The sequence below is a fragment of the Oncorhynchus tshawytscha genome, linkage group LG13, assembly GCF_018296145.1.
Source record: "Oncorhynchus tshawytscha isolate Ot180627B linkage group LG13, Otsh_v2.0, whole genome shotgun sequence".
Classification (NCBI taxonomy): domain Eukaryota; kingdom Metazoa; phylum Chordata; class Actinopteri; order Salmoniformes; family Salmonidae; genus Oncorhynchus; species Oncorhynchus tshawytscha.
This window is the reverse complement of record NC_056441.1, coordinates 37,241,926-37,299,069: the sequence shown is the minus strand read 5'-3', so window position 1 is coordinate 37,299,069 and position 57,144 is coordinate 37,241,926. Positions and strand designations below refer to the sequence as shown.

General features: G+C 43.7%; 2 protein-coding genes across 4 annotated transcripts; both read left to right on the top strand.

Moving 5' to 3' along the window:
- The first annotated feature begins 5,065 nt into the window (after positions 1-5,065).
- LOC112264857 (splicing factor, proline- and glutamine-rich) lies at positions 5,066-33,305 on the top strand. 2 transcript variants are annotated; one of them, XM_042295698.1, is made up of 13 exons: positions 5,066-5,888; positions 12,189-12,377; positions 12,581-12,882; positions 12,992-13,087; positions 17,311-17,507; positions 17,601-17,685; positions 17,764-17,878; positions 17,967-18,009; positions 18,197-18,291; positions 21,369-24,977; positions 32,100-32,151; positions 32,433-32,537; positions 33,171-33,305. In XM_042295698.1, the coding sequence occupies exons 1-10, from the start codon at positions 5,196-5,198 to the stop codon at positions 21,480-21,482; spliced, it is 1,929 nt and encodes a 642-aa protein (XP_042151632.1). In that variant the 5' UTR covers positions 5,066-5,195; the 3' UTR covers positions 21,483-24,977; positions 32,100-32,151; positions 32,433-32,537; positions 33,171-33,305. The 2 variants fall into 2 exon arrangements, with proteins under 2 accessions (XP_042151632.1, XP_042151633.1); XM_042295699.1 differs by lacking the exon at positions 21,369-24,977.
- A 6,014-nt stretch (positions 33,306-39,319) lies between these two features.
- On the top strand, positions 39,320-56,624 carry LOC112266036 (zinc finger MYM-type protein 4-like). 2 transcript variants are annotated; one of them, XM_042295696.1, is made up of 22 exons: positions 39,320-39,858; positions 40,211-42,212; positions 43,266-43,427; positions 43,614-43,675; positions 43,865-44,017; positions 45,689-45,740; positions 46,523-46,778; positions 46,960-47,149; positions 47,410-47,613; positions 47,836-47,986; positions 48,138-48,253; positions 48,437-48,607; positions 48,801-48,951; positions 50,062-50,234; positions 50,570-50,720; positions 51,636-51,770; positions 52,033-52,070; positions 54,325-54,460; positions 54,797-54,909; positions 55,336-55,537; positions 55,924-56,131; positions 56,500-56,624. In XM_042295696.1, the coding sequence occupies exons 1-21, from the start codon at positions 39,826-39,828 to the stop codon at positions 56,118-56,120; spliced, it is 4,848 nt and encodes a 1,615-aa protein (XP_042151630.1). In that variant the 5' UTR covers positions 39,320-39,825; the 3' UTR covers positions 56,121-56,131; positions 56,500-56,624. The 2 variants fall into 2 exon arrangements, with proteins under 2 accessions (XP_042151630.1, XP_042151631.1); XM_042295697.1 differs by having other exon boundaries at positions 39,321-39,858; positions 43,278-43,427.
- The last annotated feature ends 520 nt before the right edge of the window (positions 56,625-57,144 follow it).

Here is a 57,144-nt window from a genome sequence, read left to right as displayed (position 1 = left end):
ACGGGAGCCCCCACCATTGAGAGGTCCAAGGTTGCCACGGTTATTACCCTGCTGACCCGACGGGCGTTGGAGTGGGCTACGGCCGTCATGGAGAGAGGAAAGGAGGAGCTTGGTTCCTATAAGAGGTTCATGGTTCTGTTCAGGGTGGTCTTTGACTATCCTCCAGAGGTCAGACAGGGAGGCGAGCAACTTCTCCAACACCAGCAGGGTGCCCGTACCACTGCGGAGTACGCCCTCACCTTTCAGATTGTGGTAGCCTCCAGCGGATGGAATGAGCCGGCGCTCCACACTCTATTCTGGGGAGGACTGTGCAAAGAGGTCCAAACGGAGTTGGAGTGTCGGGATGACATCCCATCCTTCGACGCACTAAACGCGATGGACATCTGTCTGGATAACCTTATTCGGGAACGGCGGTCCCCACCTCGCCACTCGCCTCCCTCCTTTGGCTGTCCTGAGGCAGAATCTGGGAATTTCATCGACCAGGCCCTTGCCTCCTCCGCCCATCAATCTGTCCCCCATATCGTTAGCCTGTGTTTTGGGACGTAGGTGTGGACATCCGCCAGGCTCTGGAGAGGGAACCCGCTCCTGCTACCTGCCCTCCAGAACGCATCTACGTCCCTACGGGGTAAGAGATTGGCTGTTTACCTAGGCAGACATTCCTCGCACTGGACACCCAGGTATCACCCTCACTATCCAATCGCTCTCCGATAAGCACTGGTGGCCTACCTTGGCGCAGGACGTTGCCCACTATGTCAACTCTTGCTCTGTATGTGCCCAAACCAAATCTCCCGGCATGGTCCAGCAGGGAAACTACTGATAGTTTTACCACTGTTATGGTTGTCGTTGACAGATTCTCAAAATCCTGACATTTAATCCCTCTCTCTGGTCTACCTACCACTCTCCAGGTTGCTGGAGAACGATTCCAGCAGGTCTTCCGGCACTAGGGCAGCCTCACATCTGGGTACCGGCCTCAGTCCAACGGGCAGGTGTAGAGGACCAACCAGGAGCTGGGGAGTTTCCTAAGAAGTCCCTGCCAGGACCAGCAGGGGGAGTGGGCCCAGTTCCTGCGGAATACACCCAGAACTCACTTCGTCACTCCTCCAACCGGCTGACTCCCTTCCAGTGCGTCCTGGGATATCAGCCGGCCCTGGTTCTGTGGACTCCGAGCCAGACCAAGGCCCCTGCAGTGGACTAGTGGTTCAGAGGAGGTGTGGAACTCCACCCACATCAAGGATCAAGGATCTCTCTGTACACATGAGGCTCCAGTGCGCCGTCAGAAGGAACAAGCGGACCACCACCGCAGTGAGGCTCCTGTGTGCCATCCTGGTGATCGCGTCTGGCTCTCCACCAGGAACCTCCCACTCCGCCTACCCTGACAGAAGCAGAGCCCCCGGTTTGTGGGGCCCTTCAAGGTCCTCCGGATGGTCAATGAAGTAACCTATTGTCTAAAACTCCCCAACAACTGCCGGATCTCACCCTCCTTTCATGTTTCCCTCCTCAGGCCAACAGTTCCTGGTTCCCTGGCTGATGCTGTCCCCTGCGACACCCGTCCGCCTCCCCTGGACATCGATGGGACTGCCGCCTATGCCGTTAGGTCCATCCTGGACTCCTGACGTCGTGGGGGTCGGCTCCGGTACCTGGTGGACTGGGAGGGAAACGGTCCTGAGGAGCGTTCTTTGGTCCGAGTGGTGGACATCCTGGAACCCAACATCAACCCGGAATTTCCATCTCCGCCGTCCATACCGGCCTGCTCCTCACCCTCGGGCCGTCCTCCTGGCCAGCGGGGTACTTTCACGCCTACTCCTGCTCCCTCCTTCCGGTGTTCGTCGTCACCGGTCTACTAACCACTGGCCCTGGCACCTATCATTACATACATCTGCTCCCCATCATTACGCACACCTGGTTATCATTTTCTCCTTGATTACTCCCCCTTTATTTAGCCCTCAGTAGACAGCAGCCACTAGGTAGTATTGTTTTCACTCAGATTCTGTACGCTTCTCATGTTTTTGTTCATCTGCATCGATTCATTATTAAACTCATCTTCTGCACCTGCTTCCTGAATCCCAGCATATTCGTTGACCTATTCCTCTGTGCTGGCACAGATCTACTACTCGCAGGGATCCTCTCAGAGTCCCGTGCCCTTAACCCACCCTCCTCTACTTCCTTCACTGCCTGACACCTTATGACACCTTCTGTACTACTCTGATCCTGGCCACCTTAACCTGCCTCTCTCACACCGAACACTTTCGATCCCCAGCAACATGGGCACCCCTACAGTTGACACACAACTTCTTCCACGTAAACTACACATTCCTCTGTCCCATGCCCTCCTGCACACTTCCCACATCTTGGAATTTCCCTCCTACACACTGCTGCAACATGACCATACATGTGACACCTGAAAGACTGCAGTGGGTTCTGCACAAAGCTCTAACAGAATAACTGATATTTCCAAACATGACTTTGACGTAAAGACAATGATTCAAATTTCAAAATGACAGATAGTGACTCCTCTACTTCCCCATGCTCACCACCAGGCCTGCGACACACTAAACGACAGGCGTCACAAACACTGGGAATCTTGACCTTCAATTGCTCCACCTTCGCACTTAATGCTACCCCAGAAATCACTCCTTCAATGGTGCCGTGTTCCTCAGAGCAAAGTAAGAAACCGATCTTGCCCCGAGTTGCATGACATGGAGTGCCCGCTCCTGCTGGGCAAAATAAACACACACAAATATCACAAATCCACTACGGGTTACCTTCACTGACTCAACTGTCCACAACTCCTTTCCCACCCACACTGAAACCACAAATGGATCCGCCAAAAGGCAAGGATTCACTTTCTCCAAAAATGTCACTCCTATTGGACCAGATTTTTCTATATCATATCCATTGATGCAAGGTTCGGGCTCCGAGCTCTTCACCACACCTTCCTTCCACTTTGCTTAACGCCCACTCATTCACTTCCATTTCACCTCCAGAATTTGACCTGCTGTACTGCTCACTCTGTTTGTACTTGCCACCAGTCTTCTTCGCCCCTGATCTCGCACACTATCGCCATCTTCATATACAGTGCATTCGGAAAGTATTCAGACCCCTTTACTTTTTCCACATTTTGTTACGTTACAGCCTTATTCTAGTAGTTTCCCCCCAATCTACAGAAAGTACCCCATAATGACATAGCAAAAACAGGTTTTTATAAATGTTTGCAAATTTATAAACATTTTAAAACTGAAATATCACATTTACCTAAGTATTCAAACCCTTTACTCAGTACTATGTTGAAGAACCTTTGACAGCGATTACAGCCTTGACTATTCTTGGGTATGACACTATACGCTTGTCAGACCTGTATTTGGGGAGTTTCTCCTATTCTTCTCTGCAGATCCTCTCAAGCTCTGTCAGGAAGGATGGGAAGCATTGCTGCACAGCTCTTTTCAGGTCTCTCCAGAGATGTTTGATTGGGTTCAAGTCCGGGCTCTGGCTGGGCCACTCAAGGACATTCAGGGACTTTTCCCGAAGCCACTCGTTGTCCTGTTGGACCCCAGGCTGAAGTCTTGAGCACTCTGGAGCAGGTTTTCATCAAGGATCTCTCTGTACTTTGCTCCATTCATCTTTCCCTCAATCCTGAGTAGTTTACCAGTCCTTGCCGCTGAAAGACATCCCCATAGTATGATGCTGCCACCACCATGCTTCACCGTAGGGATGGTGCCAGGTTTCCTCCAGACATGACGCTTGGCATTCAGGCCAAAGGGTTGTTTCTCATGGTCTGAGAGTCCTTTAAGTGCCTTTTGTCGAACTCCAAGTTGGCTGTCATGTACCTTTTACTGAGGAGTAGCTTTCGTCTGGCCACTCTTTTATAAAAGCCTGATTGGCGGAGTGCTGCAGAGATGGTTTTTCTTCTGGAAGGTTCTCCCATCTCCACAGAGATACTCTGGAGCGCTGTCAGAGTGACCATCGGGTTTTCGGGCACCTCCCTGACCAAGGCTTTTCTCTCCCGATTGCTCAGATTGACCTAATGGCCAGCAGCCAACTTCTTCCATTTAATAATGATGAATGCCAGCTTATTCCATTTAAGAATGATGGATGCCACTGTATTCTTCGGGACCTTCAATGCTGCAGAATTGTTTTGGCTTGGTTTTTGCTCTGACATGTACTGTCAACTCTGGGACTTTATATAGACAGGAGTCTGCCTTTCCAAATCATGTTCAATCAATTGAATTTACCACAGGTGGACTCCAATCAAGTTGTAGAAACATCTCAAGGATGATGAATGGAAACAGGATGCACCTGAGCTCAAATTCGAGTCTCATAGAAAAGGGTCTGAATACTTATGCAAATACTGTATTTCTGTTTTTTTTAATACATTTGCTAAAATTTCTAAACTTATTTTCACTTTGTCGTTATGGGTTATTGTGTGTAGGTTGATGAGGATTTAATTTTTTAAAATCCATTTTAGAATAAGGCTGTAAAGTAACAAATTGTAGTAAAAGGGAAGGGGTCTGAATACTTTCCGAATGCACTGTATATACAAGGAGTACCAGTACTGTGTAAATGTGCAGGGGTACGAGGTAATTGATGTAATTCAGCATGTACATGTGGCACTGGCAGCTGGTGGGGGAAACTGTAGGAGGATGGGCTCATTGTAATGGCTGGAATTTAAGAAATGGAATGGAGTCCAGTGAGTGTGATGCCAGTGCAAAAACAATTAAGATAATGAAATAAATAATAAAGTGGGTAGGCAGTCTCATGGCTTGGGGGTAGAAGCTGTTCAGGTGCCTTTTGGTCAGGGACACATTTTTTAAACCTTAATGTGCCTTAGACTGCAGCACTACTCGGGAGCCCAATATTCAATTTGAATGAGTGTATGAGATTATTAGACTGATAAGGGTTACACGGACCGTTAATGTGAAATGACTATGACTTACATCAAAAAATAGTTTCAAAAAAACACAAAGAAATGCTTGTTTACAAAAAAAACACATCAGGAGATTCCCCATATGTAAATACTTCTGGGCGGAGATACGCATGCGCAGGTGCTATTCCTGTCTAAATCGGGAGATACGTCGACGTTGTTGAATCGCCATTTTAGAAAGAAGGAGAGCTGTTTGGAACAACAGCAGTCAGTTAGCTACTTGCTTCAACGTTATAGTACATATTTTTATTTTATCCAGTGATCCTACAACGCAGAAATGTCTCGGGACAGATTTAACCTTAACGTTAGAGGAAATAATCGTGGAGTTGGATTTCAACGCCGGGGAGGTGCTGGCCCGATGCGAGGTGGAATGGGTAACATGAATAATTTCAGACAAAACCAACACCCTTTTCAAAGAGGGCCTCATCCCGGTAACTTTGTAAAACCACCCAACCAGATACCTCAGATAACCCCTCAGAAGCCACCCGCACCAACTCTTTCCCAGCCAGGCGCTCAAGCGATTCGGCCACCACCTACTCCTGGCCCTGCGCTAACCATGAAGGGCCCCATACAGCAACAGCAGGCCGCTGCCACAGTAGCTCCGGCCACCGCAGCAGCAGCAACTCCGACGGCCGCAGCAGCAGCAACTCCGAAGGCCGCAGCAGCAGCAACTCCGATGGCCGCACCTCCCGCGGCCGCAGCAACAGCGCCTGCGGCTCAACCAAAAATGCAGTCCCCACCTCCGAAGCCTGTTCCTCCGAAACCCGCACTTTCATCTCCCCCACCAAACCAAATTAAAAAACCCGCTCTCTCATCTCCCCCACCAAACCAGATGAATAGGAACCAGCAAAGACCAGGACCCGGCAACGCCAATGGGAATGGGAATAAATCTGCACCCGCAAACAAAAAACCTGAACCTCAAACGCAGATGAACACTTCAAATGAGGCCGAGGAAGCCCACCCCCCCAATGTGAGTAACGACGTTAGCCAGCCATGCTAGCTAACATTCCGTAATTAGTATTTTAGCTACTTAGCTAAAAGACAGGGTATTATATCTAACGTTAGATATGCATATGTATTATGTGAAATAAGTGGGTCAATGACATTGGGCTAGTTAAGCGTTCCATTCACACGCTGCGGAGTTAGCCTGCTAACGTAACTAGCTAGGCTAGTTGGCTACATGGGAGGCACGTCGGCCATTTTGTGAGAATCGGGTACATTTCCACAATGTTACTGAAAGCGGATTAATAGATATGCATCCACACACTACGTAAAGTTTCGAGGAAAGCCACCGTGGAGACACAAATGTAACATTTGTGGTGCAGCGGGGAATCATTTGTTTGTAACAAAATTACACATCAATACATGGCCATTGCTGTTACACAGTGAGACAGGCAACCGGTGGAAAAAAACAAAGGAATAAGAAACAAGGCGATGAGACATTAACAGACATTCAGAAACATTCCTCATAATAATTAAAGTTTAACAAGTTTGAGGGATTTATATAATTGTTGCAGTTCAATACGGGAAAAATGCTCATGTTATTTTCCAAGCCCATTTTCATTCTTTAGTATATTTGGCCAGGAAAATAATTATTTTAATATGCTAGTTGTGCATTACAAAGATGGGCATAATGCCATTTAATATCATCAAAGGTGAAGATGGATATGTTGTGAGTATTTATATACGACCATTGATGACTTTCAAGTTATAGATTCCTAGAATGGTGGCATAAATGCTAGATAGATTCTCAATCAATGTTTTTTAACTTTTTGTGCAAGAAATCGTAAACTGGGCAGGTGGAGGAAACTGATCAAATTGAGTGCTTTATCTTTTGGGTAAACCGGACAATTGGGGTGAAGAGTGTCTCTTCAACAACTCAATCAATAGCCTATAAACTTTCATGATCATAGTCTTTTCACTAATTGAGGTTTCTGAATATAATGCGTTTTATTCCTCAAAATAAATATAAATATAACAGAATTGACCTTTTTGATTTTAGAAGATGAAAGGGGACTGACTTGGGTAAATGGTTCCAGTTAAAATTCCAGCTGACTTAAATAACAATAACAAGATAAAAAAAACATTCAGATAGGAAGGTGGGGACAATTTCAGTGAAAAACATAAGAGGGCAACAGTACTTGTGCAGATGAAGTCACCCAGGTGTACCACACAAGTGGCCAAATTGGTGAAGGTATACATTTTGAAAGAAAGAACTATATACAAAATACCAAAATGGTATTCTAATCCCCCCAAAAAAAAAATGAAGAAAAAAATATATACATCTACAAAATAGCGTGGGTAACTATTTACACACTTTCAATATTTGGAAGACCCTCTGTCCTCTATCAAATCAAATGTATTTATATAGCCCTTCGTACATCAGCTAATATCTCAAAGTGCTCTACAGAAACCCAGCCTAAAACCCCAAACAGCAAGCAATGCAGGTGTAGAAGCATGGTGGCTAGGAAAAACTCCCTAGAGGCCAGAACCTAGGACGAAACCTAGAGGAACCAGGCTATGAGGGGTGGCCAGTCCTCTTCTGGCTGTGCCGGGTGGAGATTATAACAGAACATGGCCGAGATTTTCAAATGATCATAGATGAACAGCAGGGTCAGACACTAATAATCAGTGGTTGTAGAGGGTGCAACAGGACAGCACCTCCAAGAGTAAGTAAATATGAACGGTTTAGGGTTCCATAGCAGCAGGCAGAACAGTTGAAACTGGAACAGCAGTTTCAACTGGTGGACTGGGGACAGCAAGAAGTCATCATGCCAGGTAGTCCTGACGCATGTTCCTAGGGCTCAGGTCCTCTTGAGAGAGAAAGGAGAGAATTAGAGAGAGCATACTTAAATTCACACTGGACACCGGATAAGACAGGATAAGTACTCCAGATATAACAAACTGACCCTAGCCCCCCGACACATACACTACTGCAGCATAAATTCTGGAGGCTGAGACTGGATGGGCCAGGAGACACTGTGGCCCCATCCGATCCGATGAGACCCCCGGACAGGGCCAAACAGGAAGGATATCACCCCACCCACTTTGCCAAAGCTCTATTGTGCTGCTGATGCCAGGTGCCATAGCAGTCTCTTTCTGCTGTAAAGCACAGGGTCACCAAGCAGGTGATGGGGGACTTCATCTTGCAAACAACACAGCGTCTCCATGCTGCGACCTTTTGGCCCTTTGGCAAATCCATGCCTGCAGAAATGCATTTGGTCAGATGAACACTTGTGGCAGGAGCAGAAGGGACTTAGGTAGAGGGGCCAGAATGTGGTGCTGTAGCTAGCAAGCTCCTTGATGAGCAGCTCTTTGAAGGCTTTCTGTGAGAGGAAGGGCTTTCCCCGGCTCTTAGCCATTTCCTTGTGTAGGATTAATGCATTCACCACAGCAATGTCGATGAAATGATAGAAGAAAGTCTTGTACCATTTCATTGTCTTATGGAGAACATTGTAATAGCCTATCGGCACATATGATAGGTCCACACCTCCCTTTACTGCAGTTGGAATGGGGTCATTTTTGGTGGCCCATGCCCCGGCACCGTCCTTCACAAGTCTGACGACGTGATCCACACTGAAGGACTTGTGCCCAACAATCCACATCACCACCTCTCTGGTATCCATCCACTTTACAAACAGCAGGCCATCTTCACCGATCCATTGCATGGTCCCCCGCTCAGTCCGCTTAGGCATGTCGTTCACCTTCGTCTTCGGAAAGCCAACCCTGTTGGTACGAATGGTGCCACAAGCCCACACTTCCCGCTTCCTACGGTCTGCAAACAGGGTAGGGCTTGTGTAGATGTTATCCACAAACAGTTTGTAGCCCTTCCCTGGCAGTTGAAAATCCAATAACTCCATTACAGAGTCAAAGCTAAGTCCCTTACCGGTAGCATAACTGTTCTTCCCCTCATAGACAAAAAAATTCCATATGTAGGTACACACAGAATCAGCCAACACATACAGCTTGTAACCCCACTTGGATGGTTTGTTCCTCATTTATTGTTTGAGGCCATTTCTGGCCTTTGAGGTACCATCCTCTCGTCTATTGACACATTCTGGGCTGGCTGAAAGTAGGTTTTGCAGGCCTCAACAGTGCTGTAGTAGTAGAAAGGTTTTATTTTGCACAGTCTATCAAATGTTGCTGTGCCTCTCTTCTTGTCATTCGCTTCATCAACCTTTGGGTCACTGATGTGAAGCGCCTGTGAGGGAACCAGAAACGTTTTGCAGGACGTAAGTCATGGGGAAAGGCAGTTGGTAGAGAGATGATGTTTTCCGGTAGTCCCTCAGGCTTTTCAGCTTCACCAGCCCCATGTAGACAACCAGTGCAAGGTAGCAGAAAAAGTCACGAAGTGACGATGTATTGGGTGAAAAACAGCTGAGAAAGCTGAAGGGGGCTGTACATTGCAGTCAAGTTCAGCTGAGGTCCTGGCTTCCTTTTTGGCCTAAATGTTGGTTGAGGTGGCTCCACATCATCTTCTAGGACAGTGTGCCAACGCCCTTCTCTCCCTTCGTTAGCAGGTGGCACACTTCCTCTCCTCCGCTTTGTCAGTGCCTTCACACCTCTAGATGGCCCGGGAGGTGTGGAGCTGGAGACAACAGGTGTCCGGCTAGATGAACCAGCTTTAGTGGGGGATGGACACCTTGGCACTGGGAGCTCCCATTCGGAGTCAGTGTAACTGAAAGAAGATGTTCAGTTAGAATAGTTTCACATATCAGCCCTGTATCAACAGGTATAATAAACAGATATATAGAGTACAGGGAACATAAAGTGATGTTCCATTTCACTTTGGCCATTGTTCTGGGCCTGCCTCAAATAGGCTATTTCATGTGGGGGTGGGGTGGAGTGGCAGACACATGCATCTCGACCATGCTCCCTCTAATCCATAATATGTAGACTGCGTGGAGGAAGCATGGTCGCTGTGTTGCGATGTGTGGGTTTGGTGTTACATTCTACTCCATTCCATTTTTATTTATATATATACATATACATACACACAGGCTATGGCCCACATACATACAAACACCCCCACCTACAACGCATAGCCAATGTGTACTTTACACATTTCATTACATTTTTATATATTGCAAATAAAATGTTTTTAAAAATCACAATATTTTATATTATTAATTTCAAACAACGGCATTAGCCTGAGAAGAATTTACCAGTCCAAAACAATCTCCTCTCCGTTCAAAAATATGCTTCCATTTTGGCGTCATAGCTATGGTCGCTAACTGAATCGTCTTCCAAAAGCAGATCTGTTTCTCTCACGATCAATTTCCTCTATAATTTTGTCTACACTCGTATATCTAGTCTTAGATTGAGCTGATTCGCCATGATGTTCGATATATAAACAGCTGAAGATGTGCGTTATCTAAATAGTGCTGTGCGTAACAAGCTTGGCTCCTTTCGGTATGAATCTTCAATGGCGAATGACCGTCTTTACGCAGGAGTTTACTACATGGGTTGGTCTTCCAACACATAATCATTACATATTGCCGTTTACCTCGGCTCATTGGCTATCTACCCAGCTAGATTTCAAGACGATCAGTGGTCATTGGTTAAAATAGTCAATCAACGAAACAGCGGTCATATCATTGGTGCACAATGATGTCATTACTTGTCTTCAAATCGGTTTCTTTTCAGTCAATACGTCCCGTGGAATGACCCATCGAGTTTGGTTGTGTTGCAAACAAACCAGTTGATTGCATTGAAACCAACCATGACTGGATACCGTTTACCTTTGATGAGCTTCGGATGTTTTCACTCATGAGACTCCCAGTTAGATAGCAAATGTTCCTTTTTTCCAAAAATATTATTTTTTTAGGCGAAATAGCGCCGTTTGTTCTTCACCTTTGGCTGAGAAATCGACCGGAAATTGCGGCCACAAAAACGTCTAAAAATATTCAAAATTAGCTCCATAATATTGTCAGAAACATGGCAAACGTTGTTTATAATCAATCCTCAAGGTGTTTTTCAAATATCTATTCGATAATATATCTACCGGGACAATTGGCTTTTCAGTAGGACCGAAAGGAAAAATGGCTACCTCTGTATTTTACGCAAGAATCACTGAGAGCCATCAGGTGACCACTTACGCAATATAGTCGCTTACGCTCATTCTTCAACATAAATGCGTGAAACTAGGTCAAAATGCTGTAGACACCTTGGGGAATACGTAGAAAAAGGAATCTGGTTGATAGCTCAATAGGGACACATCGGAACGCAGAGCTTTCAAAACATGAGTCACTTCCGGATTGCATTTTTCTCAGGCTTTCGCCTGCAATATCAGCTCTGTTATACTCACAGACAATATTTTTACAGTTTTGGAAACTTTAGTGTTTTATATCCTAAGTGGTCACTTATATGCATATTCTAGCATATTGTCCTGACCAAATAGCCCGTTTACTTTGGGAACATAATTTTTCCAAAAATGAAAATACTGCCCCCTAGTTACAAGAAGTTAATAACTATTTATGTGCACCGTATGTTGTCAAATTTAATCTCGCTAACGGGTTCGGTGCGCAGGGAGGTTTAAAAAAATTCTCCCCGAACCCAAAAGTAGAGTTCTAAATAAAGTTGTGCTCTAAAGTGTCAAAAGCCCTTAAACAGTATAACTCCATCTTCTATGAACTGTCCTAATTTATTTATTTAAATTGACTGATTAACTAAGTGAATTTGTTTCAATTGTTGCATGTTTATTTTCGTTCACTATCAGAATCTTAACTTTCTTAACACTGCTCTAGGCTTAACAGAGTTATCAAAAAAGGAATCTAAGTCGCCTTCTGATGAGGTTGTTACAGTGAAAGTGTATTTAGTTATTAATATTAATTAGTTATTACAACTTAACTCAACTTTCTAGAGTTTTTCCCTGTTAACACTATCAACGTTTCCCTTTACTGTGGCAATTGTGATCGAATCAAAACAATATTAGACACTTTCTCAATGCAACAGACCAAAACAAACTATGCAATAGATTTGGTTGTAGGCAGAAAATGTCGTAGTAGGATTCTATTGTATTGACACGCACTACTCGGGTTATTAGCCCAGTTATAGATCATTGATAGTCAGCAATAGGGGAGCGATTGCTTCCAACAAGAGCACGAAATGTGTACATTTCTAGACATTTGAAAAGCGAGTCATCAGGAGCGACATAATCACCGAATTAATGTTAACCATAGTTATGTTCTAGTAACAGAATATCAAGGGCATTTGTCAGGCTAAACATTGTAGTATTGGAATCTGAACTGAACGTTGAATCTGTCTGTAGGAGTTGAGAGCGACATTGTCCTCGTTGCGCAGACCTGGCGAGAAGACGTACACTCAACGATGCCGCCTTTTCATTGGAAACCTTCCCAACGATATCTCAGATGACACATTCAAGAAGCTGTTTGCAAAGTATGGCGAGCCCAGTGAGATTTTCATCAACAAAAACAAAGGCTTTGGCTTCATACGCCTTGTAAGTGCACTACACTAGTTAACATAAACATTGTCCTTTTGGTAGTTATAAATGTTGTAATTTTTGATCTTTAATGCCTTGTCTAGAGTAAACCGGACAATTAGGTTGAAGGTTGTCGCTTTTGACTACTTTTTAACCATTTAATCTTAAAACTACCCACTAACAACTCAATCAAATTAAAAGCGTAATTTCTACCATTCCAGGAATCCCGTGCATTGGCTGAGATAGCTAAAGCTGAGTTGGATGATGTACCCATGAAAGGCAGACCGCTTCGGGTGCGCTTTGCAACTCACTCGGCTGCACTGTCTGTGAAGAATTTATCACCTTTTGTTTCCAATGAGCTACTGGAGGAGGCCTTTTCCCAGTTTGGAGTGGTGGAGAGGGCTGTGGTAATTGTAGATGATCGCGGGCGCTCCACTGGCAAGGGCATTGTCGAATTTGCCTCTAAACCTGCTGCACGAAAGGCCCTGGATCGTTGCAATGATGGAGTCTTCTTGCTCACCACGTAAGTGATTTACATGAATTTGGTACCATTCAGTAGAACATGAAATGCAAATGAATCTTTCTCCTAAAGGCTCACATGCTGTAATTAATTGGTACTTTTGATGTCTTAGGTCACCTCGTCCAATCGTCGTTGAGCCCCTTGAACAATACGATGATGAGGATGGTCTGCCAGAGAAACTGGCACAGAAGAACCACAACTATCATAAGTAACCCTCACCTCATATAACTAAATAGCCTTAAATCAATAGCATATGGCTTTTTGTGTTTTCTTATTACCTCCCCCACAGCATTCCTTTGATGTTAATATTGAGGTATTTATTTTTTACATTTAAAAAAATGTATTTAACCTTTTATTTCACTAGCAAGTCCGTTAAGAACAAATTCTTATTTACAATGGAACAGTGGGTGTGAACTGCCTTGTTCAGGAGCAGAACGGCAGATATTTACCTTGTCACCTCGGGGGATTCGATCTAGCAACCTTTTGGTCACTGGCCCAACGCTCTTAACCACTAGACTACCTGCCACCCTGCCCCCAAAGTTATGGAACTTTAGCTATTATAGCTAGGTGCTTTCCACAGGGCATGAAAATGACACTAACACCATCAGTCCTGAGATCCCAGCAAAAATCTGCTAACTTTCATTTATATACATGACCTATCCTAATATCTAGCATCAAAATGAAGTGTTTTACCATTTCATTTGCAGAACAACCAGGGCTACAAGTTGATTTCATGAGTTTAATTGATGAATGTCAAAAAAATGAGTTCCGCCAAAGCAAAAACCTGATAAATAATGAATTTGTGTGCTCACTGGGAAACTAATATCGAACTAGTCAGTGACAACTGTTTGGCATTTGTGATAGCAACTATGTGCGCTTATACAGTGAATTCGGAAAGTATTTAGACCCCTTGATCTTATCAACATTTTGCTACGTTACAGCCTTATTCTAAAATGGATGAAATAATTTATCTTCCACCTAAACACAATACTCCATAATGACAAAGCGAAGACAGTTGAAGAATCAGGAAGATGGAATTGTCAGATTTGCCAAATGGAGGGTGGGGGAGACCTTTGTATGCATCTCTGTGTGTGGAGTAAAGGTGTTGTAGGATTTTTTTTCCCCAAGGTTGCACAAAATTTGGTGACATTGATTTGCCTGGATTATCAGGTCCCCGGCCACTAGGAGCGCCGCTTCTGGGTCAGCAATTTCATCTTTGCTAATGACAGCTTCTAACCCCCTGGTTGGTAGGATAATCTTAGGTCATCAATTGTATTTGCCATTGATTAGCAGGTTAGCAATCATGATTGAAATTGGGCTCCGGTGCATCCTGTTTCTTGATGTTTCCACAACTTGATTGGAGTCCAACTGTGTTAAATTCAAATGATTGGACATGATGGAAAGGCATACACCTGTCCTATTTAAGATTCCACAGTTGACAGTGCATGTTAGAGCCAAAACCATGCCATGAGGTATTGTCCGCATAGCTCTGAGACAGGATTGTGTCTGCAGCATTGAAGGTCCCCAAGAACACAGTGGCCTCCATCATTCTTAAGTGGAATAAGTTTGGAACCACCAAGACTCTTCCTAGAGCAGGCTGCATGGCCAAACTGAGCTATTGGGGGAGAAGGGCCTTAGTCGGCGAGGTGACCAAGAACCCTATGGTCACTGACACAGCTCCGGAGTTCCTCTGTGGAGATGGGATAACCTTCCAGAAGGACAAGCATTTCTGTAGCATTCCACCAATCAGGCCTTTATGGTAGTGGCCTGAAGGATGCCACTCCTTAGTAAAAAGCACATGACAGCCAGCTTGGAGTTTGCCAGAAGGCAACTAAAAGACTCAGGAACAAGATCTTCTGGTATGATTACACCAAGATTGAACGCTTTGGCCTAAATGACAAGCGCCAGTTCAGGAGGAAACCTAGCACCATCCCTACGGTGAAGCATGGTGGTTGCAGCATCATGCTGTGGGGGTGTTTTTCAGGGACTAGGAGACTAGTCAGGATCGAGGCAAAGATGAAAGGAGCAAAGACAGAGGTGTCCTTGATGAAAACCCACTCCAGAGCACTCAGGACCTCCGTCTGGGGTGAAGGTTCGCCTTCCAACAGGACAACGACTGTAGGCACACAGTCGATGCAGGAGTGGGTTCGGGACAAGTCTCTGAATGTCCTTGAGTGGCCCAGCCAGAGCCCGCACTTGAACCTGATCAAACATCTCTGGATCGACCTGAAGATAGAGGTGCTGCGACGCTCCTCATCCAACCTGACAGCTCTTAAGAGGATCTGCAGAGAACTGTGGTGTGCCAAGCTAAGGTGTCAAGCTTGTAACATCATACCCAATGAAGACTCGAGGCTGTAAGCACTGCCAGAGGTGCTTCAACAAAGTACTGAGTAAAGGGTCTGAATACTTCAAATGTGTGATCATTTTTATACTTGCAAAAATGTCTTAACCTGTTTATGCTTTGTCAATATGGGATATTGTGTGTAGATTGAGGGGGACATAACTATTTAATACATTTTAGAATAAGGCTGTAATTTAACAAAGTGGAAAAAGTGAAGGTGTCTGAATACTTTATGAATGCACTGTATATTATGGACACAATGTTTTCCAATCTTCTATGTAGAAAAAAAACATAACTTCAAACAACTCTTTTGTAGTTTGTGAGCGCCATAGAGCAAAACATGTTACATGTTTGTAAGAGTGTCTGCTTTTCATAGATGGCTTTTAAGTTTGTATAAAAGACCCGGCCTGGGCCTCTTCAGGATCCGCCCTTGTCTCACCAACACCACTCTAGCTCAGCCCCCTGTTAATTACGCGTGCCTAATTATCCATGGATTGAAATGGACGAATCCAAAAGTCTGTAGCTCAAACACACAATGTTTGAAGGGGGTTAAATCAAATCAAATTTATTTATATAGCCCTTCGTACATCAGCTGATATCTCAAAGTGCTGTACAGAAACCCAGCCTAAAACCCCAAACAGCAAGCAATGCAGGTGTAGAAGCACGGTGGCTAGGAAAAACTCCCTAGAAAGGCCAAAACCTAGAGAGGAACCAGGCTATGTGGGGTGGCCAGTCCTCTTCTGGCTGTGCCGGGTGGAGATTATAACAGAACATGGCCAAGATGTTCAAATGTTCATAAATGACGAGCATGGTCGTATAATAATAAGGCAGAACAGTTGAAACTGGAGCAGCAGCACGGTCAGATGGACTGGGGACAGCAAGGAGTCATCATGTCAGGTAGTCCTGGGGCATGGTCCTAGGGCTCAGGTCCTCCGAGAGAGAGAAAAAAAGAGAGAATTAGAGAGCGCTTATGTGGGGTGGCCAGTCCTCTTCTGGCTGTGCCGGGTGGAGATTATAACAGAACATGGCCAAGATGTTCAAATGTTCATAAATGATCAGCATGTTCGAATAATAAGGCAGAACAGTTGAAACTGGAGCAGCAGCACGGCCAGGTGGACTGGGGACAGCAAGGAGTCATCATGTCAGGTAATCCTGGGGCATGGTCCTAGGGCTCAGGTCCTCTGAGAGAGAGAGAAGGAGAGAATTAGAGAACGCACACTTAAATTCACACAGGACTCCGAATAGGACAGGAGAAGTACTCCAGAAATAACAAACTGACCCTAGCCCCACAAACTACTGCAGCATAAATACTGGAGGCTGAGACAGGAGGGGTCAGGAGACACTGTGGACCCATCCGAGGACACCCCCGGACAGGGCCAAACAGGAAGGATATAACCCCACCCACTTTGCCAAAGCACAGCCCCCACACCACCGTTAGAAGTCTAAGCACTCCTTCCGAGTGGCACAGCAGTCTAAGGTGCTGCATCCCAGTGCTTGAGGCGTCATTACAGATCCCGGTTCAAAGCCGGGGTGTTTTGCAGCCGGCCCTCGACCGGGAGACCCATGAGGCGGCGCACAATTGGCCCAGCGTCGTCCGAGTTAGGGGAGGGTTTGGCTGGCCGGGATGTCCTTGTCCCATTGCTGTAGCGACTCCTGTGGCGGGCTGGGCGCATGCACGCTGACACAGTTGCCAGATGCATAGCGTTTCCTCCGACACATTGATGTGGCTGCCTTCCAGGTTAAGCGAAGAAGAAGCAGTGCTGTTTGGCAGGGTCGTGTTTTGGAGGACCCATGGCTCTCTAGCTTCACCTCTCCCCAGTCTGTACGGGAGTTGCAGCAACAGGACACGACTAAGTGCTGAAGTGGATATTACGAAGTTGGGGAGAGAGTGGGGTAAAAAGTATTCACCCCAAAAAAGTCCAAATGTGCCTGCAGTACAGTGGGTATTCATTGGTCGGGGGTTGGGTTAGCAGATACCACAGTTAAAGACCCATTGCGGTTGTTTTTTTCAGAGAATGATTACCCCTCTTGAGTACCACTTTTTGTTGTATGTCTTGATTACAAGTCGGTTTCTATTCTAACACCTGCAGGGAGCGGGAGGAGCCTCCCAGGTTTGCCCGTCCTGGCACTTTTGAGTTTGAGTACTCTAAGCGTTGGAAGTCCCTGGATGACATGGAGAAGCAGCAGCGACAGCAAGTGGAGAAAAACATCCGCGAAGCCCGTGAGAAACTGGAGGGCGAGATGGACGATGCTTTCCATGTGCACCAGGCCAACATGATCCGCCAAGGCAAGTGTAACTGGACCAGAAACAACCCCTTCTCAAAATGGAAGGCTAGTGAGATGTTGCTGTGTCTTACATGTATGTTCGTACACTGTTTAGATCTGCTGAGGCGTGAGGAGGAGCTACGACGCATGGAGGAGATGCACAGTGCGGAGATGCAGAAGAGGAAAGAGATGCAGCTCAGGTATTGAAACTGGTTTGAATAACTGTTTAACACACAATTTATTGGAGTGTTACTAAAACGTGGCAGTGTGCTTTACAGGCAGGAGGAGGAACGTCGCATACGTGAGGAGGAGACGCTCCGCCAGAGGGAGATTGAGGAGCAAATCCGGCGCAAGCGGGAGGAGGCCTACAGAAGTGGGAACTTCATGGACAATGTAAGCTGAGCAGAGTACCGTATCACCATTCAGACCTTTACATTTGCATTTGAGGAAAATGCGTGTTCTTACGGTATTGATTTTACAGAGGGATATGAGATTGACTCAGGGTGGCGCCATGGGCATGGCTGGTGAGTAGTGAATCTTTATATTTTTAATGATTTGTAAAATAAAAAATAGATGTATTTTCAGCTTGTTGTTTTGAAATGAGAGTAAGAAGTTTGAGACTGGTTTATAAACATATATGACAACATTGCCCCCTAAGGGCTGCCATGACTCATTGTAATGTTTGACATGTAGTCCTGTTGTCCCAACTAGACAATCAATTTGGCTCACCCAACCAGAAGTTCCCCATGGGACTCCAAGGCATGGGTGTACCTAACGCTGGGGGAGCCATGATGCCCAACGAAATGGTAATGTATTCCAAATGGAGTAGAAGACTAATTGGGGGTGGTTTCCTCCACTGGTTGCTGTAGTTGTCATCTGGGAGAGTGAAGTGGATGGTTTTGCTCCGGTCGGCCCAGGTTCGAAGCTTGTGTGCTGACCGTGTCTTCATAGGCGTCTGTACCATGTCGATATTAAATTTGTGCCTAGCAGCTTTCAGCAGCAGCATGTCCCCTCAGTTCCTCCACTCTTACAGCCTGTTTTTCAGCTGAAAATAATCAACCTGTACTAAACCCAGTGAATTGCTTTCTTAAAGCTCCTACTTTGTGTAATAGACCTATTGCAAGCCCTGTCTTGTGTGAGCCAGACAGGCGCATTTTCTTGGCAAGTGGAAAGATGTCATCTAACAGCATTTTTTTTGGTGGAAAACCTTTTTAGTTGAAACACTTGACCATACTGTCATTGAACTTCAAGCGATCACATGAAATGGTGTCTCGGTGTAACCTGGAAGTATTTTTTTAGGGGCTTCAGTGTGAAAAGTGAACTTCCTCCAATGTTCTCTTGTGGCATGGCAGTTGTTTTAACATTTTCCCGGCCACCACCATGTCCAAGCAATTCAAATGATGGGGTTTTTAGTGCAGGTTGCTTTTTGAAGCAAACATGTCTTTTGACATAACATTAAGCTAAAGAGTAAGCTCTTTTAGTGCAACTTGCAAAACACAATACGAAGAACTGATGGTGACAGGCATTGCCCTGGGACTGCTTGCTGGATACCTGTACTATTTGTACCCTGTGGGTGAAATGATGCCCAGAATGTGATTAAGGCATCCACATTAGGCCTATGGCAGGCAGGTGTATTAATGTCCTTTTGTGTTATAGGTTACATACAATTAGTAAGTTGACCAGTTCGATGTCTGGTTGGTAACTTAGAAATGGTCTGACGCAAAGCTGTTCAAGTCCATTAAAATGGATACAGCTTGTGCTTTGTATAAGTTGGTATACTGTCAAGGATATATCAATTAATGTAATGGAACACAGCTATTTTGACGTAAGGGTGGCAAACAATCTGATAGAAAAACAACACAGCTGGTCGGCTGCTTTTGCAATGGGTGAGCAGTTATTGGTATTCAATAATGGATAGTACAGTTCGACAACGTATCTAGTGTATTTCTTACTGATAGCACCACATCCGTTTTTCTGTTCTTCACTGCAAGCAATGCAGTATGAACCTAACTTTTAGTGCAGTGATCGCAGAGATCCTCTTACCCAGAATGTAAGATGGCTAGTAGACATGTTACTGGCTTGACTAGCTGTTCTTGCCGCTACAAGGTTAGAGGTTTTAGGTTGTAGTTAATATAGTCCTATTTATAGTCCTGTAAATACTATTTCTATACGGCAGGGTAGCCTAGTGGTTAGAGTGTTGGACTAGTAACCGGAAGGTTGTGAGTTCAAACCCCCGAGCTGACAAGGTACAAATCTGTCATTCTGCCCCTGAATGAGGCAGTTAACCCACCGTTCCTAGGCCGTCATTGAAAATAAGAATGTGCTCTTAACTGACTTGCCTAGTTAAATAAAGGTATACATTTTTTTTTTACGATTTCCGATTGTTATGAAAACTTGAAATCGGCCCTAATTAATCTGCCATTCCGATTAATCGGTCAACCTCTAGTTCCAACCCATGGTTTCTAATCTGTTTTGGTTTAGTTCCCCATGCAGCTGTGCAATGCCGAGCGTGTCCCTGTAGTACATGGGCATAGACAGCGCAGCACAGCTGGTAGGTCTTGAGTCCCAAAAAAAAGTAATATTATTAAGTTGGGAATGATACCATGTGTACAACATCTAAAGACTTATATCCCTATACTTGGAGTGTCTGTTTCTAAAAGGACATTTGGGGTAATTTATTTTGTTTTTGTTCGTGTCTTTTGCATGCCCTGAGACTGAGCAATTAGGAAGTGAATTGCAGCTGCTGCACTATTCTCAAAAACAAGCCAAATCACTAAAGTGTGTAGACCCTATAACATGCCATTTACATAAAAAATGTAGCACTTAAGAATGATAAGATTGTGTTGTGCAGGAGCAGGGTGACCGTTTTGTTTGTGTATACAAAATGAACCAAGGTCTTTTTGGTCCAGGAACTTAGATCAGGATTTGCCACAAACGCTGTGGAACTTCAGTGAAAAGAGTCTTAAGCAGTGTTGGCATCATTTGCCCAACTGACGGCATATTTACACATATGTGATGCATAGTAAATTGTAGAAGGTATGGTTGGAGAAATGGCACTATAAAGCATTGACCAACCGAATAACATGGCAGGATTAGGCCAATGAACAGCTATTTGAATTAGGCCTAGTCTATGGTGAGCCAGTAGACTCAAGCTTGTAGTTTGTAATGTGAAATTCATTCCTGCCTTAAGTTGTTCCGTTTTTTTACTAAGGCTATGAAAGTTAAGTTTAACAACGGGGCAAGACTTGATGTAGGCTCATTGATTAAAATCATATTTCCCAATTTTATTGTGGTTTGGCAGGCCAGCAATACTGTAGTTGTTCAGTATTACTTGTGTAATTAATAGAGGCAAGACGAGCAACAAAGGGGTTACAGCTATATCTGAAAATAGGCCTGATATAAGTCTTGTTTTTAAAGCGTTTAAGAAAGTGGAAGTATAGCACTGAAGTGCATTTATCAACAGACCAGTCTGGCCAACCTGTACATTTTGGCATTATACTTAATCTTTGAGCCTTCGGGCCATAGCAAACTGGCAGGCTTCCCCTCAATGCTCCATATGATGCCAGTAGTGAGTGATGTAGCCCAGCCTTTGGCATGCACAGCAAACTATGGTAGGACATAACTAACGAAAACATTACCCTTTCTTCCTTCTCCGTATGTTACCTGTGGCACCTGTGGATCTACGTATTGGAACTATTTCAACGAACGTTTCCCTTGGACATGTCTTCTGCTGTTTATTTTGTCATGGCTCTCAAACAAAACCAACTCTCTTTCTACCCCCCCTTACTTCTCCCCTGAATATGGACTTGAACTGCGTGCCATCGCACTGCCTTCCCCTCACCCCCTCAATCTGCTTCCTTGGTATGGTTGTTGATCCCTATAGCGCAACGAGCGGAACTTCCCTCAGGGAGGCCGGGGGGCAATGGGTCCTAACAACCAAGGGTTTGGCAGGGTCCGTGAGGAGTTTGATGGGCCTGCCAAGAAGCCCCGCTTTTAAATCTTTTCAGTGTCCCTCATAGCAGTGTTTTTGTGTAGGTTCTCTGAACATCTTCACATTGAGTCATTGTTATATTTAAGTTGAAAGTGTTCTTGCACTTTAGCTTGAGGACTCATTCATTTTATGGCAAGTTAGGTTTTTCTTTTTTTCTTTTGTATTTGTAGTGTGAAATTGATGAATTGGTCACCCTCAGTAATCACATAGCGCTATCCCACCTATGTATAACTTTCTTTCCAGTTGTATCGTGCCCGTGTCGTAAATGGTGATAAGTGTAAACTTTTCTCACCTTTCTATGGCTGTGTTTTGTGCCATTTAAGATTTGAACTAAAAACATGTAACTTTACAATAAAGACCTAATTTGGTTCTTTCCAAACCTTCTTAAAGTTTATTTTAACCCAATTTTGAGTCGTTATCCTAAATAAGCCCAGCAAGAGTTGACAAGCCTTTTTCCCTAGATGTTTATTATGTTGGGCGCCGGGGGTGAACAGCAACTTTTTATTGTAAATGATCACCATGTGAACTAAATGGAACAACATATGCATACTGGACAGTATTGATAAAAAAGTTGACATTTTAGAGCACAATTAGGTCTAGTAGAAATTGTACTTTTGGGGCCCAATTTTGACAATGGAAATGAGCAGTGCTGGTGTCAAACGCGATTAATGCTACTAGAATAGTTTGTTTATAAAAATACCAGATTTTAAAAATTCCCTTTGACTTTTGCGACTTAAATTAAGAATTGTTTTAAAAGTATAATTTTTGTCTAGCTCTAAGTGAAGTGTTATGGTTTTTGACAACTGTGCTGCTTTCTTTGCGTTGACAAAAAGGTAGTATGTTTGGCTCGTGTATTGTTCCCAAGTCGGCTACATATTATTGAACAGAGGTTGAAAGTCCTCTTTGACCACATTTAACATCTCAAAGCAGCACTTGATTCATCCACTGTCTCTTGATATTGCATCATTCAATCTGTTTAATTGGAATGTATATCATACACGGGAATGTATGAAAACGATTTAAGAATGTTACCCTAAATAATTCCAGTTTCAGCCACTGTCTGACAGATGTTCTTAGGTCATAATTCAAATGGCCATGTTATTATGAGAAACGGGAACTGTGAGAGAAGTGGTACCCTTCAAGCTACCGTAGAACTTTTCAGCCTTCCACTTTGTCCATTTTATTTATGGCTCCTTCACTGAATTTCTTTAGTGTCTTTCATAGCCTAAGTACTGATAAACCAACAGGAATGTGAACTGAGTCATTCCAGTGACTATAGTCACTTTGAAGTTTCACATGAACAGATTGTACAGCTAGGTCTGAAACATCATTAAAGGGATAGCTTGGGGTTTTAGCAATGAAGACCTTTATCAACTTCCCCAGGGTCTGATTAATTTCTGCCTACCATTTTACTTCCATTAAGAATAAAGTTAGAGGTAGTTTTGTGAGCCAGTGCTAACTAGTGCTAGGTTAGTGCAAAGACGAATTCTTGAGGATGCTAGCTGTACCTGGACTTCCAGTCCTTGCGCTAAGCTAGTTAGCATTTCCTCCCAAAATGACCTCTTATACTGGACGCAGAGGCGAACTTGTGACCACCATTTTACGTCTCACTGGGGAAGTATATAAAGAGCTTCATTGCTAAAACCCCAAGCTATCCCTTTTAGGATTAGGGCACATTGTTTAAAAACTGTAAACATTATCTTTCACGCATTTATGAAGATGTTGAGATATGAAAACACCAGCCCCTTGCAATAAATTTTCTTGATTTTTAAGACTGCTCGATTAGACCTCTAAATCTGTGACTTAAGACACAGCACACCAAAGGGTAGATATGTCAGCGATGTAAGCAACAACAAAAAATAGATATATAATTACAAAGAAAGCTACAGAGAATGGAGAACATTGTCCGTGTAGTTACATTTTTATTTATTGAAGATCAAACTTGTGCTCCTACGAGATGTTTAAAAATAATCTCATCCATATTTTTTACATCGCTGTTGAAATTGCACTAGTCACTGTGTACTTGAACTCAATAGGCTCTTAGAATTTTGTCAATTTCAAACAATTACAGCACAAAGATTGATTGTGGTTGTGCTCAATGTTACTCAAATGACTACAAACAGTTGTTCATCAAAACAGTTGTCTAAACAAATCTGATTGGATACCTTAACACAAGTAATGTATACCATAAAACATTCAATGTTATTCCTGTATGTTTGTTTTGTGTACATTTCTTCTTTGACAGGTTTGGCCACTTTAAAGGTTGCAGTGTGTAAGGAGACATTTCTAAAACAAGAAGTCCTAGACCTAACTGAGTTGCACTTAATACAGTTTACTCCCGTGACTTGTCTTACACAGACCAACCTGATGAAGAGTCTTGCCTTAGTGAAGAGTTTTCAGCAGTCTTCAGTAATGTAACAGGGATTTCAGTTGGTGAAATGGTTGTTTGATAAACAGAACAGTAAATAGCAACCCCCTGTGACTGAAATCAGAACTGACACCCCATCTAAAATTCTAACTGGGTGTTGTCAACGTGTCTAGGTGATTTGGAATACAATGAATGAAGCCAGTTTGCCAGAATGGCTGAATAACAAGAAGACTGGATCTGGCTGTGTTTCATAGGGTGTGTGTTTCTAGGTGAACTCTTAGTCAGCTCTTCCTGGACTACTCACCATGTTGGTCAACTTGCTATAGTAATGTTGACCTACAGTCAACTCGGTGGGATGTAGGCCTAGAAGTAGCAATGTACTGGGAAAGAAAGATCAGACTCATTTTAAAATTAAATTTCAACTCAATCTGTGGTGATCTTATGTTAACAAAGGCAATGACCACGGTTGCTCTTTTTCAGCCTGTTGGGCTGTTTTTACAGGCAGCCCAATTCTGATATTTTCCCCACTAATTGCTCTTTCGACCAATCACATCAGATCTTTTCAGAGCTGATCTGATTGGTCAGAAGACTAATTAGTGGGTGATCAAGTTTAAGAATTGGGCTGCCTGCCTAAACTCAGCCATGTCATACTGTTTGCAGATGGAATCACAGATCAGGACACAAACTAATGGTTAAAATAAATGTAGCTAGCTTTGTTTATGCACCTGTAGTGGGAATGTAGATCACCCCTTAGTTAGTTTTATATATATATTTGATGTCCTGGCTTTATATGGATTATTGAAGTACTCTGAAATAGTTGCCAGACTTGTATAACCGATGGAAGTCTATAGTAGAACTTCCCCTTATTCCCCGTCACCCTTCAGCAGACTGAGGAGACCTGCGTACCTATAAGGAGCGAGAAGCTTGTCTTTGTCAAGTGTCTTGAGTGCATGGGCGTGCAGTAGCTGTGCAATAAAATCCAACAGCCAGCCTGCCCCATTCCACAGTAGAGGCTCCAAGTAAAGGCTCCGGCAGTTGGTTACGTTGAGGATGAGTAGTTCTGCAGAAGTCAGTGGACAGTAGAGCCTGGACTTGTGTGCAGCGAGAGGTATGCTTACAGAGCCACTGAAAAGGTAAGTGTTCCTGTTCATGATTTGTTTAAATGCCAAACATGTACTGTTCTAACTTCCTCTGTCACCTGACGTGATGTGACAGTACAGGGGTTCTGGCATCACACTTCTGAAAAATGGAATCACAGTGCAGTACTCATTCCTCCCTCCGTATGTGAATGTGTGGCAATGTGTTTTTAGCCTGTGCAGTATCTGGTATTTTTCCTTCATTTCTGACTGAAGCTGGTCTCTGTATGAAACAAACTGTATATGGACTGCTGTGTCACTGGCTCAACAAATAGTGTGTGATGGTGTATACCCACAACTTGACCTTTGGTTCAATCAACACAACTCCTTTTGTTGAGACTTTTTTCAAGCTGTAATGACAAGTGCAATGGGGGGGGGTGTTACTGGCAATTGTTTTTTTGACATTGAATTATCTGGTTCCTTGGCCCTGTAGAAGGGACTTTTGGTTGTTGGTGGCGATCTTTATTGTTGATCTTGACCTCCTGTTTAATCAAGTAGTAGAGGAAGCAATTTGTGAAGCCTGTCCAATGTTTGCCTAATATTAGAACATAATTTATTTTGCCTTTATTGCAAACCTTTGTAAATCATGTAGACCAAGGCCAAAATGTAGCCGCTAAGGTGTATCGTAGTACTCGAGCACAGGACTCTGACTCAAGTCGGACTAGTTATTTTCAATACAGAAACGATAGCTCGACTCAAGCAATATTCAGCACTAGACTTTTTGTGTGTGTGTCGAGGGATGTGAGAATCAACCTGGTGACCATGTTCATTTCGACTTGACGTGTGCTCTGAGTGGACTGGCTTTTTTTGGACGTCTACAGTGCAACACTGGCAAGTGATATTTGCCCAGTCGATTCAATGTTACGGCAAAGAAACTCCTTAAAGACCCCTAACAAGTAATTGTCAATGTGTTTTATCAGCGGTTCAGACTTGCTATGTCTGAATATCCATACTAGCGTACTATGTGCTTAAACTGCATACTATTTAGCACGTACCTTTTAGTAATAAGTATGCCACAGTCGCAACGCAATAGTGGCTCATGACTGGCTGAGTAGGTGGGACGGGGCCGAGTGCGGGTGGGTTTTTCCAACCTGATAATAGCACATTTTTGATACATTTCTCTCATCTCTGAATAGGAATGGCGTAATATGCCTACTCAGGATGGTTATAGGCAGACTACCACATTCGACCTATACTATAAGCCTATGCCATAACATATTTTATAGTGAAACCAAAGGGCCGTGAGATCTATATACATGCAACAATTTAAATGATTTTACTGAGTTACATTTCATATAAGGAAATATTCAATTTAAATAAATTCATTTGGCAATAATCTATGGATTTCACATGACTGGGCAGGGATGCAGCCATGGGTGGCCCTGGGAGGACATAGACCCACACACTGGGGAGCCAGTCCCAGCCAATGCCCCCCTAAAAAATAAGCCCCCAACAAAAGGCCTTAACTCAGGAGTAGATCTCTGTAATTTCTGCTCTCCGTGTGGCTGGTCTTAAACAATCCTGCATTAGAAGCCGGATGTGGAGGTCCTGGGCTGGTGTGGTTACACATGGTCTGCGGTTGTGAGGCCGGTTGGACGTACTGCAAATTTGACAACTACTTTGGAGGCAGTTTATGGTAAAGAAAGGAACATTCAATTCTCTGGTGGACATCCCTGCAGTCATCAGCATGCCAATTGCACACTCCCTCAAGACTTGTGACATATGATAACTGCAGATTATATCAGGTGTACCCGTGTAAGGATCATGCTGTTTAATCATCTTGATATGCCACACCTGTCAGGTGGATGGATTATCTTGGCAAAGGATAAATGCTCACTAACAAGGATGTAAACACATCTGTGCACAAAATACTCAAACTTTAAGGAGAACAAAAACTGCTTTGCCTACATTTGAACACTGAGTCTTCCCAATTTAAGTAGCCTAGTTTTGTTTGACTACTTGACAAGAACTAGAGCCCATCTCTCGCAGTCTCCCTGTTTCATTGCATTCTGGAAGTGTGCATTGAATTTGACTAGATGAAGGGCAGAAAATGAGCGTAGTGTCCTGGCATTTAAACAATACTTGATTTTTGAAAATGAACACGCTGTAACATATTTTTGTGTACTGGTAATGCGACATGTGAGATTGCGTTTGCTATGTGTTTATTTTCGGTAGCTCATTCACATCTAATTAATCAGTTAATGTCAAAGCCAAAATGAGTATGACACCCTGGATTTAAAGTGCTCGATTTTCGAAATGTTACATACTATTAAACTTTATTTTTCCGCGTACTCATGCGGCCTACTGTTTAGGATGACAGAATAGGTATTCGGTCATGTGGAGCAGTGAATTGTACTTGTATTTGGGCTCTTTCAGTCCTCTTTCCTGCCTGTCTTGTCACACAAGTAGCCAAGTTTTTTTGGGGGGGGGGGTGTGATCGGCAACCTCCAATTTCCAGATTTTCTTGGTTGTGTGGTTCATCATTATGGGTTCTTAAACTTTTTCAGTTGCTCCCCTAGGTAATTTAGGAAGGTTTTAGTTGGACTTTTGTTACACCCAGCTTTCATTTATTTACTCTGAGATTGTAATGGAAATGGCAAACATGAGCTTGTTGATTTTTTTATTTTATACTTCACAACTGAGTAGGCTGGGAACAGCCTCTACTTTTGTAGAATGTGACTGGTGTATTGCTAAGATCAACTAGAACGTGTCATTTTCAAGCGTTAATCCACTGGGCTATTCTTGGGCGGCTGGACAGTTGTGGGACTGGGTTTGGGTCTATCTGGGTCATTCACAGCCTAGCTATTCATAAAGAGCACTTGGTCACTTCACTTGATACTATAGTGTGGCAACTACCATACACAAGAAGGCACTGTCTCTTTCTCTCTCCTGTACTTTGGAAAGACCTGTGACTCTGTCCAAAAATGGCAGCCTGTCCCCCACCCCCCTTGTGTTTTTAGGGCTGACCCCATTTAGTCGATTGTTTGGTCGATAGACAATGTATGTTGACCGAGATTTCTTTGGTTGAGCAGCAGCAAAAAAAACAGGTTACCTCTTTCGTTCGTGCCTGTCTAAGTGGACAAATCCATTATGGAGGCCCCGTGGGGATGGCCCAGTCCATCACTCTCAGACATGTTCTACTGAAATTGTGTACTGTTAAGGACAATGGTGCAGCACTAAAATTATATTTTTTAACATGCGCTTTCTCCCTCGTTTGCAAGCGGTCGCTGTCAGCGCTTTTGAAATATCAGTCCTCCATTTTTTATTTGATTTATTTAACCAGGTAGGCCAGTTGAGAACAAGTTCTCATTTGCAACTGCAACCTGGCCAAGATAAAGCAAAGTGGTGCGACACACAAACAAGTTACACATGGAATAAACAAACGTACAGTCAATAACACAACAAAGTCTATATACGGTGTGTGCAAATGTTGAATTGCCGCCTTTTCCCAGACCATGTTGCTATGTGCATAATAGAAATGTTAAACGCATTGGTGTTGAGAGAAATGCAGCGGAGGCAGCAGCGGCGTTAGGTGACAAAACAGCCCTTGCCATAATTGTCTAGGAAAAGTGAGAGGAAATCCCAACTTAATTTTATATATATATATATATATATACTGTAGCAATAATTAATTTGTTCATGTCATCACACAGCGTACGAGTCATTCGGATTTTAAATGCAATGAAGCGTACAAAAAAATATATTTTAATAATAATAAAGCAACCGTTGAATAATTAGCCTAAACAGTAAATAAACCGCTCTATTTCTGCAATTGCATTCACAAATGCATGCGACTGTTTTTAGTCTTGCTGTAAAAGGCTTTACAAAAAAAGACTTTCTGGTATGCATGTTTGGTTAGTGTTTACATTTTTCCAAACGGTCTGAAATGTTTGGAATCTAACCGCACCAGTTTGGCACACATAATATGCATATATATTCCTTTTCTTGATCTCCAAGATTTTCCACAACTATTCAGTTATTCCACATATCTGACTACCCCTTTTACCTGAGCAACCAGTAAACATTCTTGTTTTGACTTAATTTGTCAAATGCTCTGCATCCATTTTGCTGTCACGTTACGGAGTTAGTAGTTTCTAACCAATTTATTGATGTGATTATGATATTGTATAGGTCATGCCCCATTGGTCACGTGCATGCTATGCATAGGCCTACATGTGTCACGTAAAGAGAGCACGGGTTTAGGGATTGTTTTAACCTAAACATTTGGGTAACTGAACTTTTCATTAAGAATTAGCTCTAATTATGTTGCTGCTTCAGCAACACGGACGATAAACTGTTCTGTGGTGGTCGCTGCAGCAGGGAGGACGACACAACGGGTGCAAGTCAAACAAACACTGTCTTATATATTTATTTTTTAGTGCGCTGCAGGTCTGAGCCCTGCCCGGCACAAATCAATTGTGGTCGGAGTCCCTCTAGTCATTTGTCGGAATTATTTCATCCAACAGTGTGCGTAAAGCATCAGACAAGCTCAGTGCATATAGTTGATTTGATTAAAACATACAATGTCTATATATGGGAAAATACACTTTTTCCCATTTTGACCTATTGATTAGTCGAAAGAACAGACTACTCTCAGTCGACCTATATATATATTTTGTTGGACAGCCCTAGTGCATTTCATGCTTCAAGGTATCATCAATCCTCCTGTCTTATATCAGTGACATTCTCAAGCCAGTGACCAGCCAGCCAATTATAAAGGGTTCACTTCACAAGGACTGTGCCAACCTCCTTGGTGTAGCAGTTTGTATGTAAACGGTGTCTCATGCAGCAAACTTAGTGTTGGTTATCTTGGACTGTAAGCGTCTTGTGTAGAGAACTACCATGAGCAGTGAAATCAGCCCTAGGGCTGTCAAGTGTGTCTGTCTGCACTGTGATCCATTTCCCCTCGGGAGTCTCCTCTTTGAGTGGCCAGTCTGCTTCTCCGTATACCCTTCAGAGTGTGATGCCAGAACTACCCTCCAGGGCCTCAGGGCCTCTACTGGAAAGGGCAATGCCTTTTCCAAACTCGTTCTGCAAGATCGACGTCGCAAATGCCCATCATGATGTATAAGGTGAAAGCGTCTTCATAGGTGCAACTCCTGACGTTTTGGGGGGTTTGCTATAACAATACTTTTCCAGTGTCAACCAAGTCAAGCTTACCTTGCTTTGTAACTGTTTTCAGTCCTCATGTTTTTGCATGATTGGTGTCATGGCTCTTATGCATTTGCCTGTTCTCTCTGGAGTTAATAAATGTTGCTATAAAGTGACATAGCCTACATACCTAACTACAGTGGGGAGAACAAGTATTTGATACACTGACGATTCTGCAGGTTTTCCTACTCACAAAGCATGTAGAGGTCTAATTTTTATCATACGTTCACTTCAACTGTGAGAGACGGAATCTAAAACAAAAATCTAGAAAATCACTGATTTTTAAGTAATTAATTTGCATTTTATTGCATGACATAAGTATTTGATACATCAGAAAAGCAGAACTTAATATTTGGTACAGAAACCTTTGTTTGCAATTACAGAGATCATATGTTTCCTGTAGTTCTTGACCAGGTTTGCACACACTGCAGCAGGGATTTTGGCCCACTCCACCATACTGACCTTCTCCAGATCCTTTGGGTTTCGGGGCTGTCGCTGGGCAATACGGACTTTCAGCTCCCTCCAAAGATGTTCTATTGGGTTCAGGTCTGGAGACTGGCTAGGCATCTCCAGGACCTTGAGATGCTTCTTACGGAGCCACTCCTTAGTTGCCCTGGCTGTGTGTTTCGCTTCCACGACCCATCTTCAATGCTCTTAATGAGGGAGGGAGGTTGTTGGCCAAGATCTCGCGATACATGGCCCCATCCATCCTCTCCTCAATACGGTGCAGTCGTCCTGTCCCCTTTGTAGAAAAGCATCCCCAAAGAATGATGTTTCCACCTCCATGCTTCACGGTTGGGATGGTGTTCTTGGTTGTACTCATACTACTTCCTCCAAACACGGCAAGTGAGTTTAGACCCAAAAGCTCTAGTTTTGTCTCATCAGACCACATGACCTTCTCAAATTCTTCCTCTGGATCATCCAGATGGTCATTGGCAAACTTCAGATGGGCCTGGACATGCGCTGGCTTGAGCAGGGGGACCTTGCGTGCGCTGCAGTATTTTAATCCATGACGGCGTAGTGTGTTACTAATGGTTTTCTTTGAGACTGTGGTCCCAGCTCTCTTCAGGTCATTGACCAGGTCCTGCCGTGTAGTTCTGGGCTGATCCCTCACCTTCCTCATGATCATTGATGCCCCACGAGGTGAGATCTTGCATGGAGCCCCAGACTGAGGGTGATTGACTGTCATCTTGATCATCTTCCATTTTCTAATAATTGCGCCAACAGTTGTTGCCTTCTCACCAAGCTGCTTGCCTATTGTCCTGTAGCCCATCCCAGCCTTGTGCAGGTCTACAATTTTATCCCTGATGTCCTTACACAACTCTCTGGTCTTGGCCATTGTGGAGAGTTTGGAGTCTGTTTGAGTGTGTGGACAGGCGTCTTTTATACAGGTAGCGAGTTCAAACAGGTGCAGTTATTACAGGTTATGAGTGGAGAACAGGAGGGCTTCTTAAAGAAAAACTAACAGGTCTGTGAGAGCTGGAATTCTTACTGGTTGGTAGGTGATCAAATACTTCTGTCATGCAATAAAATGCAAATCAATTGCTTAAAAATCATAATGTGATTTTCTGGATTTTTGTTTTAGATTCAATCTCTCACAGTTGAAGTGTACCTATGGTAAAGATTAAAGACCTACATGCTTTGTAAGTAGGAAACACTGCCGATTTTTGCAGGTTATCAAATACTTGTTCTCCCCACTGTATGTCAAAATTTACTTTAAAAACAATTGTAATGTCTGACATTAATTGGCACAAGTTCTTTTAACATTTGAAACAATCTGTTATTTACATCTAGTGCATGCATGTACTGTAGTTTTTGTCATTTAAATTCCAAAAAGCCTAATCCACTTTCAAGTCCTCTACATCCCTGTAGTTTAGCACTCATATCTACAGTTATTTGTGTACTAGTGTCTTAGGATAGATTTTCGAAATTCATAGCTTTGAGCTCATTGTTTCTCTCTTACTGCAGGGGCCTCGAGTGCTTGTAGGAGGCTGAGGAGCTGCTCCTGGTTTAACATATGGTAAGCTACCTGCAGAGGGGCTAGATGGAAGCCTTTTAGTCATTGCACCAAAGGGCACTAGTCTGAATTGATGTAATGTTGCTAAGATATTGTTTACCTTTTTGAAGCCTTAAATCTCTTAAGTGCTCATATTAAACAAATGGAAATGTTTTTGTGGGGATTGTCAAGATTTCATTTTTGGGGGGAGGGAGAGCATGCAATCCCGGACCCCCCCCTGATTTTTGACAATGTTGCTTCATTCTTAGTGGAAGTTGTTGACTTATGTTTTTCTTTTGTTGCAGGTTAACTGAATAGACTGATGTCTGTTCAAACCTGTGCAGGGGCGCCTCTGGTCCATCCTAAAACAAGGATGTGGTCTATCCTAAAGCAAGGAAAGGGATCTGCAGGTTGGTTGAACTATTCTTAAACACATTAGTTTAAATAGTGTGGTTGCTTGTTCCTGAATGGCGCAGTGGTCAAAAGCACTGCACCGCAGTGCTGAGGCACCACTACAGCCTGAGGTTTGATCACATGCTGTGTCACAACCGGCTGTGACCGGGAGCCCCATAGGACTGCGCACAATTGGCCCAGTGCCGTCCGTGGTAGGGGAGGGTTTGGATGGTGGGGTTCTCCTTGACTCATCGTGCTCTAGTGACAAGCTGACTCTGGTTTTCAGTCTAACAGTTTTTCCTCCCACACATTGAGGCTGACATCTGGGTTAAGTGAGTAGTGTGGTAAGTAGGGGGCCGGGCGGGTCATGTCTCGGAGGACGCATGACTCGACCTTTGCCTCGGAGCCCATTGAGAAGTTGCAGAGATGAGCCAAGGGAGGTAATTTGGGGAGAAAACGGGGTTAAACATTTTCTATTTTATTTTTGCTTGTGGCCATGGACGGGCCTGGTTAGTGCTGGGACGGGAGACAGCCTGGGAAAACTGGGTGGTTGCGCTGTTATTGCTTGATTTGATGTATGTCGATCATTTCCAGTGGATGACGTTATTTGTATCGACTCAATAAATGTTTCATATTTTTTCTCCCATAAGAACCAGGTGGAAGTGAAGTGTGACGACGCCCCAGCATCCAACCAGCAGAAAAGCTAGAAGTTCAACAGGATACTTTTTTTTTCTTTTTTTTCTTTCTTTTTCTACACAAAATTGCAATAAAAGGTTCAACTTGGAGATTTGTCCAGTTTTTTTTTGTTTTGATTAAACCTGTAATTGTCCTAGTGCATCTCTAGAGATCTGACAACTATCCACAGGGATGGTATGGCTATCTAATAGCACTGGTAACACTTCATTTTATGGCACGGTTTCCACTGGAGTTTACCACACAAATTCAATATTCTTACAATTCAACACAATTGGTACTAAATTGTGCCTAGTGGCGCTTGTTAAATTACCATAATTCAGGTGCCATTGAGTGTCAATGTAAAATAAAGTACTGCCTCTGGTATTCCCCTTGTCTTATTCAACAGTTGAATAGAACTGATTGAACTTAAATGTGCAGGTTTAACATGGAAATCCTCCTACCATTATCAACAAGTATGAAAGTTAACATGTTTATTGTTCTGCCATGAATATATTTTGGTATACCTATTTAGCTTGTTCTAAAGTGTGTGTCTCAAAGCTTTTAAACTCGCTGAGACACTCCTATTCTGACCTGTCTCGGAAGCCTCTTGTCCGGTTACAATTAAGGGCAAGGTACAATGTTTCCATGTGCTGGATCACGCTTGTATCCTGTGGGTTGGCTGTCACTGCTGGAGATGGTCCAGCGAAAGGGGCACCGTGCTGGAAGCTGAAACCGAGGAAACAGAAGGCATGGAGAATGTGTGCCTGAAATTTCCCCTAAGCCCATGCGCTAGAAATTATTTGAACGTTATCATTTACGGTAGACATTTCAAGATGATCGAAGAAATGTTCTCGGTATTTCTCACGAAGACCTGTTCTGATGTAGTTGTTGCTTTCGTAAAGCTCAACTACACTAAGAGCAGGAAATATTAATCATTCTTACATGGGGCGTTGAGGAAGTATTCAGAACTCTTTTTCCACATTTTAGAATACGGCTAATGTATTTAAATTATGTAAATAAGGTATTACTGTTTATTTTTAATACATTTGCTAAAATGTCTGAACCTGTTTTCACTTTGTCATGAGGTTTTGTGTGTCGATTGAGGATTGCTTTTTTTATTTAATACATTTTAGAATAAGGCTTTAACGTAACAATGTGGAAAAAGAGGCGTCTGATTACTTGAATGCGCTGCATAACCATTTAATTTAAAGAACCTAAAAGCAGGTGTTTAGGACTCTGCTTCATGTTGAATCGGAATAAGACTTAATTTGTCAATGCTCCGACTTGAATGCTTTCAAGTTTCTAAAATCTGAACAAAAACATTTATTGGAAAAATATGTATTTTTATCACGCTGCCCTACAATTTTTGACTACTTTCAAGTTTGAATAGCGATGAAGTATGGCGCACACATACACTTGCTCCACACACACTTTTTTTTTGTTGCTTAATATACACGAAGTTATGAGTGGATCATCAGATCCTTCTGCAGCCCAGTACCCAGTTTCACAATAGACTATTTAATGTTATGGATATATAAAGTAGGTGGCGTCCACCTGGGCTGCCTCATCGATGCATCTTTAATGGGTATGAATTATTGATCAGCCTCACCTGGCTGCATGCACCCCCGGGTGCGCCAGTGCGCACACAGATGGGCTTGTGCAGTCTGCTGTTTCTGGGGGAGACATGAGCACCGCAGGAGCCGGTCCTGGCCTCAGCCTGGACAGCGGTAGGCTGTGGCACTGGAGAGCCATGCAAAGGAGCAGAGCTCTTGTCCGAACCTACCTCAAGTCCAACTCTGTGCTCGTACTGCCTCAGCCCAATGGAACACGACAAAGGGACAGTGTCCGACTGCCTTCCCTAGCTACCTTTAAAGCCTCGCACAGGCAGACAACCACGACTCCACTCAGGTAAGCTGATACTCATACTAGGACCAGCCTGGGACCCATGCAACCAGCAGCTTGGCTGCTGAATGCATTATTGTTATTGGAGGACTTAATTGCGTAAGTGTTTGCAAACCAGATATAATGGAGGACCTCTATGAGTTTTGTGCTGTATTCTTATTGGTGCAATTTTCAAAAGATACATTGTGTAAGAATCCTTCGTAATAAACTGTTGCCTATGTATCTGAAATATATCCTGATATTGATTCATAATCTAGTTTCATCATACAGTGAATTGATTAGATAATGAGGAAAGGAAAGATTATTTCCTGAATTGTCTGGAAATTGTATTTAATTGCCCAGATTTAACTTCTGTAGGCAAATTGTATAGTTCCCAACAATTAGTTATCAAATTAGATAATATATACACAACATGTTTTGATAACAGAAGTCTTTCTCTATAAATCTCAGGTGTACGAGGATATATTTCTGTTTGGGACGCTGTGTAACTACAATGTAGTGCAAGAACAATTCTGAGTTTGTGTCTTGGAGGATTGGAGGAGAAACCTGAGTGAGGCACTAAAACCCCTCACGACTGTGAACACTCCCCCTGATACCACACCGCTGCAGTCAGTTAGAATGCAGATTTTGAATAACAAAAAAATGATTAAATTCACCCCCTGTCAAAGGAAGCTGTTGACCAGTAATTGTTGACATTCATACTGTACATCTGTTATTTTCATTGAGGAAGTACAGTATCGAGTCTCATTGAAAGAGACCGTGTAGGACTAAAATGCTTGCTTGAACGCAATTGTTTTGTTTCTGTTTAGGCCCTTGATACGCAAATAATTACAGGAAGTTTAAAGTGTGTCAACATTTCATATCATTTCACACCTTCACAGTGTCTATCTTTGCCACTATCCCACCTCCACCTGTCTGATTCCTCTCCACACAGCATTAGTGAGCCCTCCCTCTTCACCCCGGGAGAACGAGTCGTGTTCGATGGTTTTTCCCCTAACCGCCCTCTGCGGAAACGACCACTGCCTCTCTGCAAGTCCTGTGACACAATAGTAGGAAAGAACCTGAACCAGAGCAACAGACCAGTGTACAGCCACTTCTCCTACCCCATCAGACCCAACCCAAAGCTGGGGAAGCCCAGATCACAAAGTCTGACCCTGGCCAAGGAGCAAGGCGAGCTCCGTCCTCCGGTGATGCAGCACTGCCAGTCGTCACACTGGGAGGGTCTAACAGTGAGAGGAAAGCCCTGCCTGAGTCTCCCCAGCCAATCTTCGCCTCCCGCCGCTTCTATGCCAGCACGCACACAGCTTCACATATTCTTGCCCACGGAAGGAGTTGGAGGGAGGGAGGAGGGGGACAGTGAATCTGTGGATGAAGGGTTTATGGACGAGCTGGATAGTAAGATCACTTCCCTAAAACTCCAGCAGGGGAAGGCCAAGATTCACACACACCCTGATAAGGTCCCTGGAAAAATAAAGTGACTTTCCTCAACCCACTGAGCAAGTTGACTGGGTTTCACATTTTAGGAACAACAGGTCTTAAATGATGACTGCTCAGTTATCTGTAGGTTTAAAAGGCTCCAAAGTATTGTGATGGGAACACTAGTCCTTTTTTTGTGAAATGTGTCAGCTCAGAATAGAGGGATTCTAAAAATGCATGAAGCCCTCCACTGGTATTTTGTCACAGAAGAATAAATAAATCCAACAACTTCTACGTTTTTTATGTGCAGTACCTGTAAATACTTGTTAGTTATGCATATTCCTTCAATTAATCTATTCTATAAGAATATTAAAAGGTACAATATGTAAGGTTTCCTATTGTTCAATAGCAGTTTCAATAAATGATATATGCAGTTGTTCTTGGGGAATATTACAGTGCCTATAGAAAGTCTACACTCCATTGAACTTGCTTTTACATTTTGCTGCATTAAAATTCAATCTAAAAGGCGATTTAATTCGATGTTTTTACCACAGAGCAAAACAACATACTCCACATTTTCAAAGTGAAAGCAATTTGTAGAAAAAAAACTGTAAAGATCAAAATAAATATTAATGGAAAAGGAAATATGTCAGAGGAAAACCTGCCTCAGTATTCTGATAACCTAACCCTGCGATATAGTTTTATTTTTCAGTGAGACAATTGCAAAATTTCAATGGCAAACACACACCAGAATGGCTTTCCTAGAGGTGTTGAGTGGTCTAGTCTCAGTCCTGACTTAAAGAAGCTACTGGAGAAGGGGTTGAGAGAGCTTCCTCATGTTGGCTAATGTTGTGGAAACAGGGTTTTCATTAATGAGCAGGAGCAGAAGTTGTCAGAATATCTCTTGAGGGTAGCTGATTTATATTATGGATTGTCTCCCCATGAGGTAAGCACTTGATAGGAATTAGTGAGTAGTAAGTCATTGCTAAGTTAGCAGTTAATGTTGGTGGAAATTAAGGTCAAGGGAGGGAGTACTCATGTAAATTATTAATGTAAAGTATTAACTGGGGGAAGTATTTAACATTTTATTCTATTGTTACAGGTCAGAAAATGTGCATACCAACTCGCTGTACAATCTGGTTGCAAGCATTCTCAGTCATGGGATGAGACCTCTATGGTGGGAGCAGACTGGTTCTTGTCTTACCTAAAGCAGCACCCTACTCTCTCCATTACGAGTGCCGAAGCAACTAGTCTGTCACGGGCCAGAACAAAACAAATGTGGTACAGTATGTCCGCAAACTTAGAGGTGCTAAATAAATACAGCTTTGATGACAATGACATATCGAATGATGATGAGACAGGAAGAACCACAGTACAAACACCTGACATGCTGACCAGACCGCATGAGTGCGACTGGAGTGTGGATCTCAGTTCATCTTTCAATCACCCACGTGGGTATATGCTCCTAAAAACCAATGAGGAGATGGGACATGGGTATATGTTCCTAAAAAACAATGAGGAGATTTCAGAGGCAGGACTTGCAGCAGTTGAGCGTCACAAATAGAACCAAGTTCTATTTTAGCACCCGGCTACGCAGACGCTTGCGAGCAGTGTGGTTAGCATGTGAGTGGTTGCAAAACAAGGGATGTTGCAGGCTAGATGTTGATCTGATCAAGTTTATGATAGCCATAACTGAGTCCTTGGTGTTTTTTAACTTGCTGCTGAGTTGAAGCCAATCTTCGGGATTGGTGTCCCTTCCACGGGATGGTTGAGCTAATGTAGGCTAATGCGATTAGCATGAGGTTGTAAGTAACAAGAAAATTTCCCAGGACATAGACATATCTGATATTGGCAGAAAGCTTAAATTCTTGTTAATCTAACTGCACTGTCCAATTTACAGTAGATATTACAGTGAAATAATACCATGCTATTGTTTGAGGAGAGTGCACAATTTTGAACATGAAAAGTTTTTAATAAACAAATTAGGTACATTTGGGCAGTCTTGATACAACATTTTGAACAGAAATGTAATGGTTCATTGGATCAGTCTAAAAGTTTGCACATACACTTTCATTTCAAAGATGATGGTACAAAAAAATACAAAAGAATTATTGATTTTTTCTTTGTATATCCAGATCTATTGTGTTATATTATACTACATTCCTTTCACATTTCCATGAACTTCAAAGTGTTTCCTTTGAAATGGTACCGATAATATGTATATCCTTGCTTCAGGGCCTGAGCTACGGACAGTTAGATTTAGGTATGTCATTTTAGACGAAAATTGAAAAAAATAATTTAATTCTTAAATTAAACTTGATCTGAAAATGTGGTCGGAGGGTGTGACGCAATTTTCATAGCCTCCGGAGGTATGCAGAGGCCAAATCAGCTCTATACCACATCGCAGTGCTCCTCTCAAATGTTGTAATAATGTGGAGGGCTCCGTATTGCTCCGCATTGACATGACTGGCGTGGTACATCCGTAAAAACGCAAGTATGAAAGGTCTGACGTCTGCTAAGGCACCATCAACAGTGAATGCTGTACCACCACTTCAAATTTCAGAATGACCATGCAAAGGATACTGGTGTATCAGGCAGTGGAGCGATCTAATGTGCTGTGAAAAAGCGGATAGGCGGGCAGGCAGACCCTGTACTCCTGTTAGCAGCTCTGATTGGCTGTAACTGGGACGTTGGGTGATATTGATTGACAGCAGTTAATGGGCGGGACTACAGGAAAACAAATTCTGCCATTGGAGAATATTAACAACGGCTCCTTTTTTGCACTAAACATCGGGTTTTTGCGGGGAAGTGATCAACGTGCCTTTTTAAATTGATAAACGGAACAGTTTAATAGCCCTGCAGTACAGTATGGTTTAGAAACTCTGTTGTAGCTTGCTAGATGTCAAACAGGAAATGACATAGCCAGGTCTGCCATGTTTACGCAGGCGACGGGCGTGAGTTGTGCGAGTTTCTTTGATGAGCTCTGCAGAGTGAAAATGCAAAGGACTTGACTTCTGTAAAGTTATAACTCACCGGCATTGGTATAATCGAAGTTAATGTCTTATGCATGTCAAAGCTTAAGAACCTTATTCGGTAATTCAAATTAAGAGTCGTTTTAGCTGGCTACATATCGTTGCTATTTAGCTCGCTAGCTTTCTCCACAACAAGGAGGCGGGCGGAAGTAGCTAATGCATGGTAGCTAGCTGGTAAGCCTCAGTTCCGTTTTTAGTATAGTTTGGTGGACATTGGTTAACCTATATTGTGAGTGAGTGACAATAAGAGCTAGCCGACTTTCGCCGTTACAAGCAAGCCATGGCTGAATCCCAGAAAGCTGACCATTCAGAGGTAATTTACGTTTTTGAATGAATACTAACGTTAGCTAGCGATGACCTATTCTGCTAGTTAACAAGCTAGCTAATTATGTCGACCCTCCCCTTAATTTCCCGCGCAGATTTAGTTAGCGTGAGCAAATCAACAGTCTAAAACAAACACTGCACGCTCCAACTTGGTTCTATTTGGTTCTCCCAAAGTTGGTATTTGATTGCAAGCATGAGTTAGACTTTTCCCTCAATAGCCATGACACTTGATCAGTCTGTAAAGTGGGGTCTTTACTTTTTCCTGGTCAGGTCACGTAGTAAGGAAAAACTCAGGACACTACTTGTAGGACTATTACTAATAGAATATTGACTTTCCTCAGCATAAAGGCAAGCCATACAAAGAGACAGAGCAGCCATCTCAGGCTGGAGCATCAATGGATTCAGTGGACCCTGGAGCCTCACACAGCAATACAGCCTCGGCAGATGGGAACAATGGGGATGATGCTACCAATGCAGTCAGTGCATGTTCCTCCTCAATTATAGACGGGGCAGGGGATGCTGGTAATTCAGGACATGTGAGGGAAACCGATGCAGAGGATTCACAGATGGTGGAAGAAACTGTAAAAACAAATGCCTTGCTGACTGTGGTAGAAATGGACAGTAAAGAGTATTCACAGACTGAAAGAGAAACAGCCAGTGTGGATGTTCCACAGACGGAAAGAGAAACAGCCAGTGTGGATGTTCCACAGACGGAAAGAGAAACAGTCAGTGCGGATGCCTCACAGACGGAAAGAGAAACGGCCTGTGCGGATGCCTCACAGACGGCCAGAGAAACGGTCAGTGCGGATGCCTCACAGACGGAAAGAGAAACAGCCAGTGCGGATGCCTCACAGACGGAAAGAGAAACAGGCAGTGCGGATGCCTCACAGACGGAAAGAGAAACAGGCAGTGCGGATGCCTCACAAACGGAAAGAGAAACAGCCAGTGCGGATGCCTCACAGACGGAAAGAGAAACAGGCAGTGCGGATGCCTCACAGACGGAAAGAGAAACAGGCAGTGCGGATGCCTCACAGACGGAAAGAGAAACAGGCAGTGCGGATGCCTCACAGACGGAAAGAGAAACAGGCAGTGCGGATGCCTCACAGACGGAAAGAGAAACAGGCAGTGCGGATGCCTCACAGACGGAAAGAGAAACAGGCAGTGCGGATGCCTCACAGACGGAAAGAGAAACAGGCAGTGCGGATGCCTCACAGACGGACAGAGAAACAGGCAGTGCGGATGCCTCACAGACGGACAGAGAAACAGGCAGTGCGGATGCCTCACAGACGGACAGAGAAACGGCCTGTGCCGATGCCTCACAGACGGAAAGAGAAACAGCCAGTGCGGATGCTTCACAGACGGACAGAGAAACAGCCAGTGCGGATGCTTCACAGACGGACAGAGAAACAGGCAGTGCGGATGCCTCACAGACGGAAAGAGAAACAGCCAGTGCGGATGCCTCACAGATGGAAACAGGCAGTGCGGATGCCTCACAGACGGACAGAGAAACGGCCTGTGCGGATGCCTCACAGACGGACAGAGAAACAGTCAGTGCGGATGCCTCGCAGACGGACAGAGATACGGCCTGTGCGGATGCCTCGCAGACGGACAGAGAAACGGCCCGTGCGGATGCCTCGCAGACGGAAAGAGAAACGGCCCGTGCGGATGCCTCGCAGACGGACAGAGAAACGGCCCGTGCGGATGCCTCACAGACGGACAGAGAAACGGCCCGTGCGGATGCCTCACAGACGGACAGAGAAACGGCCCGTGCGGATGCCTCACAGACGGACAGAGAAACGGCCCGTGCGGATGCCTCACAGACGGACAGAGAAATGGCCCGTGCGGATGCCTCACAGACGGACAGAGAAACGGCCCGTGCGGATGCCTCACAGACGGACAGAGAAACGGCCCGTGCGGATGCCTCACAGACGGACAGAGAAACGGCCCGTGCGGATGCCTCTCAGACAGTCAGAGAGAAAATTGGTACAGATGCACCCCAGACTGTGGAAGAAATAGGCAGTACAAGTGGTTCACAGACTAATGGAGAAACAGACATACCCCTGGACATGGGAGTAGTGGATGCTGACGATGAGATGGAGGTCAATGCTATCAAAGTGGAGGATGACCAGATGCAGGAGGAAGACAACTTGGAGGGGATGCCTGTGATAACAGCTGTGGAAGAGGGAGGCAACATGGTTGCTTTTAGCAGCAACTCCCTGGATCATGGGGATGAGGTGGAGAAGATGGACACGGGGACAGACTCACTGACAGAGAATGAGGTAGAGGAGCCCAGCAAGACTGGGCAAGTGGAGACCAATTCCATGCCTTCTATCATGGATACAGGTAAGAAGAGACTGCTGCCTTCAGCTTTTTGTTGGCTATATGACCTTAGGATCAGGATTGTCAATTGTTTCCATAGTTTGCTGAATTCATTTCTTCAGGTTGGATTTGTTTGTGTTTTATGTGTGTTGCTACCCTAAACACTTTGTCTTGCTTGGCACTCTACTCCAGGGGTTCTTAAACTTATTCAGCCTGGGACCCAAATTAGAAATGTTGTGTTTTCCTGGAACCCAAGCTTATGAAAACTATACATAAATATTGGTTCCTTTCATTGCCGTTATGCCAAAAACAAAAGAAATATAGACAAAAACAAATAACAATGAAATGAAATATCCATATAAATATCTGTTTATTTCCACCTATTAAAAACACTCACGTATCTGTCTAGGTTGGAACGGTTGCTATTAAAATACAATAAATAAGCCTCCCGGGTGGCGCAGTGGTCTAACGGACCTGCAGTGCTAGCTGTGCCACCAGAGATTCTGGGTTCGAGCCCAGGCACTGCCGCAGCCGGCCGCGACCGGGAGGCTCATGGGGTGAAGCACAATTGGCCCAGCGTCGTCCGGGTTACGGAGGGTTTGGCCTGCAGGGATATCCTTGTCTCATCGCGCACTAGAGACTCATGTGGCGGGTCGGGTGCAGTGCACGCTGACCAGGTCGCTTGGTGTACAGTGTTTCCTCCGAGACATTGGTGCGGCTGGCTTCCGGGTTGGATGTGCATTGTATCAAGAAGCAGTGTGGCTTGGTTGGGTTGTGTTTCGGAGGATGCATGGCTCTCGACCTTCCTCTCTCCCAACCCAGAGTCTCTGGTGGCACAGCCAGCACTGTGATGCAGTGCCTTAGACCACTGCGCCAGCCGGGAGTCAAATAATTATACATTTACTCTGACACGTCGCGATTCACCATTAACAGGTGGGTCGCAGCCCATACTTTAAGAGAGGCTGCTCTACTCCGTTGCTACTGGAATGCCCCAGTGTCGAAAGTCCTCAGAGTTCAAAGTCCTCAGAGTTCAAACATGTCACCTTACACACACTATCCCACCTCTCAAACATGAAGTCTCCATGACAGGAGACACAGAGCAACCTGCTGAGGAGACCAGCTTTGTGAAGGCTAGCAGCTCGTCTCTGCCTATGGAGGAGGACCAATCTGAAGATGTCAAACCGTTTCACCCCAGTCCCACCACCTCTAGCGAAGCTATTCACCCACAGAACAGTGAAGGTGAGAGGCCACAAATATACGGTCTTTGGCTGCATAATGCATAATGTTCCCACATGACCCGAATACCTGAATGTTAGTGTGGTCCTTCACAATATTCAGATGCTAATGAGTGCACTTCCTCAGTAATGGTTTTACAGTTTGTTTTGGTTTTTAAATTCACACGCTGAATGACCTATTGTTTTGCAGGCATCGACTGTCCTGCAGGGCTGGAGAATGGAGTGGCAGGACAGCCAGTCAAAGTTGTGGCTGTGAGTATCCTCTCTCCGTCACAAACGATAGTGAATTAATTTCCGCCCAAGAGACTAGACGAGCTTAAGCGTGGCAGAAATCTGGTCACTGCTTATGAGTGTTAAAGGTTTCCAGGTGTTGTGAAGGCTTTGTCAGAATACCTCGGTCATTTGTCGTCTGTTGTTGAATGTTCTCTGCGGTCGACCCAGTCTGCCCAGTTGGCAGCTGAGCCTGTATCCACCAGCGCGGAAACCATCTCCATGGTCAAGGTGAAGGATGAGCCCGTGGACGAAGAGTATGATCAGGCCCTGGCTCCAGCGGTCCTCTCAGAGGGCGTCAAGGATGAACCAGACGCAGCAGAGGTACGGCATCTCTAAACTCACTGGTCCTCAGCAACGGCCAAGTCTTAACTGGACATTTCTGTTGTGAGTTACATGAAAGTCGTCCGTTGAAATTAGAGGTCGACCGATTATGATATTTCAACGCCGATACCGATTATTGGAGGACCAAAAAAAAACGATACTGATTAATCGGCCGATTTTTATTTTTATTTTTTTTAAATTTATTTTATTATTATAATTTTTTACAATTTGTAATAATGACAATTACAACAATACTGAATTAACACTTATTTTAACTTAATATAAAACATCAATCAAAATCCATTTAGCCTCAAATAAATAATGAATGTTCAATTTTTGTTTAAATAATGCAAAAACAAAGTGTTGGAGAAGAAAGTAATATGTGCCATGTAAAAAAGCTAACGTTTCAGTTCCTTGCTCAGAACATGAGAACATATGAAAGTTGGTGGTTCCTTTTAACATGAGACTTCAATATTCCAAGGTAAGAGGTTTTAGGTTGTAGTTAATATAGTCCTATAAATACTATTTCTATACCATTTGTATTTCATATACCTTTGACTATTGGATGTTCTTATAGGCACTATAGTATTGCCAGTGTAACAGTATAGCTTCCGTCCCCCTCCTCGCCCCTACCTGGGCTTGAACCAGGAACACATTGACAACAGCCACACTCGAAGCATCGTTACCCATCGCTCCACAAAAGCCGCGGCCCTTGCAGCGCAAGGGGAATAACTACTCCAAATCTAAAAGCGAGTGACGTTTGAAACAGTATTAGCGCACACCCAGCTAACTAGCTAGCCATTTCACATTGGTTACACCAGCCATTAGGCTGATAGGCTTGAAGTCATAAACAGCGCTGTGCTTGCAAAGAGCTGCTGGCAAAACGCACGAAAGTGCTGTTTGAATGAATGATTACAGGCCTGCTGCTGGAACCGTTCGGTATTTTATCTAACGGGTGGCATCCCTAAGTCTAAATATTCTTGTTACATTGCACAACCTTCATTGTATGTCATAATTACGTAAAATTCTGGCAAATTAGTTCGCAATGAGCCAGGCAGCCCAAACTGTTGCATATACCCTGACTCTGCGTGCAATGAACACAAGAGAAATTACACAATTTCACCTGGTTAATATTGCCTGCTAAACTGGATTAGTAGTTATAACTAGTGATTATGATTGATTGTTTTATATAAGATAAGTTTAATGCTAGCTAGCAATTTACCTTGGCTTCTACTGCATTCGCATAACAGGCAGGCTACTCGTGGAGTGCAATGGTTAGAGCATTGGACTAGTTAACTATGCGGTTACAAGATTGGAACCCCTGAGCTGTCAAGGTGAAAATCTGTCGTTCTGCCCCTGAACAAGGCAGTTAACCCACAGTTCCTAGGCAGTCATTGAAAATAAGAATGCGTTCTTAACTGACTTGCCTAGTTAAATAAAGGTATAAAAAAGAATAATAATTACAAAAAAACGATAATCGGCGCCCAAAAATACAGATTTCCGATTGTTATGAAAACTTGAAATCGGCCCTAATTAATCGGCCATTCCGATTAATCGGTCGACCTCTAGTTGATATCAATGCGTATAGTTCAAGCTGTGTGTGTGTGTGTGTGTGTTTTAATCCCAAATCCTGTGTGCATATTAAATGTATGTCACCGTTGTTATTTACAGGAGTTGAAAATCAGCAACGTCTTCTCTGTGGGCGGCTGCCCAACTACGAACGGTGAGCAGGGGACTTTAATATTTGTACACAACAGGACCCATTAGTGTTCGGTCAAGCCCTAAGCTATGTCTTAACCTAGCTGCAGATTTTTTTTCTGAATCAGAAAGGGGTTTAGGTGGTGGGCGTGGCAGGGGGCGCGCCAATGGGTGAGGTCGGCCTGTAGCCGCAGCTGAATTTTGGAGAACATTTTAAAGGCCATTATCTTGGCGGTGTAGAGTGTTTAATTTGTAATTACATTTCCTGCAATTCTACAATTTTCTCCATGGAGAAAGCTAATTTCTTGTGATTATACATATTCTGCCATGGATGTGAGAACTTTGCAGTTTTAAATCTAATTTCCTACAATTCTATGCATTTTGCAATGGCTAATGCTGTGTTCTTTTGCTCAAACATAATAACAAAAATGAATACTGCTAAATAAATTGTACTTGTTATTTTAAATTCTCCTTCACTTTCTAGGTCTTATTTTGGTAATTGTTAGTTTTCAAAGATTGTTATAAAAAATATATAGGGCCATTATCTTTTCTACATGCTTTTATTTCTGGTATTAGTCGTTTACACTGAAAGCGTTTTTAACATCCCCAATATGTATATAAAAAAAAGATTATGCAAGCCCGCCCAATTAATTCCAATGCCAGAAAAGTCTCTGAGCTTTGGAGTGTATTTTTATAGTCTACCGCAAGCTCTCCAGGAGCAAAAGATGACTGACTACCACCTTACATGTTATGCATCCCCTTCCCTCAATCTCCACCCATCCTCGCCATCCCTCTCTCCACTATTAGCCGTATCCACGCCAGTGGCTGCCCTGCCTAAGACTGTAATACCTGCCCCAGCCTCTTCCTCCATCCCTCCGCTGATCCCCATGGCTATGCGGGTGGCCTGCTCGGCCTGTAAGAAGGTGCTGCTGAAGGGCCAGACGGCCTACCAGAGGAAGGGCTCCTCAGACCTCTTCTGCTCCACGTCCTGCCTCACCTCCTACAGCCCCCCGCCCGTCAAGATGACTGGCCCAGCCAAGAAACCCTGCCACTACTGCTTCAAGTGAGTCCTGCTGTTGTCGTGCCGATGGCGTATGTAGATAATGAATAAAGATAAGATAAAAGACTGTAAAATAAGAAGCCTTCTGACATTGCTAAGCTTTAATGTATTGTTCTCCTGGGAATATATTCCAAACTATTTACAAAGGTAAATTATGTTTTTATGAGCTTATCACCCCCCCCAGGGAGATTGCTAACCCCAAGGACGTGATCACAGCTCCCGTGGACACCATGGGCACGGTGAAGGACTTCTGTAGCCAGACCTGCCTCTCCTCCTTCAACTTCAAGAGGAACTCTGCCGTCTCCACTCACTCCTCCTCCCTGTCCACCATGACAGGGGCCGTCAAGTGCAGCATGTGCAAGAAGGCCTGCGTTGTAAGGGGCTTAAGATCTTTGCGCATTTCAGTGTGGTAGTCGCCTGAAGTATCAAAATTGCCAATATAAAATTGGTGATGTCAGAGCTGACAAGGAAGTGAACATTTTGGATGAATTACACTTTTATAGTGGGCCGACGCCACAGAGACATACTTGACATAATTAAGTATGAAACTGTACTTTTGCCTTTCGTCTTTTTCCTGCACCTCTTCCATTGATGTCTCGTCTCAACATCTGCTCCTTGTTCTTTTCCCCCACAGAGTAAACACGAGGTGATCTTCCAGAGCAGTATGCATAAGCTGTGCAGCGAGGTGTGCTTCACGCGCTTCCGCTCCACCAACAAGCTGTCCATGAACAGCTGCCAGAGCTGCAACAACTACTGCTACGGCAAGGTCACCGTGCTGGTCGTGCAGGGGGTCAATAAGACCTTCTGCAGCGACGGCTGTGTCGCCACCTTCAAACAGGTAAGAATGGGATCCCTGAGATGCAGTTCACGCAGTCAGAAGAAGCCAAGTCCTTGCTTTCCACCTCTCTTGTTTTCTCAATTGCTCTTAAAACTCTCAGAGGAGGTCCGAGGGAGGGACCTTGGATCTTCTCCTCCAGTACGTAAGAACCATCTACCTGTAAGTTGAAGCAAGCAAAAGCAGTCACCCTCACTCCCTTTTGTGTTCGGTCTGGTTTTTCAGAAAGCTAAGAAGCCTGTGGCATGTACTATGTGCCGCAACTTCCGCTCACCGGTGGAGATGGTCGACAGCGCCGACTCTGACGGCAAGCTGGAGATGTTCTGCTCTACTGGCTGTGTTACAGCCCACAAAGTACAGACTGTCAGCTCCTCGGGTATAGTTAGGCTAACCACCTCAGCAACATACCTCACTGTCACAAACACACACTCATTCACTCTCTCTCTATCATTTATTCAACTCACTTACACACTCTTTGTTTCACGCACTCATTCATAACTCACTCTCCTTCCTTCATTTCAACCTAGGTGCTCGGGTAGAATGCAACACCTGTGGTCAAAAGACGGTGCCCTCCTTCCACCTGGCCATGTCGGACGGCTCCATCCGGAACTTCTGCACCATGAACTGTGTTGTCACCTTTCAGGTAACACCACCTCTGGGTTAATCCATTAGCTCAGTTGAATTAGAATATAAATATTGAAAAGACGGCAACTTAATGATTCACTGCGGCTCGAACACTTTTGATATTTTACACCTCTTTTACCCTGCACTCTACTCTTTGTTGTCCTGCACTGACACCACAATATTATGTTTCTGGGACCTGTAGGATCAGTTCAATAAGAGCAACTCCCAGAGCCAGATTAATGTGGCCCCCAGCACAGGGTCCACAGCTCCGCCCGCTGCCCAGACCAGGGACAAGGTATCCCAAGGGACCCGACTGCCCTGCTTCCATTGCCACCGCCTCTTCTCCTCCAAGCCCGAGCTCATTCAGTTCAAGGTACTTAAATGGTGTTTTCTTTCTCTGCCTCTATCCCATCTCTCATTCTGACTCTCTTTTCTCATTGCCTTTCCCTCTTTGTTCATTTTGTTGAACTCCCTCGCAAACTCACCTACCCTCTATTTAGGTAGACACAACTCCCTGTTAAAACTGCTATAGAATTGATTGAATGTGTGTCTGCGCAACCCTACAGGATAAGATGGTATTCCTCTGTTCGGTAAATTGCTCCGAGGAGTACAAGAAGATCAACTGCGAGATGGCACGCTGCGAGTACTGCAAGATTGAGAAGCCAGCCAAGGAGGTCAAGAGAATCAACAAGAGGGACTATACCTTCTGCAGCGAAGGTTAGGAGGGTGATTCAAAAAATGGTCTTTAACCTTTTACTGCAGTGGGCTAAGTCAGGGTCTCACAGTGTTTCTTGGTAGTCTTAAACAAATCTACGTTGAAACAAAAGTGTACACCTCACACACATGGTTATGGGCTTAAAAAAAGGAGACACCTGTAGCATGTCAGATAAAGAGCTTAAATGTATTTCATTTTGAGTTTGCATCCCAATATGACACTTTATATACATCACAGAAGACTGAAATATAACAAACCTTGTTTGACATTGAAACACCAGATTTTCTGCAGGTGTAAAATAAATAATAAAAAAATCGAACGTTTTTGAAGCCACTAGAGGGCGATTTGTTAATTTGACCGCAGGACATGGTTTTAATAGGTCTGCTGCCTCAAGGTATACATTTTTATTTATTGGTTTCCTTTGCCATCATAACACGAAATAAGTTGACACCCCCAACAAATCACTTTTTTTTCTACTTTTATCACGACTTATGTCTGTCAGAAATGGGTATTATTTATTTGGGAGTCTTTATTTGGAAGACTTTACCCCCTTGAGGTGTTGCAGTCTGACTGTGTTGAACCTGTGTCATGAAACGGAGCGTGACAGGGCGAGCAGAGAGTGGGGACCTAGAGCGGTGGGAGCGTCGAGTGGTTGATGGCACCGACAGATGGCAAAAAAAGACCATACGGATCATAATAGAGATATATTTATATATATATTTTCCCCCAAGTAGCGTTAGCTAGCACTAGTCGGCTGTACCTGCGCCAAAGCTGTTTTTCATCCTATAGCTCGTTCTCCATCTTTTTAAGTTGAGCCAACGTGTTTTCAACACTTTTCTCTTTTTTTTTTCTCCGTGACTGATCAAAACAAATGTTCTCATGCTTTCTCTGGTCTCTCTGCAGCAGACATAGTATAGTGAGCAATATATTTGGAACGTCGAATCGCAATGTAATCACAGTATCAAATCGCAATCAAATGGCTATCAGTAATAAGCATTACTTTTTTCATTTGAAAGACTATTCTGATCATCATAGTCGAACTGATAAGAATTTTGACTTGGTGTACAAAGCTCAACTTCCCTGTCTTTCTCCCTTCTCTCCTCCATACCCAGGCTGTAAGCTGCTCTACAAGCACGACCTGACCAAGCGCTGGGGGAAACACTGCAAAATCTGTGCCTACTGCGCCTCCACTGCGCAGAAGGCCGTCACAGGCCAGTACGGGGGAAAGCTGGAGGACTTCTGCTCGGACGAGTGCAAGTCCCACTACACTCTGCTCTTCTGCCAGGTAAGAGAAGGAACCACGCTAAGGAAATGAGCAAGACACCTAGGGCTCAATGAGGCTCAATACTTAGGACTCGTCTCTTGTGCATGTCTTTTTCGTCTTTAACACTGACCTGAAAATACTTACTTTTCTAGAAAATACATTCTGCTTTGATTACTGTATAGTTCTCTCATATTAGTGCAGGAGGGAGAAAGGTGGGGATAGGAAACCACGTTAATTTTATGAGTGAATTAAATGTTACATCCAGTGTGGCAAGTGGAATAGCTGTTATGTGAGTTCTTATTCTACGAGGTACGCTCTATCTGGTATTTCTACATCATGCTTGTCTCCTCACTCAGGTGGCTAAGTGTGACGCGTGCGAGCGCCAGGGGAAGCTGATCGAGACCCTGCCGATGTTGGGCGAGGTGAAGCACTTCTGCAACCTCCAGTGTCTGCTCCAGTTCTGCAGCCTGCAGACCCAGAACCAGGGCAAAACCCAGGGACAAAAGGGTAGGATTTATGTAGTATGTTATAGGACATTGTAATGTGTCATCATGGGTTATTACATGTCATTATGTTGCCTGTCAAAGCTCATGCTTGAGAGGTACACAAATTGTCATAAAGACTTGGAGTCCCACCCCCCCTTTAACAATTTGTGGTAAAATAATAGTTACTTGAGATTGTGTAAGAAGATAATTTCCTTGTTTTATCACAACTATGTAAAAGTATAAAATTAAACTCAACTGCAACTTTCTGTTCAGACTAGTCTACATCCGCTGTATATAACAGTAAAGCCAGTCTACACCCCCTTGAATTGTTATCACGTTGTTGTTAATGAAATATTTTTAATTGTAATTTTTCGTCATTGATCTACACAAAATACTCCATAATGTCAAAGTGAAAAAATGTGAGTTTTATTTTTAAAATAATAAATATTAAATAACTAAAATATATAGTTGTGGCATAAGTATTCACCCTCTTTGTTTAGTCAAGCCTAAATTTGTTCAGAAGTCAAATTTGGCTTAACAATTGACATAAGTTATAAGGACTCACTCTGAAATTATAGGGGTTGACTACCCCTTCCTCTGTCCCCCCAAGAAGACTCACAGCTGTAATCTTAGCCAAAGGTGTTTCTAACATGTATTTACTCAGGGAGGCAAATACTTGTCTAATCAAGGTATATCAGTGTTTTATTTTTCATTAAATTGTTTTCTTAAATGTTAGAATTTTTCTTTCGCTTTGACAAAGTATTTTGTGTAGATCGCTGACAAAAAAATGACAATGAAATACATTGTAATCCTACTTTGTAACTAAATGTAATAAAATGTGAGGAAATCCAATTGGCGTGTAGCCTTTCCATAGGCACTGTATAATAATAACTGCTACATTTATCTCATTCTCTTTCTCTTCCACACATCCTTCCAGTGGCCATCTCAATCGCTCCATCCCCCTCCAATACTACCACTGCTACGAGTGTGTCTGATCCGGTCATCGCCAATGTAATCTCACTAGCCAGCTCCCCCACTGGCCAGCCCAACTACGCCAACACTTCCCTGCAAGGTATACACACACACACACAGTTATCAGTTACTCAATACACACAAGGCCTTAAACACTATCAAGTTCAACCACAGAGGGGTTAAACCATCCTTAATCATCTCTTTGAGTAGGTTTGAGTTGTCGTTGCTAATAGCATAGCCTGTTGACGTCCATTAAGCTACAAGTTAAGTACAGCTGATTTAGATTGAAAAATGATCTACTTAGCAGGCCTGACTGGCTGTGGTGTTTTTCTACTGACTCATGCTCTGTTGCTTCATGACAGGGACTGTTCCCAGCAGACATGTGAAGTATGTTGGAAATGTAAGTTGTGCCTATGTGTTCTTTTGTCTATATGTTTATGTATTATGCGTATGGGGCTGAACTGTAACTTCCACTTAATTTGACTTTAATGCAGGGGAACTGAAATCTATTTGACCTCACGGGATTCCGGCAGGGATGGGAGTGAAGTTCTAGAATCAAGTTCAGGACAGGATCGACAGTCCACAGGAGCGGGCAGTACCGGAATAGTTATAAACATAGGTTGTAGAAATATGGAATGTGTGGAGCATTCTGTTTTAAAAAAACTGTCTAGGCTAATATAGTTAAGAAAATAAAATAAAAATCTATATATGTTACAAGGTCATTTCCCCCTCCCCTTCCATCGGCTCAGTCTTCTGCGCCTTGCTCCAGTTGTAGCTAGTCACTACTTTACCCATTGACTTTGCCTCCGATGCACGTGGAGACAGACACAAATGTCCATATCATGAGTTCATCCGACTCTGGCTAAGTAGAAGGGCTGCCTTGATTACCAAATTCTCGTAATGTGGTTGTCATCAGCTGTGTGTGGCACTGTGCAGGCAGCTGTCTCGTGAGCGCTGAGCAGCAGCCAAACGGAGCAGTTGCTTTGGCTACTCGCACGCAGAGCGCACTATCGAGGTTGTGGATACTCAGACTGCTCACATGGCAGGTCTTCCAGTTTGGATGAGCAGAAGTGACTTTTCATTAAAAGTTAGGAGAATTAAATTGGCAGGTCAGGATAATTAGGTTAAGGTTAGGAAAAGGGTTAGCTAAAATGCAACAATTGTCCCTGACGTGACTCAAACATATCTAGCTACAACCAGGCCTGTCTTGAGAGCGGTCTTGGATTCCTTTTATGCACTTATCCACTTATGTCGCTCTAAACCGCCAGATTTACAGTATCAGTCAAAAGTTGAAACACCTACTCATGACAGGTTTTTCTTTATTTTTACTATTTCTATTTTCTACATTGTAGAATAATAGTGATGACATCAAAACAAAATATTTTAGATTCTTCAAAGTAGCCACCCTTTGCCTTGATGAGTTTTTTTTAATGCGTTTTAGCCAATCAGTTGTGTTTTGACAAGGTAGGGGTGGTATACAGAAGATAGCCCTATTTGGTAAAATACCAAGTCCATATTTTGGCAAGAACAGCTCAAATAAGCAAAGGGAAACGACAGTCCATCATTACTTTAAGACATGGTCAGTCAATCTGTAATATTTCAAGAATTCTTAGTTTCTTCAAGTGCAATCACAAAAACCATCAAGTGCTATGATGACTGGCTCTCATGAGGACCGCCACACTAAAGGAAGACCCAGAGTTACCTCTGCAGGAGAAGATAAGTTCGTTAGAGTTACCAGACTCAGAATTTTCATCCCAAATAAATGCTTCACGGAGTTGAAGTAAGACACATCTCAACATCAACTGTTCAGAGGAGACTGCGTGAATCAGGCCTTCATGGTCGAATTACTGCAAAGAAACCACTCCTACAGGACACCAATAAGAAGAGGAGACTTGGTTGTGCCAAGAAACAGGAGCAATGGACATTAGACCAGTGGAAATCATTCCTTTTGTAAGAATGTTTTGCTTCCAACCGCCGTGTCGTTGTGAGACGCAGAGTAGGTGAACGGATGATCTCTGCAAGTGTGGTGTTGTGATGGTTCTTTGCTGGGGACACTGTCTGATTTATTTAGAATTCAAGGCACACTTAACCAGCATGGCTAGCACAGCATTCTGCAGCGATACGCCATTCCATCTGGTTTGTGCTTAGTGGGACTATATTTGTTTTTCAACAGGACAATGACCCAACACATCTCCAGGCTGTGTAAGGGCCATTTGACCAAGAAGGAGAGTGATTGAGTGCTGCATCAGATGACCTGGCCTCCACAATCACCCGACCACAACCCAATTGAGATGGTTTGGGATGAGTTGGACCGCAGAGTGAAGGAAAAGCAGCCAACAAGTGCTCAGCATATGTGGGAACTCCTTCTAGGCTGTTGGAAAAGCATTCCAGGTGAAGCTGGTTGAGAGAATGTCAAGCGTGTGCAAAGCTTTTGACAAGGCAAAGGGTGGCTAATTTAAAGAATCTGAAATATATTTTGATTTGTTGATCACTTTTTTTGGTTAATACATTACTCCATGTGTTATTTCATAGTTTTGATGTCTTCACTATTATTCTACAATGTAGAAAATAGTAAAAATAATGAAAAACCCTTGAATGAGCGTAAATTAGATTTGGCCTAAGGTTACTAATGGTCTGTCTTCATCGTGTGGCAGGCCAGCACCCAGACACAGCCCCCCCGGGCACCTCCACCCAGGGCTCAGAAGAACAAGGCCCTGCTCTGCAAACCCATGGTCCAGAACAAGGGCATCATGTGTAAACCCAACTTCACTACCACAGGGTGCCAGACAGGTACAATATCATACACGCATGTAGCCTTGTAGCCTACCACACAGTTTTTTATTTTTTATATTTGTATTTATTTGTACAAGAAAATACAAAACAAAACAAAAATAACACATGCGGGAAAGGTTAAACAAAAGGCTTAAGGCACCTCCCCCTTTCAAATGGTTGTAAAACAAAACAAGCATTTATAAAATTAAAAAGTGTTATTAAAATGCATGATAAAAATGAATGCTTTATGATACAGGCCATTGAATACACACACACACGTAGGCTGTATATAGATATTCAGAGACACTCTACTTTCTATTTCTATTTATCTTGAAATTGTTTGTTGGTCCACAGATGATGATTTCCCCAAGGTGATCATAGTGCCTGTCCCAGTGCCAGTGTATGTCCCAGTCCCCATGAACCTGTACACCCAGTACACCCCCCAGCCTGTTGGACTTCCCATCCCGGTATGTTAACACCCCACATCTAGCACTACCGACCCTTCACCTCGGTCAGTCACATAGTCACACAGATTTCTCCTCAAATTCTCTTTAAGAGCTGTGTGCTCTGGACTAATTTGAAATCAACTACCATTGAATAGTAGTTGGAGGTTGGCTGGTACATGCTCTTGCAGAACAGAATAGCAACATGAACAAATAATTACATCCCTCATAGCCTCCACGGGGCGGCAGGGTAGCCTAGTGGTTAGAGCGTTGGACTAGTAACCGAAAGGTTGCATGTTCGAATCCCCCAGCTGACAAGGTACAAATCTGTCATTAGTTAACCCATTGTTCCTAGGACGTTATTGAAAATAAGAATTCGTTCTTAACTGACTTGCCTATTTAAATAAAGGTAAAATAAAGAAAATAACCCTTTATTTGTCCTGTTTCCAGCTGCCCGTGCCCATGTTCCTGCCGGTGACCCTGGATAACGCCGAGCGCATTGTGGAGACTATCCAGGACATCAAGGAAAAGATCCCCTCTGACCCTTTCGAGGCCGACCTCATCCTCATGGCTGAGATGGTGGCCGATGAGGGGAGGGAGAAGTCCCCTGAGCGACCCCCTGAAAGGCCTCCAGCCCCAGTAGTACAAGACGGTAACCAGAGGAGGGAGACAGGGATTGAACATGACATCTAGGTCATGTTCATTAGGTGCCAAATGGAAGAAAATAGACTGAAACATGGAGGGATAACCTGGACTTGCAAAACATGTTCTGTTGCGTAGCCTTATATAATTGGAGGTGTTTAAGCTATTTCGGTAATCAGAGTTTAAAAACAGTAAGCACTGTCTTTGAACCTGTGAGACCCTCTCTATGGCTTCATAGGCCAAGCTACAGCTTTGAGAGCTTGTTTCTTTGCTCTTACACCAAGTCTCTTTTAAATGCAATTTATGAGAGTATAAAAAGCTATTATTAATTTGAATTCTGCATTATGACTGTCCCATAACTTAAATGCTTTTGTTTTTTCACTCTCCGGGGACCAGACCAGGTCAGCACCTACAGTGGAGACCTGGACACAGACGAACTGAGCAACTTCCTCACCACTTGGGATGACGAGCCACCCCCCACCCCTGGCGTCTCATCGCGCCACAGTCGACCCTATGCCCACGAGACGCTCCGACCCATCGTGGACATCAATGTCCCCGACACCCCCCACCCCCATCATGGACATAGAGGCTGACTTCCCAGTCCGTGAGTGATGCTCAACTTTTACACCTCCACAGTTATTAGGGATTCCTGATTTGAGCCATGTTTATCTGTTAAGAGTTTTTAGACTTTTTTTCCTGAAGTATAACTTGTATAAGTTATAACTTTTAGAATACTTATACTTTGGTTGAAGGCTGTCAATCTTTTATTTGAAGGTAATTATATGGTCAAAACATATTGAGACTTTATAGTGAATGGCTTCTAGCGTTCTGTTGTTCTGTCCTGTTATGTTTTCAACATGTAACAAGCAGCAGTAAGTCAAACGCTTCTTTCATTCAACACACTACAATTCAGCTGGCCTCGCTCTCATTGTCGTCAGTTTGTTTTCAAATATCTGCATCGGTTTTTGTCAGAAACCCTGGAGCTGATGGCCCATTGGCGGGATCAGGAGAGGGATAGAAGTCCCAGTCCACCTCCTTCTCCTCCTCGACGAAGAGCCAGAAGGAAAGCTCGGGATGGCTTGCCACAGAAGAAAAAGGTACGGGCCCAAAACAGTAGTTTAAATAAGACCCTTTTCAAAGAGCGCCTTCAGCCATTTATTTCCATATTTCAACTCCCAGCAGTGCTCCTTTTTTTTAAATGCTTTGTAAATATTTTATCTGTGGGTGTGTCTCTCTCTCGCTCTCTTGCTCTCTCCCTTGACCCCACAGAAGCGTAAGTCGAGAGCAGCAGAGACTGCGTCAGTTGTGCCTTCGCTGGCTGCGGCCAAGAGTGACGTGGTGCCCGGCGAGCCCCCCAAACTGCAGCACATGTATGGGGTGGACGCCTGGAAGAGATGGGTCCAATGGAGCAAGACCCAGCCTGACCTGGAGAAGCCTCGATTTGGCTGTGGGTCTGCTCACTGATACACTTGTGCATGCACGAACACCCAACCCACTGCCTTGACCATATCACACTCTCGCACAGGCAAACATGACTATATTATAACTGTTCATTTCCTGAAAACCCTAATATCACACATTTTGTTGCTTTGCTTCTTAATTTACTGCCTCTTTCTA

Coding starts and splice junctions, on each gene's coding strand:
- LOC112264857 (XM_042295698.1), top strand. CDS start 5,196: ATGTCTCGGGACAGATTTAACCTTAACGTTAGAGGAAATAATCGTGGA. Junction 18,010..18,196: donor TGGCGCCATGGGCATGGCTG/GTGAGTAGTGAA, acceptor TGTCCCAACTAG/ACAATCAATTTGGCTCACCC. Junction 18,292..21,368: donor CCATGATGCCCAACGAAATG/GTAATGTATTCC, acceptor TGATCCCTATAG/CGCAACGAGCGGAACTTCCC.
- LOC112266036 (XM_042295696.1), top strand. CDS start 39,826: ATGGCTGAATCCCAGAAAGCTGACCATTCAGAG. Junction 48,952..50,061: donor CTATACCTTCTGCAGCGAAG/GTTAGGAGGGTG, acceptor CTCCATACCCAG/GCTGTAAGCTGCTCTACAAG. Junction 50,235..50,569: donor ACACTCTGCTCTTCTGCCAG/GTAAGAGAAGGA, acceptor CTCCTCACTCAG/GTGGCTAAGTGTGACGCGTG.